Raw genomic sequence first — 72,089 nt, 5'->3', positions numbered from 1 at the left:
AGTAATTAGAGGTACACAATTTTGAAGTGGAATAAAACAAAGATGATTTTTTTATATTGACATTGACTTTATTTGAAAGATACTCTTTTAACATTATATTCTAAATTAGTCCATTGAAATGTTACATTTAGGGTTGCATTTCTTAGAGGAGTCAATTTTATTTTTTTAATGTGTAGGGGGGTTCAGTAGAAGCTTAAGTTCAAGTTTTTGGGGTCACGCCCTTGTCCCCCCGCAGCCATCTTAGAAAAAGGGGTGCAAAGGGCTTTCGTGCTGTATCTCCCAAATTAGCAACCACACAAAAAATTTAATTACACATAAAATGTAGTTTATTTTACAATAAAATAACATCATAACGATTTTATAGAGGATTTTTCATCGAACAATTTCCACTATAAAGTTGTTTAATTTTATTTATTTATCTAGGTTTTACAGCGCTCCAAACTTGACCAGATTCTCGAATTCTCATGGGAATACAATAAAAACAAAACCTTAGGCTTACTTTTCTACATATATATTTATTTATTATGATTTTAACATTCCTATGCTATTATTAAGCTATTTTTGACCCTTTTCACGGCCACCTATGAGGTAGGGTCTGGAGGCGCCTTTTTGGTGTGGTATCCCCAATAGGCCTAATCCATGGACAATTTCTAGACAAAAGTGGGTGATCATATTATTAGAGCCACCTAGCAAAATTCAATGTTTTAGAGGAAGGGTATATAATTAGGCTGTATCATATATTAATGGATTTGTTTCCATTTGGCTGTCTTGTTACACTTTATGAAAGTGCAATAAATAGTCTGACAATAGTGGCAACACGCATGTGTGGCAATGCGTGACTCAGATGCCATTGTTTGTCAGTGCTGCCCAGCCTAGCTTGCAACTCGTGTGCCTATTATTTTGTATTCTTGGTGTTTAGAGTTATAATAAACTTTGCGAGTTTCCATTGCTCTCTAGTGATATTCTGACAGGCCTATACTATTTTCTGTAAATTTAGTAAAAATTGCGCGTTCGTTACACTAGTGGTACCAGAACATCATGGGAAATCCAAAGACATCTCACCAAGGAAAATAGCAGAAATAAAAACTTTAATATTCACTACTAATCACTCCAACAGAAACGTAGCATCCATTTCTAAAGTTTCAAAGGCAAGGTGGACCGTATAAAGAAAAAACTTACATACCATTATTAAACAAAAGTAAAATTTTCTGAGGTGGCTCTAATAATATGATCATCCACTGTAATATTATTTATTATTATATGTTGAAAAAGATCTATCATAATTATTATTTTTTCATTTTTTTTTTTCGATGGTCCAGGCTGCGAGTCAAGATCTGAATCAGATCCAAGGTGAATTTTTGTGGTATAATGAGAGTTAGAGTTGGCGTCTTTGTCGGTAATTCATCTACCAATTCTTTTTCTTCAATAATTAATGTTGATATGTCCACAATGTTGCTGCAACTTTCACCACCACAGTAGAGGCACACTGCTGAATATTTGAGGTCTGCTTTTCGGCAATCACATGCACTTCCAGTTTCCATTGCATCTGCTAAAGATGGATTTCATAAGCTCGGGTGTACTGGAGGCTTGGAAGTTTGGATTGGTTTCCAAAATTTTCCATGCTTTTTCTAGCCCCAATTTTCTGGATCACAATGTTTACCGAGCCACGACTGAATCTGGTGATACACTCGGAGTCTGTGGAAACGGGCTGCATCTTGTGTTGTGTGAGGAAGTGAGAATAAATTAAATGCATTTTTCTCACTGTTTTAGCGAATCGTTTGTATCTCAGGGTTTCCAGACAACAGTGAGTAAAGATGTCTCGACTTTTCCACTGACAAATAATTTTCCCCAGAGGTTTCTTATAAATAAAATAACCACCACTCATGATGCGCTCTTACAAAAAACACAAAATGCTTATCTAATCACAAAAATATAAATTTTACCCACAAGACTCTCAATAGTATTATCTATAAAACTCAAAATACTTTTCACATTTTTTAATATGACTGCACGTGGCCAAATAGGTAGCACAACTGTAACAATAAGTTAAGTAGAGGGGGACCGACTGCTGTGCCACCTAGGATAAATTATAATAATAAAAGTAATAGAGCTATATTCAGTCCGATACGGAAGAAAAATGACGTAACTGCAATTTTGTCAATTCCTGTTTATTGCGCAATTAACTTCTAAAATACTAAGTAAAGATGTTCCAAAAGACCGAACTGTAAAAATGTGCTGAGCCACTATAGGGTAGTTGCGTCGTTACTGAAATAAGCTCTATGTTAGACTTTGTTTCAGATGCATAATGACGCAACTGTCGATAATGTTAAAAATAGGGCGATTAAATTAAGATAATGAAATTCGAACCAATATCGATGAAAATTAAAGCCTTGAAGATTACTCTTCATTTAATCCCTATTTTAAATATTTAAAAATCGTTTTTTTGCTCTTCTGAAGAATTTTGCATTTTGCGGTTGCGTCATTCTTCTTCTGTCCTCAACTTCTTGGTGCTTTTCTATATATGCTTAGGGTTCCCCACTATAAGTTTTATAGTGGGGAGAAAGGTCAAAAATAGATTAATAATAGCATAGGAATGTTAAAATCATAATAAATTGTATGAATAAAATACTATTAAGATAGAAAAGTAAGCCTAATGTTTTGTTTTTAGTGTATCCCTATGAGCATTCGAGAATCTGGTCAAGTTTGGAGTGCTGTAAAACCTAGATAAATAAATAGAATTAAACACCTCTATAGTGGAAATTATTTGCTAAAAACACTCTACAAAATTGCTATAAAGTTATTTTATAGTAAAATGAACTGAAAAAAAGTTATAACCTCCAAAAGAAAACTTGTTAAAAAATTTTTACTTATTTTTGTTTATATCTCTTTGTTGGTCACTTGACGACAAAAAGTAATAGAAACAAAATTGTAGAAAATTTAATTTGCTACATTTTAGGTTTAATTAGATTTTCCGTAGGGTTGGTAGTTTACAAGATATAGCGCAAAATCCCTTTGCCCCCCTTTTCCAAGATGGCGACCGGGGGACAAGGGTGACGACCCCAAAAACTTGAACTTAAGCTTCTACTGATTCAACCTACACATTAAAAAAATAAAATTGACTCCTCTAACAAATGCAAGGTATGGCCTAAAAAATGTAACATTTCAATGGACTAAATATGATTTCCGGCATATGACCGCCACGGCTCGCTCTGACGTTGTCTAATCTTGAGGTCCAATTTTTGACGACATTTTCCAACATTTGTGGCCGTATATCTGCAATAACGCGGCGAATATTGTCCTCCAATTGGTCAATCATTTCAAGCTTATCGGCATAGATTAGCACCTTCACATAACCCCACAGAAAATAGTCTGGCGGTATTAAATCTCACGATCTTTGAGGCCAAGTCAAGGGTCCGAAACGTGAAATTATGCGGTTACCAAATGTTTCCTTCAATAAATCCATTGTGGCACGAGCTGCGTGACATGTTGCGCCGTCTTGCTGAAACCACAGCCCCTGCACATCATGGTTGTTTAATTCATGAATAAAAAAGTCAGTAATCATGGCTCTATAGCGGTCACCATTGACTGTAACGCTCTTGCCAGCATCGTTTTTGAAGAAGTATAGACCAATGATTCCACCAGCCCATAAAGTACACGAAACCCAAACAGTCGATTTTTCTGAATGTAGTGGTGTCTCAACATACACTTGAGGATTATCTTCACTTCAAATATGCCAGTTTTGTTTTTTACGTGTCCATTCAACCAAAAGTGAGCTTCGTCGCTAAACAAAATTCGCTTATAAAAATCTGGATCAACGGTAATCTTGTTTTGAGCCCATTCACCGAATCTGCGCCTTGCTAGGTTATCGTGTGGCTTCAATTCTTGAACGAGTTAAATTTTGTAAACACGCAAACCAAGATCTTTCTGCAAAATCTTCCATAAAGTGGATGGACACATATCCAACTGCTGTGCACGATGGTGAATAGACTGATTCGGGTCTTTCTCTATGCTACGCTCAACAGCAGCAACAATTTCTTCTGTAAGTACTGTACGACGTATCTGTGGATGCGTATTATCATTTAGAGTAAACGTGCTGCGAGAACGTTCCACAGTTAATCGAATTAATTGCTCTGACGGGCGATTAGTATACCATAAAATGGACGTAGTGCGCGATACGTATTTTGAACAGAACCATGATTTTCAAAATAAATTTGCACAATTTGGAAGCGTTGTTCAGGCGTCAGTCTATTCTTATTGAAAAGTCAAACCAAACTAAATATAAATCACTTAACAGCTGTCAAAATGGCCGCCAGATAAAAAAGTGTTATCAACTTATATTTCTAATCGCTCTGAGCTTCGCTGGTGTCGCTCCTGGCGGATTACTAATTCAACTTTCACTGGTAATTTTTAAATTTATTATTTAATTGTTATCGCTTAATATTTACAACGCTAAAAAGTAATTAAATTGTAACAGATTTTTTTAAGATTTTGCTAATCATTTTGACGTTCTATTGATGAAATATTAATTTCTTACTTCGGATACTTTCACAATTATCGTGTAGATGGCGCTAAGATTATTAGAATAATTTATAATTACATATTACGGAACATTAAAAAAACGTAAATTCAGTATTTAAAACGTAAGTATATTTAAGATAAAAATATATACCACAGCTTTGACCAACTAATATTTTTTATAATTAATGTTTTTAATTTTAATTTTAAATTAATCACTTTGACATTTATGTCAAATTTCCGGTAAACGTTTACAGACTTGCCACTACTGGCGCTCGCGAATTTATAAATATCCCCTCTACGTACGAGCTCACAGCGTTAAAAAAACTCCGTTTTACTTATTAGATTGTCATTTTCTGATTGTCATTTTCTGAAATCCAGGTTCTTAGGTATTTGTATTTATCAAATCATTTTGTGTTGTTCTAATCACTTACCTTATTACTATATCATAACACTTTTTCTTAAGACCTCCGACTCCTTTTTCCCATTGGTGGTTTACTAGACTATTTTGTCATATCCATCTTCAGCACGGGCTCCCCCCATCGTAACTTTTGTGCTCCTACAAAATTTTTCTTAATTTTACCTTCGTACAATAATTCCTCTTCTTTGATCTTCTTTTTGACTTTGATAATTTTTCCTTTATCGATTTCTTTCAATATTTTTTCCTCCTAATTTTCAACACTTTTTTTTCAACTTTCACATTGTAGTTTTATAATTGACTGTTGTCATTGTTTTTTGAGATACGTATTTTTAATCATTATCATTCGTAGGCTTATAAAAGAGGATAAAAGTTTTCAATGAACCAATTTCTTGGCATTTATTATCAACTCGTATACGCTGGTAGACAAAATAGTCTAGTGACAACATAGGGGGTCCCGTGGACATTTTTAGGTCGCCGCGATTTGATGGTGGTATTATAGGTTTTTTGGGTCGCTGAATCCAATGTAAGTGGTCTGATAGTGTTAAGGTCTTCTCTGGTGTATTTTTGGTCGCTGAATCGAATGCGACTAGTCGCAATTACTGAAAATGTGTTCTTATTTTGTTAATAACAAAATAATTGTTTATTCGCCGAAAAGCTCTAAATGCGTTATTTACAGCAAGTTTGTAGTCTATTTCCTAGCATTTTTATACGCTAAATCGATTGTCACTAGTCGTGATAGCTTAAACCACGTTCTGACTTTATTATTAATAAATTATTGCAAAAATAACGGTTTATAGTACGTTTACTCACTATTTTTTCTCTAAATAAAAAAAACGCTTGGAATGACATGAAATTTGGCATGCACGTTAGGGTGGGCCGAAAAAATTATTTGTTTAGTTTTAATACACAATACCCCCAAAAAGATGCCTTTTGGTAAGTATAATCACTGTATTTTTTTTAGGATTTTTAAAAAAACATCTTCAGCCCTCTACCACCCCTAAAGTGAACCCTAAATCAAAATTATTTAATTTAATTAGCAATACCTGTAAAAAGTTTCAATTATATGCAAAGAGTTCATGTTATTTTTTTTATACATTTAGAATAAGATATTCTACCCTCTACCAACAGATAATGATCTTGAATCAAAAATAAAAATAATAAATTCACAATTATTTCTGAAAAATTGTGTGTAAATATGGGAAACTACTGCACATTTTATAGGGTGTTGGGAAATAAAACAAAATTTGAACTGAACTAAAAGTTTATTGGAAACCGAAAACAAACAAAAATATAAATATCCTATTTTTAAACACACTAAAATGCGAAATAAAAATCAATAGAAAAATGCGTTCATTCAATTTTAAATTGTGCTTTGTTATCGTAAGTTACAAGAAAGTCTTTTGATTTTATTTTAGATCGAATAAATCCGTCTCTGCGTTCTGGCCCTGTAACTAGCAAAGATGATTCCGAAACCAATTTCACACATCTCTCCACAGCTTGCGTGTGGCATGGATATTTTGGAAAGTCAAAGTCTGCAATTATAGAGCTATCAATTAACTGTTTCAGCTCATCATCTGGTATGTCAGCTAACATTGGTGGGGCCGTTACTTCACATTCACTCCAGTTTATTAACTCAAAATACTCCGCAGCATTAAAGTTTATTTCTGGTATTTTAAACTGCCTTATTCCGACTTTTTTCTCTTTTCTGGCTTTAATAATTCTCCGTAAAGCTAATTCTCGTACCCATTGACGATTATCTGTTAACATACATAAGAGAAGATTCTCCGGATGAATATAATAGGAGTTTCGTTGGATAACTGCATCTATAATATTTTTAAGATCATCTCTTAAATATCTTGATAGTGTAATGGATTTGAAAACATGCAAACTGGCTTGTGTGCAACTTGGATTAAGCTTTATAAAAAACCACATTGGTGCATAGACTTTAATTATAAATTGAACAAGATCTTTCAATCTTGATGTAGGATGTTCGGTTCCAACGTAGAGGCGGAGAACTCTATTTGCCATTGTCAGCCATCTGGAATGAGCTAACTTTCCAGGGCTACGATTTGCTAAATTTTCATAGACGTTGCCATTTGATATTGCTTGGCATATGTCGTACAGATATGACTGGTCTGAGCTTAATTCTTTAGATGGTATTGTTAGTTCTGGGAGATCACTTTCAATTATTTCAAAATCTACGATTGGAAGGTGTTCGCATTTTTCCAATAATTTCCCGATCACTCCAGAGAATTGACGAGGTCCAGTAGTAGCTCCATCCAAACGTTGAAATAAATGTCTCAATGGCAACTCATTAGCATGTAAGGCACACACAAACCATTGCAAAGGTCGCTTAAGTTCATTTTCGATATATGTTATAACTCCATTTTTATGTCCAGTATTCACTATGGTTCCGTCACAACCAATCGCCACTAAATTATCCAAACAGAAGTTATTTGAAATGAGAAAGTCTATTATTGCCTTTCCAATTGACTTGGCTGAGCCTGCAGATGGGGTAACGTGCCCCAAATAAACAGAATTCGGTTCTTCTATCAATGAAACATGTTCTTCTGCAATAGTTCTTTTATGATATCTCTCACCTTTCTTTTCCTGCACTAAGGTTTTGTCCTTCCTGCCATCAAAGTAAATACTCTTAATGGGTTTATTTGTAGACTGAAACTCATTACTAAGGATATTTCTGTTCTTTTGACGAGCTCTTCTAACTTTATTTTTATCGATTACTTTTGAGGTATCACTATCGCAAATAATTCCCACATCTTTTAATACAGCTGTGGCAACAGCAGCTGCTGACCTGTCAGAAATTCCATATTTGTCACATATGGTACCTAATGTGGGCAACTTTATCCTCATTTGACTACAGGATGGTTTCGACGGTAAATCAATATTTGCAACACTAGGTGAGGCTTCAGATGAAGAAGAATTGTCAGAGTCTGTTGATAACCTAGTGACCTCAGTAGAACAGCTGGGCATAGAAATATTGTGAAATTCAGATTTGAATTTTTGTACTCGTTCTGTTTCTTTTGTTTGTCTCTCCGTCCTTACATTCAACTTTTTAGTTGTTTCACGATCAACAGTTCCTATAACCATATCTCTAGTGGACCGTTGATCCAAAAGAAATTCCTGTTCCTGCTTTGGTACTTTTCTTGATTTATCACACTTGCATGCAGAAAAATCACACTTACAGGCAGCAATGTCGAACAACTTATCCCTTGTTTCCTCTTTGAAGCTGGTAATCTTTAACTCATATTGAACATTTCTTTTGCTTTTTGGATATCTGATAAGGTTTAAATATTTATTATGATATTTACGTAATAATTGCATGATGCGGTCCTTTGATACGGTTGGAATTGACGCTGATTCCCATATACTTTTGATTTTTGGCACAAGCACTTCACAAACTTCATTAAAACTTGGTTCCTTTCCAAAATATTTAGTAAACTTCAGTTCATAACGAATAAACAAATAACATCGAAGCACATGTTCTATCGTTGGTAAAACATGACAGTTTAAGTCGACTGGGTTACCGAAAATTGGACATTCTACTTTACTTCTTGTAATATTTAATTTTAAAGCAGCCATATTTATGGTCGTGCTAGGTATTCACGCAAATACAACAAACACAATCTATTCGTCTTGGCTTTCAACAAATAAACAATAAACATGCGTTTCACCCGAAAGCTTATTTCGCACTAAGAAGATAAGCGACGACAAGTACCATAACTCTCGACGATCCATCTCAGCCGGGACTGTTCGATTGTATCCGAGGCTTCACGACCAAGACCATCAGTATTAAATACTTTTATATTATATTATTATACTTTTTATGCTTTAAAGTTATACGGAGTTAATTTTACATTTTGTGTTTGGAAAAAGTTGGAAAATTGAGATTTTATTTTAGTTAGAGGGTGGTAGAGGGCTGATAAAATCATTTTAAAATAATAAGAAAAAAACAAAAGATTTATACACGGTAAAAGACAAACTTTGAGCGGTATTGTGTTCCTAATTTATTTATTTATTTTTCAAGGTCACTTAAGGGCTGGTAGAGGGCTGAAGACATTTTTTCAAAATAAAACAAAAAATCACAAGTATTTTTTACACATATACGCATCTTTTTACGGGTATTGCGTTCCTGTTTGATTCGTTTTTTTTCTGAAGTCCAGTTTCGGCCCACCCTAATGCACGTATCTAACATGTCAAACAAAACAAGTGATATTGTGCAGATGTCTGCTTTTACCCTGGGGGTGAGATTCACCCCGTTTCGGGGGTGAAAGAAGAAACCTTTAAAATAAGTCCGGAACTGGGTAAACTGATTAATTCTAAGCAACGTTTTTTCTATACAGTTTTTTCAATAAGTCAATACTTTTAGTTATTTGCGAGTGAATATGTTCATTTTTCAACAAAACAACCAAGTAACTCGAAAAGTATTGACTTAGTGAAAAAACTGTATAGAACAAAAGTGGCTTAGAATTAATCAGTTTATCCACTTCCGGACTTATCTTAAAGGTTTCTTTTTTCACCCCCGAAAAGGGGTGAAACTCACCCCCAGGGTAAAAGCAGACATCGGCACAATATCACTTGTTTTGTTTGACATGTTAGCTACGTGTATGCTAAATTTCATGTAAATCCAAGTGGTCTTTTAAAATTTAGAGCAAAAACCGTGAGTGAATGTACTATAGACCGTTATTTTTGCAATACTTTGTTAATAACAAAGTCCGAACGTGGTTTAAGCTATCACGACTAACATCAGTCGATTTAGCGTATAAAAATACTATGAAAAAGACTACAAACTTGCTGTAGATAGCGCATTTCGAGTTTTTCGGCGAATAAACTATTATTTTGTTATTAACAAAATAAGAACATATTTTGAGTAATCGCGACTAGTCGCATTCGTATTCACGTATTTACTAGTCGTATTTACAGGGCTTCTAATAATTCCTGAAAAACACCTAATTTTGCCATCATTTGTTAATAACAATTAAACGCGCCACATTTGGGCTTCCAGACCTCTTCCATTGGATTCAGCGACCCAAAAAACCTATAATACCATCGCGGCGACCTAAAAGTGTCCACGGGACCCCCTATGTTGCGACTAGACTAAAATGTGTCTTTTCGAATGTATATTGGTTTCACGTTTTTCAATTTTTTTTACATATTAATGAATTTAGTCTTAATATATTATGTTATGTAATTAGAAATATACCTATTGCTACACAAATTGGTTTTTCTTTTTTTCTTTTCATTCAGTGTTAGTAAGGGAAAATTACTTTAGCAGCGAAATACCTCTACAGTAAATTTCACTCATTCTTATAGAATTTCCATTATTGGGGTTTCGTGATGTGCTAATGTTATAAACGGAAAATACTGCATTGAAGAGAACAGGGGTGGAATTAAGTGTATCTATTTCCTTTTTCATGAAAGTATCTTGTTAATTAGAATATTTTAATAAATGAAATTTTTAAAATAAACCGATTTCTTTTGTGACTATCTCGAAATATTTTGGAAAGATGTAGTTAGTGGACTCACCTGCTGGATATCACCTATGTATTAGCCAAACCAGTAGGGGATCTCATAATTTTTTTTTCTCTTTATATCGATAAAAAAGGGCACACTTTTTGTACCATTTCGTCATTTATCTCGAGAATTATTGATTTTAAGGCGTTTTTAACATTCTAATAGGCGAAGAAAGATAAAAAATTCAGTTTCCTTCTAGATATAGGTACATTATACATATTGAAAAATTCAAATTCTTTTTAAATTTCTAAAGTACACCATGAAATTGAATACAGTGATTCATAAATATAACATAATTTACTAATTGTACGAGTTGCAAATCAAATACGTCGATTAATAATAAAAAGATCAAAATAATAGGGATGCTTTAATATTTTAACAGCTCTACTTACATTGTAGTAAGTAGAGTATGCGACAAAATAGACAGTACTGAAATGAATATTCAAATGTTTATGATTATTTATATATCTAGAATACATGATATAGCCTTGCAAACATTATTCACGACTACACACGTTCCCGATAAAACAGATATTAAGGATGCCCTCCGGCCAGTAGCGGATCTACGGGGAGGGAAAATGAAAAAATTTCCTCTCCTAACAAGGTCCCAAATTAAAGAAAAAAAAATTGTTCAAACATAAAAATATAATAGTTGACAAGAAACCGAAACCATAGAAAAACAAACTCAACCCAATAAACACGCTAGTTAGGAAAATTAAGGGAACTTAATGCCTATAAGGTATTATTTTTGTTTTTTGTGTAATCTGAGTTTATCTTGATTATGTCTTTTGGTTGGTTTTTCATTGGAAGTTCCCTCTAAGGCGAATGTCCGCTCCCAAGGCAAATTTCTAGATTCGCCACTGCCTCTGGTAAGAGAAAAGCTTTAATTATAGTCCGCAATTCCGAAATGACTGACGGTGGGTCTGTCTGACTCCTTCAGTATTCCCCATAAGTACGCATTTGGTGGCGTTAGTTCTGGTGAGTGGTAACTCTCTAAATGATCGCGCAGTATTAGAAGAGACTCACTGGCAGTGTGACAGGTTGTCTCGTACTGCTGAAACGACTGTTGATTTTAAGCTTCGATCGTTTTCGTGACCTTTTCCGTATGACCGAAAATAGTACTTCACCATAAAATTTTTTTTGCAAAACTGAGAACCATTCTGAAGCACTTAATATTATCACGACATTCACTTACACGTCTATTACGCCAGATCATCCATTTCATAAGTCCATATTTGGAATAGTTTCATATTTTTTTGCTAATTTTTTGCTAATTTATTACCACAAAAACAAATTTTTTGCTCCACCCCTAACCGAGAAACAATGGTTGATGTAGCGTAATATTACGTCACATCAACGATAGCCATATCTCGCGAACCTAAAGAGCTAGAAAATCGTACTACGCGGCATATTTTTTTGCTAATTTATTGCTGTCGATCTGCATATGCAACATACCCCAACACCACCCCTGCTTCCCTTACAGCTAAACAACACCCCCAAAAAACAACGAAAAATCTTGAAAAATGATTTTTGTGATATAGTTGACAGTTGATATTTAATTGCTAATTTTTTGCTGTCATTAGCCGCAAAAAACAATTTTTTTGCTCCACCCCTAACCGAGAAACAATGGTTGATGTAGCGTAATATTACGTCACATCAACGATAGCCATATCTCGCGAACCTAAAGAGCTAGAAAATCGTACGACGCGGCATATTTTTTTGCTAATTTATTGCTGTCGATCTGAATATGCAACATACCCCAAAACCACCCCTGCTTCCCTTACAGCTAAACAACACCCCCAAAAAACAACGAAAAATCTTGAAAAATGATTTTTGTGATATAGTTGACGATTGATATTTAATTGCTTATTTTTTGCTGTCATTAGCCGTAAAAAACAATTTTTTTGCTCCACCCCTAACTGAGAAACAATGGTTGATGTAGCTTAATATTATGTCACATCATCGATAGCCATATCTCGCGAACCTAAATAGCTAGAAAATCGTACGACACGGCATATTTTTTTGCTAATTTATTGCTATCTGAATATGCAACATACACCAAAACCACCCCTGCTTCCCTTACAGCTAAACAACACCCCCAAAAAACAACGAAAAATCTTGAAAAATGATTTTTGTGATATAGTTGACGGTTGAGATTTAATTGCTAATTTTTTGCTGTCATTAGCCGTAAAAAACAATTTTTTTGCTCCACCCCTAGCTGACAAACAATGGTTGATGTAGCTTAATATTATGTCACCTCATCGATAGCCATATCTCGCGAACCTAAAGAGCTAGAAAATCGTACGACGCGGCATATTTTTTTGCTAATTTATTGCTGTCGATCTGCATATGCAACATACCCCAAAACCACCCCTGCTTCCCTTACAGCTAAACAACACCCCAAAAAACAACGAAAAATCTTGAAAAATGATTTTTGTGATAAAGTTGACGGATGATATTTAATTGCTAATTTTTTGCTGTCATTAGCCGCAAAAAACAATTTTTTTGCTCCACCCCTAACTGAGAAACAATGGTTGATGTAGCTTAATATTACGTCACATCAACGATAGCCATATCTCGCGAACCTAAAGAGCTAGAAAATCGTACTACGCGGCATATTTTTTTGCTAATCTATTGCTGTCGATCTGCATATGCAACATACCCTAAAACCACCCCTGCTTCCCTTACAGCTAAACAACACCCCCAAAAAACAACGAAAAATCTTGAAAAATGATTTTTGTGATATAGTTGACGGTTGATATTTAATTGCTAATTTTTTGCTGTTGATCTGCATATGCAACATACTCCAAAACCACCCCTGCTTCCCTTACAGCTAAACAACACCCCCAAAAAACAACGAAAAATCCTAAAAAATGATTCTCATGATGTGGTTGACAGTTGATGTTCAATTACAAATTTTTTTCTATGATAAGTTCTATCGATCCATAGCTTATTTTAAATGTTTTTTAATGATACTTATGCACATGCACGTATTATAAAAATTGAGTTATCCATCGCATTTTTTCGGTATGTCAAAAAAAAGTGTTTCATTTTTTGTTTATTACATTTTCTGTTATATCTCGAAAACTGCTCGATGGATTTTAATGATCCTCTTCTCTATTTATTTTGTTAAACGTGCAAAAATATGAATTTTTCATTTTACCATATCAATGTATATCGAACCATATCTCCTAGATTTATCGATCGATTTTTGACTATTATTAAATATAAGTCACTTCGATACCACTCCGGCTACACTCATAAAAAAAGTAGTTACCGATCTTAGAAAAAGCGTTGTTGAACGAAGAAAGGCTGTTTTCTAGAGCCAAGAGTAAAATAAATTACAACCAAGAATTTTTTTTCAATACATTCTTATGAAGAATAAGTTCTTGGCTATAGTTTATTTTACTCTTTGCTGTAGAAAACAGCCTTTCTTCGTTCAAGGACGCTTTTTCTAAGATCGGATAGCTATACTTTTTTTATAAGTGTATGAAAACTCTTTCATTGTCCCCCGGACTAAAATGAATCAGCTATCAAATAATTATTTATTTTTCTTGAAAGTGATTCTTAGAAGTTTCTTTAATAACTGCATCAAATGCCGCGCCGCTATTTTATGTTTACAATGCTTAACGATGTATAAGTATATCCATGTACTAATGTACATAATGTTTATTTATGTGTAATTCAATCCCATAATTAGTCTAAAAGTGTTTTAAAGTTTTCACCCCCGTACTTCGTAGAAGAGATATGGAAGAAACAGACAATTAACGTAGTACATACATCCCATCAAATATTTATTGGACATTGATGTTATTTAAAATCATCAATAATTTACATTTGCTAATTTACATTTAATAGTTACATGCTGCTTGGAAATTTGTTATCGCTCGGACTGTCGATTTGTCGATGGGTGTGTATTACATGTCATGTAGAGATAAGAAACGCTGTTTAAGAAGTCTTGAGTCATACCAGCCTCCATTGACTATAAATTACCATGAATTTTTCCAGATTTTTTTATCGTAAAGATTTTTGTATAGAAAATAATATTGGATTTGCAAAATTTATATCGATTGATCAAATGGTTTCGAGATAAAAAAACAGAGACGAAAATATTGTTTAAACGAAAATTTTTTGCTCAATTAGAAATCCAATGAAATCAATTAATTTGTGGTCATCTGATTGAATACAACCAATAAAACCAACATTATACTGAAAACAGATCCCATGGGCTGTTTTCACTCAATCATGTAGCTATGGATACCTACATTTCGTTTCATTTCGATTTTGACATTTCAAATATTCAATATTTCAAAATGTCACGGTTTGGTTGTAATACTGATGAGAATATTAATGAAATTATCGAATCAAAAATATACCAAAGAATACTGTTTACAGTAAAAAATTTGTATGGAAAGCGTTTATGGACTTTTGCAATGATAGAAAATATGAATTAGATGGAAATCGGACGGTGGAAGAATTGGCGTCGATTTTAATTTTTTTTTCATAACCAGCAAAAAATTTTCTATCCGAATAACCCTCGAACATTGATAAATGCTCAAAAATTTTTAAATATGTATTTCTAAGTTATTACGAGTTTTTGAAGCGTGAAATTTTGGAAATCTCATTTTTAAACAAAACTGAACATTATTATGTAATAAAAAAAAATTGTGCAAGTTCCCTATTGTTCGAAAAAATTTTTTAACAACTTTCTCAAGTTTGTTGCTTACAGGCAACAGACCTCCGCCTACAGCGTCGGTCTGTTTCCAAGCAACAAGCTTTCGAAATCTGTTATAAAATTTTTTCGAACAATAGGGAACTTGCACAATTTTTTTTATTACATAATAATGTTCAGTTTTGTTTAAAAATGAGATTTCCAAAATTTCACGCTTCAAAAACTAGTAATAACTTAGAAATACATATTTAAAGTCTAGTCTTCTTCGGTATAAAATAGTTCAAACGACCCGTGACGTCACATAGTTTTACATTAGTTATTATTATGGTTATATTTCGCTGTGTCTAGGTACACGCTAACGTGTACGCCAATAAAAAAAGTTAGGTATGAAAAAAATACACGCGAATTAAACTTCATCAAGCCAGTGACGTCATTATTTAGCGTGCGCAGTGACTGTATATTTTGGTACAAGATATTTTGATATGTTTAGTGTTTGTTTGATAGAAAAATATTTGTTAAAGGAAGGGAAGCAGAACTATTCAGATAGCCAGTGACGTCATTATTTAGCGTGCGCAGTGACTGTATATTTTGGTACAAGATATTTTGATATGTTTAGTGTTTGTTTGATATAAAAATATTTGTTAAAGGAAGGGAAGCAGAACTATTCAGATGTTTTAAACTTAATTGTAATAAATCAATGTATATATAAAAGTATATATTTAGGTTAGCAAAATAAATATATGTATTCAGTTGACATAACACGTACAAAATATTGTTAAAATAATTTTTATACGTAAGTTAATTATTATAATCAACTATTCTAAATGGGAAATATTTTGGGAAATACGTTTTGGGGTATGTTGCATATTCAGATCGACAGCAATAAATTAGCAAAAAAATATGCCGCGTCGTACGATTTTCTAGCTCTTTAGGTTCGCGAGATATGGCTATCGATGATGTGACATAATATTAAGCTACATCAACCATTGTTTCTCAGTTAGGGGTGGAGCAAAAAAATTGTTTTTTACGGCTAATGACAGCAAAAAATAAGCAATTAAATATCAATCGTCAACTATATCACAAAAATCATTTTTCAAGATTTTTCTTTGTTTTTTGGGGGTGTTGTTTAGCTGTAAGGGAAGCAGGGGTTGTTTTGGGGTATGTTGCATATTCAGATCGACAGCAATAAATTAGCAAAAAAATATGCCGCGTCGTACGATTTTCGAGCTCTTTAGGTTCGCGAGATATGGCTATCGTTGATGTGACGTAATATTACGGTACATCAACCATTGTTTCTCGGTTAGGGGTGGAGCAAAAAAATTGTTTTTTGCGGCTAATGGCAGCAAAAAATTAGCAATTAAATATCAACCGTCAACTATATCACAAAAATCATTTTTCAAGATTTTTCTTTGTTTTTTGGGGGTGTTGTTTAGCTGTAAGGGAAGCAGGGGTAGTGTTGGGGTATGTTGCATATGCAGATCGACAGCAATAAATTAGCAAAAAAATATGCCGCGTAGTACGATTTTCTAGCTCTTTAGGTTCGCGAGATATGGCTATCGTTGATGTGACGTAATATTACGCTACATCAACCATTGTTTCTCGGTTAGGGGTGGAGCAAAAAATTTGTTTTTGTGGTAATAAATTAGCAAAAAATTAGCAAAAAAATATGAAACTATTCCAAATATGGACTTATGAAATGGATGATCTGGCGTAATAGACGTTTCACTTACGACGTTCGAAAACCATTCAGTACGTTTCGGCGCCTAACACATACAAATTTGAGGCATACGAATTTCAGTACTGTTTATTTTGCCGCATACGGTAAAATGGTCCTTTACAGTGAGCAGCTGTGACAAGAGAGGTTACTCACTATTTACGATACGTTTTAGTAAATCAAAACTTGGTCAGTACAAATTATCTGAATCCTTAACTCTTTATTTTCTATCAGTCTATGAAGACATTTTAAAAGTATTGTCTACATCTAGATTTGAATTTGCTTAGAAATTTATTGTGGTGTGGTGTGGTGTGGTGTGGTGTGGTGTGGTGTGGTGTGGTGTGGTGTGGTGTGGTGTGGTGTGGTGTGGTGTGAAAAAATGAAAATAGGTAGATAACAAGCTTTTATAAATAATTTGTTTGCATGATTAAACACCAAATAATTAATATAGTACCAATTATTAGTAAAAATTATTTTATTTATAATTATTTATATTTAAAAAAATATAATAGTCTCCCGTTTTATATTTAAAAAAATCATAAGGAAAAAAATTCCTGTAACTGGCTGTATACCATAAATCACAAAAATAAAAACCTTATCTTGTGAAAGGTGTATTTAGAATTCCTAAAAAAGGGTTATATCACAACAGAACGTTTTAGGAATCAATATTCCAGCATCAGTGTTATCACAGGTCACATTACATATTTTGAGCCACCAAGACACCATTACATACGGGTAAAAACCCTTAAGTTCTTTTAAAATTGTGAAGTTTACATTATATTATAAAAATTTAAGAGATGTTAAAATATTCCCAGATTAACTCCCGGCATTACATGACATCAACCATATTGGTTGTAATATTTGAAGGTTGGACCTCACATGGCAACTTCAGTTGTCATCTAAACTCTGCCATGTGAGGCCCAACCTTCAAATATTACAACCGATATGGTGGATGTCATGTGATGCCGGGATTTAATCTGGGAATATTTTTAACATCCCTTAAATTTTTATAATAATAATGTATTTGTATACAATTTTAAAACAATTTAAGGGTTTTTACCCGTATATCTTGGTGGCTCAAAACATGTAATGTGACTTGTGATAGCACTGAGGACGGAATATTGATTCCGAAAACGTTCTGTTGTGATGTAACCCTTTTTTAGAGATTTTAAATTTACCTTTTACAAGATAAGGTTTTAATTTTTATTTTTATTTCGTTTTTTTAGCGTAAATCTCTACCAGTAGAGATCTCTATGGAGTGAGTAACAGTGAGACGCAAACCCCACAGTAAAGTGAATGAGTTTCGTCTGTCTATCCGACAAACAATTAAGAAATGATAATTCATTTGACTCCGACAAATAAGGCGATAATGTCAAAATCGGTAACATACCGGGTTACCACTACTAGTAATGTGAGTTGACAGAATTAATGAAGTATGCAAGGCTTCATACAGCTCTATCATCGAATTAGATATTAATATAACAGTACCAGATGAGGACACAATTTGTGCTAAAAGTAGACATAAACCATCCACGAAAATAATCCATAGCATTTAATCTAAAGTTTACTAATGATAGTTCTATTATTGAATGCAGTCTGATGTTTAAGTATATAACACATTTCCAAAAACTTTCTTTTAATTTAATTCTTTTTATAAGGAATTTTAACTTCTTCAAAGTAAACTTTGCGTTTAGAAGTTAGTCTAATCTTAAGCGAACGCTCAGTCTGCCCTATGTAACAAGTGTTACATTGTGCACAAGGTTACTTGCACAAGGAAAAAATACTTTTTCAACTACATGAAGCCAACAATACATTTAACTGGATACATAAAACCAACAACACAATTTTCCATGAGCATTATTTTTACATTTTGTACAGCTTTAAACAGGATTTGCTTCAACATCCAATAACATAGTTATTGAGCCATTCCTATTAGTGCGGCAGATTCGTGCAAATATTATAAGAATTGTGCATTTAATGATAGAAGCATATAATTTGGATCACATATACTACACATATAAAGGTTCAAAATTAAATATGAGGTCATCTTAGATTTTACCTTTTACAAAAAAGGCGGGCATTCAAAATGGCGACGATACATATGTGATTAATAGCAAGATCACTATTAAACAAAAAGTCCGACTTCAACCAAATTAGGTATATAGGTTCTTTTTTGATGTATAAGATCGACCTCCTGAACCGGAAGAATCGGTTTACCAGAAATGGTGTTTTTTCTGATTTTTTATGTAAAAATATGTTGCTTTTTTAACAAAAATAGGTAAGGTTATGTTAATTACCTTGTAATAAATGCATAACTTATCCTCACATGTACCTATGTGCGGCAGATTCGTGCAAATATTATAAGAATTATTGTGCCTTTAATGGTAGAAGCATATAGTTTGGACCACATATACTACACCTACAAAGGTTCAAATTTAGATTAAGCATTGAGCAAATGCATAACGTATTTTCACATGTACATAGGTACCTATGTGCGGCTAATTCGTGCAAATATTAATACAAGAATTATTGTGGATTTGATGGCAGAAGCATATAATTTGGACCACACATACTACACATACAAAGATTCCAATTTAAATATAAGGCCATCTCAGATTTTGTCATTTAGAAAAATTGCGGGCATTCAAAATTAATCTGCCGCCCATAGGTACATGTGAATATACGTTATGCATTTATTAAATGATAATTAACATAACTAAAATGTTCAAAATATTTCCTAAAAAATATTTTTACACTCTTTTCAATGGCGGTATTACCTTTTTGAAAAATTAATATATACAGGGTGAAAGAATTGAAAAAGAAACAACATATGTTTACATAAAAAACAGTAAAAATACAACTTCTGGTAAACCGATTCTTCCGGTTCAAGTGCTCGATCTTATACATCAAAAAAATAACCTTGATGCCAAATTTGGCTGAAATCGGAACTTTCGTACAAAAGTTATTGTGCTATTAGTCATATATGCATAGTCGCCATTTTGAATGCCCGCCATTTTTGTAAAAAGAACAAAAACTGAGATGGCCTCATATCTAAATTTGAACAAGAGACTAAGTTTTCACTCTAATGGCACACAACATATCCCACCAGAATGAAAACAATGGGAACCTTCTCTGGTTACACCTCCGAGGCTTCTAGAATTTGCAAGCCAAATTGAAAATGGTTATTCATTTTTGATTTCTAAATTTGAACCTTTATATATGTAATATCTGTGGTCCAAATTATACGCTTCTACCATTAAAAGCACAATAATTCTTATAATATTTGCACGAATCTGCCCCACATAGGTACATGTGAAGATACGTTATGTATTTATTAAATGGTAATTAACATAACTAAAAAGTTCAAAATATCTCCTAAACATGTTTTTACGCTCTTTTTAATGGCGGTATTAACTTTTTGAAAAATTAATACATACAGGGTGAGAGAATTGAAAAAAAAAGCAATATATTTTTACATAAAAACCACGAAAAACACAAATTTGGTAAACCGATTCTTCCCGTTCAAGACCTCGATCTTATACATAAAAAAAGGAACCTATTTACCAAAAGACCCCGCAGAAACCTTGTGGGAAATGGCTCTCTGTCAAATGCTCTGAAACTTTGGGTTCTGGTAGTCTTTGATATGTAGAACAAAAGACTCGATGGGAGCGTAGATCCAAATTAAGATATAAGCCTCTGACGTTATAGGTACAGTGAGGACGTTTGAGCTGGAATAAATTCATTTCCTCGAGAATGGGCGACTTTGGAGAAAAATTACAAATCAGCTCGATTTTTATTTTTAAATTATAATTTTTTGGCATGCATATCATACTAGTGACGTCATCCATCTGGGCGTGATGACGCAATCGATGATTTTTTTAAATAAGAATAGGGGTCGTGTGATAGCTCATTTGAAAGGTTATTTATTCAATAATATAAATATTAAAAATATTTCGGTCTTTTTCCTTGACGAAGGGAAGGTAAATGCGTGGCCTAAGAGTCCTCTATTTGCTTTCTCCTACTTTCGTCGTCTCTTGTGATTATATATTGTAAAATCCGGAGATATGGGATGCAGCCAGAAAGCAGTTTATTAACGAAAAGTCTTGGATTTAAAATATTGTTTATTATATTTTTATTTCAATTATTCTAATTGTTTAAAAGGTAGTAAACTTTGCATCTGGGGCTTTTCGTTGATTTCCTCGTAATACGAGAGATGTCGCTGAATTGCGTCTCAGGGGTGGGTTCATTGCATTGCGATGGTTTGCCTTAAATTGGCAGAATTGTTTGTATTTCCTTCTGAGTTGAGACTTCTGAGCTTCACCGATGAGGCATAAGGATGCTGAAATAGCTATATGGAGATGGTGGTCCAACTCTGAATCAAATATAAACAAAACCTGCCTTGATCTTTTTTATCTTTTTCATTTTTACTCAGTTTGAGTATTTAGAAACTGTCTTTCGGTCCTTTTCCTTGACGAAGGGAACGTAAATGCGTGGCCTAAGCGTCCTCTATTTGCTTTCTCCTACTTTCGTCGTCTCTTGTGATTATATATTGTAAAATCCGGAGATATGGGATGCAGCCAGAAAGCAGTTTATTAACGAAAAGTCTTGGATTTAAAATATTGTTTATTATATTTTTATTTTAATTATTCTAATTGTTTAAAAGGTAGTAAACTTTGCATCTGGGGCTTTCCGTTGTTTTCCTCATAATACGAGAGATGTCGCTGAATTGCGTCTCAGGGGTGGGTTCATTGCATTGCGATGGTTTGCCTTAAATTGGCAGAATTGTTTGTATTTCCTTCAGAGTTGAGACTTCTGAGCTTCACCGATGAGGCATAAGGATGCTGAAATAGGTTCATTGCATTGCGATGGTTTGCCTTAAATTGGCAGAATTGTTTGTATTTCCTTCAGAGTTGAGACTTCTGAGCTTCACCGATGAGGCATAAGGATGCTGAAATAGCTATATGGAGATGGTGGTCCAACTCTGAATCAAATTTAAACAAAACCTGCCTTGATCTTTTTTATCTTTTTAATTTTTACTCAGTTTGAGTATTTAGAAACTGTCTTTCGGTCCTTTTCCTTGACGAAGGGAAGGTAAATGCGTGTCCTAAGCGTCCTCTATTTGCTTTCTCCTACTTTCGTCGTCTCTTGTGATTATATATTGTAAAATCCGGAGATATGGGATGCAGCCAGAAAGCAGTTTATTAACGAAAAGTCTTGGATTTAAAATATTGTTTATTATATTTTTATTACAATTATTCTAATTGTTTAAAAGGTAGTAAACTTTGCATCTGGGGCTTTTCGTTGTTTTCCTCGTAATACGAGAGATGCCGCTGAATTGCGTCTCAGGGGTGGGTTCATTGCATTGCGATGGTTTGCCTTAAATTGGCAGAATTGTTTGTATTTCCTTCAGAGTTGAGACTTCTGAGCTTCGCCGATGAGGCATAAGGATGCTGAAATAGCTATATGCAGATGGTGGTCCAACTCTGAATCAAATATAAACAAAACCTGCCTTGATCTTTTTTATCTTTTTCATTTTTACTCAGTTTGAGTATTTTCGAAACTGTCTTTCGGTCCTTTTCCTTGACGAAGGGAAGGTAAATGCGTGGCCTAAGCGTCCTCTATTTGCTTTCTCCTACTTTCGTCGTCTCTTGTGATTATATATTGTAAAATCCGGAGATATGGGATGCAACCAGAAAGCAGTTTATTAACGAAAAGTCGTGGATTTAAAATATTGTTTATTATATTTTTATTTCAATTATTCTAATTGTTTAAAAGGTAGTAAACTTTGCATCTGGGGCTTTTCGTTGTTTTCCTCATAATACGAGAGATTTCGCTGAATTGCGTCTCAGGGGTGGGTTCATTGCATTGCGATGGTTTGCCTTAAATTGGCAGAATTGTTTGTATTTCCTTCAGAGTTGAGACTTCTGAGCTTCACCGATGAGGCTTAAGGATGCTGAAATAGCTATATGGAGATGGTGGTCCAACTCTGAATCAAATTTAAACAAAACCTGCCTTGATCTTTTTTATCTTTTTCATTTTTACTCAGTTTGAGTATTTAGAAACTGTCTTTCGGTCCTTTTCCTTGACGAAGGGAAGGTAAATGCGTGGCCTAAGCGTCCTCTATTTGCTTTCTCCTACTTTCGTCGTCTCTTGTGATTATATATTGTAAAATTCGGAGATATGGGATGCAGCCAGAAAGCAGTTTATTAACGAAAAGTCTTGGATTTAAAATATTGTTTATTATATTTTTATTTCAATTATTCTAATTGTTTAAAAGGTAGTAAACTTTGCATCTGGGGCTTTTCGTTGATTTCCTCGTAATACGAGAGATGTCGCTGAATTGCGTCTCAGGGGTGGGTTCATTGCATTGCGATGGTTTGCCTTAAACTGGCAGAATTGTTTGTATTTCCTTCAGAGTTGAGACTTCTGAGCTTCACCGATGAGGCATAAGGATGCTGAAATAGCTATATGGAGATGGTGGTCCAACTCTGAATCAAATTTAAACAAAACCTGCCTTGATCTTTTTTATCTTTTTCATTTTTACTCAGTTTGAGTATTTAGAAACTGTCTTTCGGTCCTTTTCCTTGACGAAGGGAAGGTAAATGGGTGGCCTAAGCGTCCTCTATTTGCTTTCTCCTACTTTCGTCGTCTCTTGTGATTATATATTGTAAAATCCGGAGATATGGGATGCAGCCAGAAAGCAGTTTATTAACGAAAAGTCTTGGATTTAAAATATTGTTTATTATATTTTTATTTCAATTATTCTAATTGTTTAAAAGGGAGTAAACTTTGCATCTGGGGCTTTTCGTTGTTTTCCTCGTAATGGAGTGGTCCAACTCGTAATACGAGAGATGCCGCTGAATTGCGTCTCAGGGGTGGGTTCATTGCATTGCGATGGTTTGCCTTAAATTGGCAGAATTGTTTGTATTTCCTTCAGAGTTGAGACTTCTGATCTTCACCGATGAGGCATAAGGATGCTGAAATAGCTATATGGAGATGGTGGTCCAACTCTGAATCAAATATAAACAAAACCTGCCTTGATCTTTTTTATCTTTTTCATTTTTACTCACTTTGAGTATTTAGAAACTGTCTTTCGGTCCTTTTCCTTGACGAAGGGAAGGTAAATGCGTGGCCTAAGCGTCCTCTATTTGCTTTCTCCTACTTTCGTCGTCTCTTGTGATTATATATTGTAAAATTCGGAGATATGGGATGCAGCCAGAAAGCAGTTTATTAACGAAAAGTCTTGGATTTAAAATATTGTTTATTATATTTTTATTTCAATTATTCTAATTGTTTAAAAGGTAGTAAACTTTGCATCTGGGGCTTTTCGTTGATTTCCTCGTAATACGAGAGATGTCGCTGAATTGCGTCTCAGGGGTGGGTTCATTGCATTGCGATGGTTTGCCTTAAATTGGCAGAATTGTTTGTATTTCCTTCAGAGTTGAGACATCTGAGCTTCACCGATGAGGCATAAGGATGCTGAAATAGCTATATGGAGATGGTGGTCCAACTCTGAATCAAATATAAACAAAACCTGCCTTGATCTTTTTTATCTTTTTCATTTTTACTCATTTTGAGTATTTAGAAACTGTCTTTCGGTCCTATTCCTTGACGAAGGGAAGGTAAATGCGTGGCCTAAGCGTCCTCTATTTGCTTTCTCCTACTTTCGTCGTCTCTTGTGATTATATATTGTAAAATCCGGAGATATGGAATGCAGCCAGAAAGCAGTTTATTAACGAAAAGTCTTGGATTTAAAATATTGTTTATTATATTTTTATTTCAATTATTCTAATTGTTTAAAAGGTAGTAAACTTTGCATCTGGGGCTTTTCGTTGTTTTCCTCGTAATACGAGAGATGCCGCTGAATTGCGTCTCAGGGGTGGGTTCATTGCATTGCGATGGTTTGCCTTAAATTGGCAGAATTGTTTGTATTTCCTTCAGAGTTGAGACTTCTGAGCTTCACCGATGAGGCATAAGGATGCTGAAATAGCTATATGGAGATGGTGGTCCAACTCTGAATCAAATTTAAACAAAACCTGCCTTGATCTTTTTTATCTTTTTCATTTTTACTCAGTTTGAGTATTTAGAAACTGTCTTTCGGTCCTTTTCCTTGACGAAGGAAGGTAAATGCGTGGCCTAAGCGTCCTCTATTTGCTTTCTCCTACTTTCGTCGTCTCTTGTGATTATATATTGTAAAATCCGGAGATATGGGATGCAGCCAGAAAGCAGTTTATTAACGAAAAGTCTTGGATTTAAAATATTGTTTATTATATTTTTATTTCAATTATTCTAATTGTTTAAAAGGTAGTAAACTTTGCATCTGGGGCTTTTCGTTGTTTTCCTCGTAATACGAGAGATGCCGCTGAATTGCGTCTCAGGGGTGGGTTCATTGCATTGCGATGGTTTGCCTTAAATTGGCAGAATTGTTTGTATTTCCTTCAGAGTTGAGACTTCTGAGCTTCACCGATGAAGCATAAGGATGCTGAAATAGCTATATGGAGATGGTGGTCCAACTCTGAATCAAATATAAACAAAACCTGCCTTGATCTTTTTTATCTTTTTCATTTTTACTCAGTTTGAGTATTTAGAAACTGTCTTTCGGTCCTTTTCCTTGACGAAGGGAAGGTAAATGCGTGGCCTAAGCGTCCTCTATTTTCTTTCTCCTACTTTCGTCGTCTCTTGTGATTATATATTGTAAAATCCGGAGATATGGGATGCAGCCAGAAAGCAGTTTATTAACGAAAAGTCTTGGATTTAAAATATTGTTTATTATATTTTTATTTCAATTATTCTAATTGTTTAAAAGGTAGTAAACTTTGCATCTGGGGCTTTTCGTTGTTTTCCTCGTAATACGAGAGATGCCGCTGAATTGCGTCTCAGGTGTGGGTTCATTGCATTGCGATGGTTTGCGTTAAATTGGCAGAATTGTTTGTATTTCCTTCAGAGTTGAGACTTCTGAGCTTCGCCGATGAGGCTTAAGGATGCTGAAATAGCTATATGGAGATGGTGGTCCAACTCTGAATCAAATTTAAACAAAACCTGCCTTGATCTTTTTTATCTTTTTCATTTTTACTCAGTTTGAGTATTTAGAAACTGTCTTTCGGTCCTTTTCCTTGACGAAGGGAAGGTATATGCGTGGCCTAAGCGTCCTCTATTTGCTTTCTCCTACTTTCGTCGTCTCTTGTGATTATATATTGTAAAATTCGGAGGTATGGGATGCAGCCAGAAAGTAGTTTATTAACGAAAAGTATTGGATTTAAAATATTGTTTATTATATTTTTATTTCAATTATTCTAATTGTTTAAAAGGTAGTAAACTTTGCATCTGGGGCTTTTCGTTGATTTCCTCGTAATACGAGAGATGTCGCTGAATTGCGTCTCAGGGGTATGTTCATTGCATTGCGATGGTTTGCCTTAAATTGGCAGAATTGTTTGTATTTCCTTCAGAGTTGAGACTTCTGAGCTTCACCGATGAGGCATAAGGATGCTGAAAGAGCTATATGGAGATGGTGGTCCAACTCTGAATCAAATATAAACAAAACCTGCCTTGATATTTTTATTAAAAATATTATTTATACAGGGTGCTTAAAAAATTTTTTTGAGTTAAATTAATTGAGACAAAAAGAAGAATGTATATAATTTATTTAATTCGAAATACATTTTACTGTTGTCCAAAACCACGAAACAATGTTTATTTGATAAATAAATATTGTTTTTCGCTTAAATTCAATATTAAAGCTGCCACCCACCAGCCTCTTAGCAGTTTGAACATTTAATTTAAGCGAAAGGGGTCGTGTGATAGCTTATTTGAAAGGTTATTTAATTCTCTATTCACTAATATAAACATTAACATATTTATTTATACAGGGTGCCCAAAATATTTTTTGAATTCAATTAAGTGAGACAAAAAGAAGAATGTATATAATTTATTTAATTCGAAATACATTTTACTGCTGTCAGAAAACAGAAAAAATTGTTAATTTGAAAAATAAACATTGCTTTTCGCTTAAATTAAATCTTTAAACTGCTAAGAGGCAGGTGGGTGGCAGCTTTAATATTGAATTTAAGCGAAAAAAATATTTATTTATCAAAATAAATATTTTTTCCTGTTTTCGGGCAACAGTAAAATTTATTTCGAATTAAATATATTATATACATTCTTCTTTTTGTCTGAATTAATGTAATTAAAAAAAAATTTTTGGGCACCCAATATAAATAATATTGTTAATGTTTATATTATTGAATAGAGAATTTAATAACCTTTCAAATAAGCTATAACACGGCCCCTATTCTTATTTAAAAAAATCATTGATTGCGTCATCACGCCCAGATGGATGACGTCACTAGTATGATATACATGCCAAAAAATTATAATTTAAAAATAAAAATCGACCTGATTTGTAATTTGTCTCCAGAGTCGCCCATTCTCGAGGAAATGAATTTATTCCAACTCAAACGTCCTCACTGTACCTATAACTACAGAGGCTTATATCTTAAAACCATGATTTTTTGGAGCTATGCGCCCATTGAGTCTTTTGTTCTACACATCAAGGACTACCAGAACCCAAAGTTTCAGAGCATTTGACAGAGAGCCATTTCCCATAAGGTTTCTGCGGGGTCCTTTGGTTGAAATCTGATGTGTCGTTAAAAAGTTATCGTGCTATTAGTCACACATGTATAGTCGCCATTTTGAATGCCCGCCATTTCTGTAAAACGCAAAATCTGAGATGGCCTCGTATCTAAGTTTGAACTTTTATATGTGTAGTATATGTGATCCAAATTATATACTTCTATCATTAAATGCACAATATTGTTTCACATATCTGCCGCACTAATACATTGGTTGTTAGGTATATTGTTACACATTTTCTGGTTTAGAACAATGTATTCTTTCTTTCTTTCTCCCCTTTCTTTTACCCTATCAAGGTGTGGGATTTGAGATAGCTATTTTAATTTTCATTTACCCATCTCTTCCATTCTTTTCTATTTCTTGCCATAATTTTTAATTCCTCGAATAATTTTTATTCAAGTTTTCTCACCGATGTATACTAATTGTTGTATCCATTTTTTCTTGGTCTGCTTATTTTTCTTTTTACGATGTTCTTTGTTTCGTGGACTTTTCTTGTAATTCTGTTGGGTTGCCTCATCATCAAATACCATTATCAGTTCATTTGTCTCTTTACTATTTTATTCATTATTGCTCCGTGGTTGGCCCTTCTCCTAATAGTCTCGTTGCTTAATCCATCCCATTTTGTCTTCTAAATCTTCTAAAACTATCGTTCTTAGGTGTCTCATTTCCATTTATCCTGCTCTCAGGTTTTTTCAGAATTGTCTAATTTTCACTTGCATAGAACACAGTCGGTATCACTAGTTTATTATATATATTTATCTTTATCTCTCTTGTAAGTTCTTTTTTCCAAGTATTGAGATTAACGCATAGTATAAATTGTTTGATTTTTTTTGCTCTACTTGTTTTTTTCCTTCTGGAAGCCGTCCATATATGCACCCCGGTCGCACTGCAAGCTTATAGTGCTTTCTTCCGTGTGTTCTTATGACACCCAATCCAATATAGTAGTGCCCTTCACTAGCCTGTAAAAGTCCATTGGGTTAGTGGCGTTTGCTTTCAGACTTGGTCTGCATATATTGCTTGTCTTTTGCGATCCAGTGCCTCGCAGTTGCACAATATATGTCTGACTGTCTCGGTCTCTCTATTGCATAGTCTGCAACTGAAATCAGGATTGTATAGTCCTATCGTGTGTACGTGTCCTTTTACTGGAAAATCTCTAGTAAGGAAACCTCTAGTGATTTTGAGCTGATTCCTATTCATTTTGCGCAATTCTTCTGCTGTTTTTGCACATGCCTGAGATATAAATCTCTTCCCATGCCTTTATGTGGGAATTTTTTCCCAGTATTCTTTGTGTTCTCTTTGTAACCAGCAGGGGCGGCTCGTGATAGTATAAGGTGGTGAGGCACACTACACCTGAGGAATTTTATTATTATGGTTAGCTTCTCTTTAATGGCCAGAAGGTAGATTTTGTGACATCATAACGCTAGGACGAATCTAGGACCAATAATCCCGGACAAAAAATCCTCACAAATTATCCCTGGACAAGAAATCCCCAGACAAATAATCCCCGGACAAATAATCCCCACAAAAATCCCCGGACAAATAATCCCCGGACAAACAATCCCCACAAAAAATCCCGGACAAATAATCTACAAAAATTTTTTATTCAAAATATCCCCACAAAGAATTCCGGACAAAAATCCCCAAGAAATATTGGCTGTCGATTAGTTCTCTAAAATTAATCCAGTAGTCTAAGAGCTGGGAGCGGATTTTGTGCGTGATAAGTAATATGGAAAAACTATACGGGGATATGTTGAATTAGTTGTGTACATGACTTTCACCAACGGCCGGAAACCAGAGTTGGGGCCGAGGGTAGTTATAAGGGGTCAAAGTCGCGGATTTCATTATTTTTTTTATGACGCTCATGATCGAGATAGTGCACCAAAATTTGGGAAAAAGTAGGTCATGACGTACCTAAGTAAAATCTATAGGGGCTCAACGCTGCGTGGCCGACAAAGTGGTGGGGGTAGGGTGAATATAAAAAATATAAGGGGTTTTTTTGCGACGTTCGTGATTGAGATAGTGCACCAAAATTTGGGTATAAGTAGACCATGACATAAATAATTAAAATCCCCAGAGCCGGAAACCAGAGTGGGGAAGGAAGGTAGTTATAAGGGGTCAAAGTTCCGTTTTTTATTTTTTTTGTGACGCTCATGATCGAGATAGCGCGCCAAAATTTGGGAATAAGTACGTCATGACGTAACTAAGTAAAATCTCCAGTAGTGGAACCCTGCGTGGCCGACAAAGGGGTGGGGCAGGGGTGAATATAAAAAAATGTAAGGGGTTTTTTTGCGACGTTCGTGATTGAGATAGTGCACCAAAATTTGGGAATAAGTAGACCACGACATAAGTAAGTAATATCTCCAGAGGCGGAAACCAGAGTGGCGGACGAGGGTAGTTATAAGGGGTAAAAGTCGCGGTTTTTATTTTTTTTTCTGAGGCGCTCATGATGGAGATAGTGCACCAAAATTTGGGAGTAAGTAAGTTATGACGTAACTAAGTAAAATCTTCAGGGGCGGAACGCTGCTTGTGGTAGAAAGGGGTGGTAGGCAGGGGTGAGTATAAAAATATATGGGGGTTTTTTTGCCGTTCGTGGTCGACATAGTGCACCAAAATTTGGGAATAAGTAGATCATGACATTACTAAGTAAAATCTCCAGGGGCGGAACGCTGCGTGGGGGACAAATGTTGTGCCGGGTCACAAAAAATAATACACACTGCGACTTTGACCCCTTGAAATTACCCTCATCCCCAACTCTGGTTTCCGGCTCTGGGGATTTTACTTAGCCAAGTCATGGTCTACTTATTCCCAAATTTTGGTGCACTATCACAATCTAGCACGTCGCAAAAAAACCCTTATATTTTTTAAATTCGCACCTACCCCCACCCCTATATCGGCCATACAGCGTTCCACTCCTGGAGACTGTATTTAGTTACCTCATGACCTACTTATTCCCAAATTTTGTGGCACTATCTCGATCATGAGCGTCACAAAAAAAATAATAAAAACGGCGATTTTGACCCCTTATAACTACTCTCATGCCCAACTCTGGTTTCTGGCTCTGAGGATTTTACTTAGTTATGTCATGGTCTACTTATTCCAAATTTTGGTACACTCTCTCAATAACGAACGTCGCAAAAAACCCCTTATATTTTTGTATTCACCCCTGCCCCACCCCTTTGTCGGCCACGCAGCGTGCCACCTCTTGAGATTTTACTTAGTTACGTCATGACCTACTTATTCCCAAATTTTGGTGCACTCTCTCAATCATGAGCGTCACAAAAAAAAAATAATAAAAACGGCGACTTTGACCCCTTATAACGACCCTCATCCCCAACTCTGGTTTCCGGCTCTGAGGATTTTACTTAGTAATGTCATGATCTACTTATTTTCAAATTTTGGTCCACTATCTCAATCACGAACGTCGCAAAAAAACCCTTTATATTTTTTATATTCACCCCCACCCCCACCCCTTTGTCGGCCACACAGCGTTCCGCCCCTAGAGATTTTACTTAGTTACGTCATGACCTACTTGTTCCCAAAGTTTGGTGCACTGACTCGATCATGAGCGTCATAAAAAAATAATAAAATCCGCGACTTTGACCCCTTATAACTACCCTCGGCCCCAACTCTGGTTTCCGGTCGTTGGTGAAAGTCATGTACACAACTAATTCAACATATCCCCGTATAGTTTTTCCATATTACTTATCACGCACAAAATCCGCTTCTACCTCTCCGACTACAGTGAATGCGATCGACTCAAATGCTTTCAGCCTCAGTGCAGAGAGTTATTTTGAATTCCAATTCCATTATTGAAAACTTCAAATTTTACATAACAAAAGAATTTGCGTTTTTTCAAAAATCGTGGAAGATATGGGGAATGAGCTAAGGCTGTGGGAATCATGTTGCAATATTATTCGCTTAAATCTTTGGCTCACTCTGATTTGAATTAGTATGTCCAAAAAAATTTTACAAAAAAAAAAACACAACCACATCATACAACATTTTTGAAACACTTAAAAACTACTTTTTTATGTAAATGTAACAAATAAATAAAGAAAAATAATTTATTATGTAGTTATATATTTTACAAAAAAACACAAACACAAAATACACAACATTTTTGAAACACTTAAAGTAGTATATTGTACATCAAAAGAGGCGAGTGCCGCAAAACAAGCGAGGGAGAAATATGTCGTTTTCTCACGTGTTGTACACTGTACTTTTTCTATGGATGCGTTTTTGTCAAGAGTTCAAATTTCAAAATTAAATAATTTAGGTGCTTTTATGTAGATTATATGCCAAAATTTAAATAAAATACATATTATACACATATGTAAGTATTTAATATTCTTAATATTTATATACTTTTATTTATTTAAAATTATAGTTGCCAGTTATATTTGAACAGTTTTGAAAGGTAATTCCTGGTAAGTTTTGATTTGACACAGTTTATTTGACAAACATATTTGTGTTTTTATTGTGCATGTTACCATGGAAACCGCGATTCTACGTATGAAACCCGTGAGAAAAAATATTCATCACTGCAATGGCCGACTTATCTCACAGTCTGAGAAATTGTTCGTTTTGAATGTATGTAAGTAGTGAGAGAAGTTGCACATTGTATAGCATCCATAGAAAAACCACTTTTGTATGTAAACGTTCGATGTGGAAGTGGAAACGTTAATAAAATAATTTTTTAAGTTAAATTGTATAATCTTATTTCTCATTTAGAATAATAAATTACATAAATTCCACAAAGAAATAGCTTCAGAACAATATTTTAGGTGATGATGAATAATAATTTAAAATGAACACTGTTTTAAATGCATATCCATAAACTTCTAAAATATAATAATCCATATATACAATAGACTTGTGCTTGAACTATTTAGTCATTTCAGTTTGGCTATTCCCATTCCGTTCCGCGGAGCCTGAGGCCGGTAGGCTATTCCTATTCCGTTGCGCGGAACCCGAGGCAAGCCTCAAGGTAGGATGAATTTTGTTCCTAGAATCAGTGGCACATTTTTCAAATTTTGCCGGTTTTACTGTTGGCGTTGTCCCATACTGTTGCAGATGGTGTGAGGCTAGCTTCAACTGTAATGATTTGAGAAAGTTGGAATGGCACGTGGAAGACTGATATATAAGAAGATAAAGAGTCAAGGCCGTACCGATTTTAATTTTTTTCATAAAAATAAAGGTATTTAGGAAATTTCAAACAGCTAAATTATATTTAAATAACTGATTATAAAACAACGAAATAACGTAAATAGTCGATTGATATACCGGTGAGGCACTACCTCACCTGCCTCATAGGACAAGCCGCCACTGGTAACCAGCCTCTTAATTGGTGTCTGATTGTGCTTTTGGGCAAGCCCAGTGCCGGTTCTGAATCAAAGTATCTTGTTGCTAATCCTCGTCTAGCAAGTTCGTCAGCTTTCTAATTGCCATAGATCCCTTGATGTCCAGGTACCCATATGAGTTTTACCTAGTTATGTTCCGCCAGGGTGTTAAATTCTTGGCGGCATTCCCATAAAAGCCTGGAGGATATCCTTGGGTTCTTTAAAGCTCTCAAGGCCGCTTGGCTCTCTGAACAGATATTGATTCTCTTATTAGTATGTGTAAGTCCTCAATCTGTTTATCCTTGCACAGTGCAGGATTGTATACACCTCCGTCTGAAATACAGAAATATGTTCTCCTATTTGGATGGAACCGTTATAGTCCCTATCTTCACCATATATGTACTCCTGACCCCGACCCATCTTCTGTCTTGGACCCATCTGTATACCAGGTGTGGCCCTCATATTTCGGATGTCTGCCAGGATCTCCTTATACCTCTCTGGAGTGTATTTCCACCTGGAGAGGTATTTCCATTTTATATTTTGGACTGAGACTTTCATTGATACGCCACTGTCCAGACAACAACACAAAAATAGGTGTTCCGATATTTAATTCGTTATCGGGTAATATCGAACTAAATTGGTGTAAAATTGTAGTGAAAGTGGTATTTAACGGGTAAGGTATACTCAGAATTATTATTGGTTGTAAAAGAAACTGTTCTACGACGAATAACGTGATTTTTTAACAGTTGGTATAGGTTAGTTATCCGCAAGGTTGAATTGTAACTAACTTCTGGCGCTAGCTGTGCGAAGCTGTGTAGGCAACCAGTAATTCACACCGAACCCAGTGGCGTGGGAACTAGTAAGTACAAATTGTGAGAGTACTTCCTAAAGATTAGGCAACCAGTATTTCAGTAGCATCCGTTTTAAATTGAATTTAGCTTTATATTATGATAACCTCCATTAATGTTGAAATTAATTATCAATAATTAAAAGAACGAAAGTTAACAAAAACTTAAAATTTGTAAATATTGGTAGACCTGTAGAGGTGGGAACGAATAATTTTAAAAGTTACAAAATAACTACAATAAGAATTGATATAATTAATTATTAAAAATAGAATAATAAATTTTTTAATTACTAAAAATACACATAAATTGCTACACTGAGAGAAACGGCAATTTTTTAAAGGGTCGACCTGGATACCAGTTTCTATCGCGGTGTAATAAAAATGTATGATTCCGATGATTCAACTACAGCAGATGAATCAGGAAAAAGAAAAGCTACAGATGTTTTGGATGTTTTTCAACAATCTAAAAAAACCACCAGATCTCCAAAGAAAGATGACGGTTACAACAAAGAAATGCTAACGCAAATTATGTCTATGCTAAAAAATCTTAAAGAGGACACAGAAGAAATAAGAAAACAACAAAAAGAACAAGATAAGAAAATGAAGGAGATTTCCGAAGAACTAAAAGAACTCAAAAAAGAACAGATTGAAAATAAAAACGAAATATCAGCAATGAAGAATAATAATGAAAAAATGTTAAAAGAAATTAATAATTTGCAGAAAGAAATAATGAGTTGCAACGAGAGAATTCAATACCTTGAAAGCGACAAAAGAAGGAAAAATATAGTTATACAAGGTATCCCGATAACTACAAATAATCCAAAGATATTAAGAGAATCAGTAAAAAATTTTATCGACAAGGAAATGGGTATAGAAGTACAAATAAATGAAGCAAGGAAATTGGGAGATAAAATATACTTAGTCGAACTGGATAGCAAATATGAAAAGATGAAAATAATGAAAAACATACATAAACTCAAGAAACTGCCGAACCGCATATACATAAATGATGATGTAACAAAACGTGAAAGAGAAATACAATCCAAAATTAGAGCAACTGCTAAAGAAGAGAAGACTAAAGGGAAAATTGTTAAGGTGGTATATCAAAAGTTAATTTTGGATAATGAAGTATGGAAATGGAACAGAGAAAGAGAAAAGTTGGAAAAAGTAAATTATAACCGCTCAAAAAACTAATAAGCAATAACGGACAGAACAATACTATAAAGACGACACGGCAAAGAAAAAGGAGACAAGAGGGAAAAGACGAAACAAAAAAGAAAACAATAAAATCAAATGAAGTAATACGTATGGCGACATGGAATATAAGAAGAAGTCACAAAGAAGGAAAATTAAAACAAATGGCAATTGAACTTAAAAGATATAGTTTTCAGATCGTCGCATTACAAGAAACAAAGCAATTAGGGCAATACAGTCAGGAAATAGAAGATTACTTATTCTTTAATAGTGGAGGGCAAAATAGAATCAATTGTAGAATTCAGAGCGATATCCGATAGATTTAGTGTTCTTAGAGGAAAGAGAAAATTCCAAAAAATTTCATTTGTAAATATGCATGCACCTTCGGAAGAAAAAGAAATAGAGATAAAGGAAGAGTTTTATAACCTACTGGACCAAGTATATGAAAGCATCCCCAAATATGATCTCAAAATAGTCCTTGGAGATACCAATGCCAAAATAGGTAGAGAGGACATATTTATGCCTACTATAGGAAAATACATCCAGCAACGAATCAAAATGGACACATGCTCATCGACTTTGCAAGAGAAAAAAACCTTTTAATAAAAAGTACCTACTTCCAGAGAAAGGAAATACACAAGGGCACTTGGAGATCGCCGGACGGTCAAACGGTAAACCAAATAGACCATGTTTTAATAGAGAAGGATGTAGAAAAAAGCATAATGCATATACGTTCATATAGAGGGCCAGATATAGATTCAGACCACTTTTTCAGACAGAAACAGAGAAAAATGCATGATGAATAAGCTAGTCAGGTTACAAATAGAAGAAGAAAAAAAGGTATACCAGTTGGCACTTAACAAGAAACTGGAACTTATTACAGAAAATGACAATGTAGAACAAACATGGGACTTAATTAAAAATACTTTAAAAGACGTAGCAGATGATACTGACAAGCCAATCAAGAAACAACAAAAGGCATGGTTCGACGATTAATGCAAATTAGAAATAGAGAAACGGAACAAGCTACGATTAGAAAGTCTAAGACTGAATTCAAAAACAGCGGAAACACTTCACATAGACCAAAGAAGAAAAACCAGCGCAATTTTACGAAATAAAAAGAGAAAATTTTACGAAGATAAGTTAAAAGACATTGAAGAGAATTACAAAAATAATCTTATTAGAAATTTATATCAAGGCATTAAAAATCAAAAAAGAGAATATAAACCACAGCCCATGTATTACAAAGATAAAGAAGGAAAAATGATATTTGATGACCAAGAAATATTAAATCGATGGAAACAATATTTTGATGAATTGTTAAACGGGGAGTACATAAATAATCACAATGAAGAAGACACAGATGATGGAAATGAAGAACACATAAATCTCGATAATGAAGGATACACAGACGAAATAATGAATATGCAAAGAGACAGTACGGAAGATCTAGCACCATCCCTAAATGAAGTTGAAATTATTATTAAGAATCTAAAAAACTACAAATGTCCTGGAAGTGATTCTATAACAGCGGAAATGTTAAAATATGGAGGAGCGCAGCTGACAGACAAAATACACAAATTACTAAAAAACATATGGGAAAAGGAAGAACTACCAATGGAGTGGAAGCAGGCAGTGATATGTCCTCTTTATAAAAAGGAGGACAAAGCAGAATGTCAAAATTATAGGGGCGTGGCACTATTAAATGTAATATATAAGATATTAGCAGTATTAAGTGTAGGGCGTGGCACTATTAAATGTAATATATAAGATATCAAAAACAAGCTAGCAAGAAGTCTTAACAATAGCATAGGTGAATACCAGTGTGGCTTTAGAAAAGGGAGAAGTACTATAGACAACATCTTTACTTTAAGAGAAATACAAGCTGAGAGCTTCGAATATAATAAACCAACAATGGCACTCTTCTTAGATTTTAAGCAAGCTTTTGATAGAATAAAAAGAAAAGAAATATATAAAGCGTTAAAAAATCTAGAAGTTTCACCAAAAATAATAAGAATGATAAAGCTTACACTTACGAAAACAGAAAATAAAGTAAAAGTAAATAACAAACTAACAGAAAATTTCGAAGTGAAAGAAGGAGTACGACAAGGGGATCTGTTGTCATCACTGCTATTTAATGTAGTATTGGAAATGATAATAAAAGAGGCTACTATTAACAGATCAGGACATATATATCATAAAAAACATCAATGTTTGTCATTCGCGGATGATGTAGTAATTCTATCCAGAAGCAAGGAACAATTAAAAGAGGTAGTAAAACGACTAGAAAAGGCAGCTCGAGAAAAAGGACTTTATATAAATGAAACAAAAACTAAGTACATGGAATGGACCGACAAAAATTTGAACAAGGGCGATATTTAATGATAACGAATGAAGGAACAATGTATAAATTTGAAAAGGTAGAGAGATTTGAATATTTAGGGACCTTATTTTCTAGTAAACCAAATATCCGGGATGAAATACACAAAAGACTAATGTCAGGGAATCGCTGCATGTATGCACTCAATAAAATACTCAGAAGCAAAAATATATCCAAAGCAGCTAAATTAAGAACGTATAAAACTGTGATACAACCAATAGTTACATATGCCTCAGGAACCTGGACTATGACAAAAACCGAGCAATCAATGTTACAAGTATGGGAAAGAAAAATACTTAGAAGGATATTTGGGGGAAAAATAATCAACAATCAGTGGACACGAAGAACAAACAAGGAGTTAGAAAAATTGCATAAGGAGCCTAATATAATTGCAGCTGTAAGATCACAAAGACTTAGATGGTTAGGACATGTCCAAAGAATGGCCCAAGTTAGAATGCCCAAAATCATATTAAGCGCTACAATAGGTGGTAAAAAGAGAAAAGGAAGACCTAGGACCAGATGGAGCCATGAAGTTAATGATGACCTGAGGTATCTCAATGCAACCAATTGGAAAGAAAAAGCGAAGAACAAGCAAGAATAGAGGAAGATTGTAAACCAAGCCATGAGCCTGCTTGGCTCGAAGTGCTAATGTATATATTTTGGACTGAATGATCTGTTGTCACCTCCCATATCGGATCCCCGCATATTCCTTGATGCTGTAGTGTTCTTTGCCCACTGAAATTTTACTTTGATTTCCCTGCAGTCTACGTAACCCTATCCTTGCCTCACCCTTCACTATGATATGTAAGGAAGGAAGGTCTAGTAATGCTTTAATTTCTGCAGTTTGTGTGCCTCTCATTGCACCTGTTATGATGAGACAGGCAAGCCTTTGTATCTTGCCTAACTTCTCTATAGCATTTATTTGCTGCACCTTTGGCCACCAGACCAATGCTGCATAGGTTATTATGGGCTTTACAATCATGTTGTATATCAAATACATCATGTCCAGTTTAAGTCCTCATGTTCTGTCATGTGTGCCTCTGGCCACCATTAAAGTGGCCGCTGCTCTTTTGGTTATTCGTTTTAGGTGTTGATTCCAGGTAAGCCGCGAGTCCATTATGACTTCGAGGTATTTTACCCCCTCTATACCTTAAGAAAAATTCCCTTGAGTTTCACAGGTCCTATCTCCCCTAATTTTCTCCCTCTGGCGAAGGCTACTATTTTAAAATTGTGGGGGCTTACCGACAATCCTACCTCACTTGTTCATTTTGATATTACGTTCAGGGCCTGTTGCATATTATCTCTGACCGTTGTATTGAACTTGTCCTGTGCCAGGATGACGAAATCATCTGTATAGCCCAGGGCATTATATTTTTTTTCCGTTGAGCGTTCCAATCAGTCAGTTTTTATTACATAAAGCTCTATTTGTTAGTCCCCAGTCTATTTTTTCGTCGTTACTAATTATACTTTCGAGGTATTTGTACCTGGAAAAAATAATTAGTAACAACGAAAATACAGGTACAAATACCTGGAAAGGACTAAGTACAAATACCTGAAAAGTATAATTTGTAACGACGAAAAAATAGACTGGGGACTACCAGATAGAGCCTTAGTTGTAACTAAGTATTTCCAATTCTGAGTTTTTACATTTTATCTTTATTTCATTATCATACTTATCTTCCTTATCTTCCTTATCTTCCTTATCTTCCTTATCTTCCTTATCTTCCTTATCTTCCTTATCTCCCTTATCTTCCTTATCTTCCTTATCTTCCTTATCTTCCTTATCTTCCTTATCTTCCTTATCTTCCTTATCTTCCTTATCTTACTTATCTTCCTTATCTTCCTTATCTTCCTTATCTTCCTTATCTTCCTTATCTTCCTTATCTTCCTTATCTTCCTTATCTTCCTTATCTTCCTTATCTTCCTTATCTTCCTTATCTTCCTTATCTTCCTTATCTTCCTTATCTTTCTTATCTTTCTTATCTTTCTTATCTTCCTTATCTTCCTTATCTTCCTTATCTTAATTATCTTCCTTATCTTCCTCATCTTTCTTATCTTCCTTATCTTCCTTATCTTAATTATCTTCCTCATCTTCCTTATCTTCCTTATCTTCCTTATCTTCCTTATCTTCCTTATCTTCCTTATCTTCCTTATCTTCCTTATCTTCCTTATCTTCCTTATCTTCCTTATCTTCCTTATCTTCCTTATCTTCCTTATCTTCCTTATCTTCCTTATCTTCCTTATCTTCCTTATCTTCCTTATCTTCCTTATCTTCCTTATCTTCCTTATCTTCCTTATCTTCCTTATCTCCCTTATCTCCCTTATCTTCCTTATCTTCCTCATCTTCCTTATCTTCCTTATCTTCCTTATCTTCCTTATCTTCCTTATCTTCCTTATCTTCCTTATCTTCCTTATCTTCCTTATCTTCCTTATCTTCCTTATCTTCCTTATCTTCCTTATCTTCCTTATCTTCCTTATCTTCTTTATCTTCCTTATCTTCTTTGCCGCTGATTAGCACTAACTTACATTTTTCCTCGTTTATTTCCGTTTTTAGTTGTTTATTTGTTCTACCCATGTATCAATAGTTTCTACATTTTGTTCTCGGAATCTGCTATATTAGTACTATGTCATCCTCATGCATTAAAGAGTCTATTGATACCGGTTATAATCTATCGTATCCTATTATTATCTGTAGTTGGTTGTTTCTTACTCTAGTATTTCTTACCAATTTTTTCATTAATATTATGAATAGCAAAGGGGTTTTGTACTAAACAAGGATAATGTATTAAACAAGGACAAATCTCCTTGTTTAATACCTACATCTCTTTCAATTAAATTCTTCCGATCTTTCCCCTGTTACGTGTACTCTTCCTTGTAAGTTCAAACATTCCTGATAAAACTGCTCCAATCGACGAAGTATAAATTATAAATCGAAAGCGTCTGAAGCTAATAAATTTCTGGGCCTCTGCGGAATCTCACTTGTTTTTCAAACTACATATTATAGTATAAGAATATCCATTAAATTTTTATATAACCAATTTGAAAAAAAAAAACTGTATTAACTAATCTCCCTATAGAATTACGGTACTGTACAGTGATGTACTTACAGAAAAGAATGGGTCGATACCAACGAACCGACGAACCGTTCAAAGTCAAGACAAATAAAAGTTTCTTTAACTTAATCTTTTACCGCCCTAATTCATTTATCTACGAGCTCACGATAACAAATATTTCCAATAAAGGGATAATTCAGTTTATTTTTTTCTTTCTCACCATTTCTGTACCCTTAACAATCGTAACGACCTTGCTAAATACATTACTCATATAAAGAAGTTAGGTCTTTGTATTAGAAATTGTTCTAAATCAAAGGTATATTCCAGTATTATCATATCATGTTACGGATTGACAAACAGGTGAAAATATAATATCTAGGAAAAGATGGACTAGAAGAAAAGTATATGATCCATTTTCTTTTAAGACATATTGGTATGTCAGACGATTTGAAAATATGATTCAGTTAGCTGAAGGCTGCCCAAGTCAGTCTTATATGACGGAGAAGCTCAACGGTTTTGTTACCTTTTCCTATGAGAATCTCATGACCTAGGTACTTATAAGCCCTTACCTGTTCTATGGATATTGTTCCTACGCAAGGATCTCTATGGATCTCTTAGCTGACTACAAGATTTGTCATTATCTGGGTTTTAGATATATACAGTATGTCCCTGTAAGTTGTATCCATATGGAAAACTTTTTTATTATTAATTTTACGAAAAAAAGTTATTCTTCATAAAAAGCTCTGCATGGTCCAAAACCTAGGATTTAACCAACAAATATCAAATATTTTGTATATTATACGAGGTATGTCAAAAATTTGAATTTCACTCAAGAGTAAAGTAGCTTTATTTTTCACAATATTGAAAATTGTTATTATGAAAAGTTGTTTGGAATTAAAAACTATATTGTAGAATGCAATTACATCCTTCTAACTAATTTTTTTTTGAAAAATTATGGATAACTAACATTATTTTCAGTTATTTCAATTCAGAAAATGTTTATTATTCATTTTACGAAAAAAAAGTGATTCTTAATAAAAAGTTTTGCATGGTCTAAATAAAATACAACCCATCTTATGTCAAAACTTTATTAATTTTATACGAGGAATTTCGCTCAAGAGTAAAATACGTTTATTTTTCACAATATCGAAAATTGTTATTATGAACAGTTATTTAGAATTAAAAACTATATTTCAGTATGTAATTACATCCTTCTACAGTCGCACCCGCTTATTGGAATAGCCTTTGTGCCAGGCAAAAATATTCTTATAACCGGGATATTCTAATAACCGATCATTGGTGGCTAGTCGAAATAAGTGTACCGAATATACGTAATAATATTATTTACATACTATGCCAATGTGTAGTTTTACATACTATGCCAATATGTAGTTTTACATACTATGCCAGTATGCCAGTACATAATCAGTATATGTAAATGGTTTTAGGTCTTTTTACGTCAATAATACAGTAGTATAACTACTACTTATCTATGTATGTATTAAATACCAAATTACATTATATAGTCCAAGTAATGAAGCTTAAAATAGGACAAAACCTCGCAATTTTTACAGAATGGATCGATTTGCTTGAAAATTTGAGAATAAGTAGTGAATAGTCCAAGGATCAAAATTTATATCATACCGAAAGGCGCTTTTACCATGGGGGTGGTTGCCACCCTATGTCGAGGGTGGACATTTTTTATTTTATTTTGACCGCAAAAGTTGGTAAAAACGTTCATTCTAAGCCAAAAACGTTCTTTACATTTTTTTGATAAAATTAATAGTTTTCGATTTATTCGCTATCGAATGTGTTAATTTTATATAGAAAAAATCAATGTTTTGAATCAGTTTTCTGCTAATCACTCAAAAAGTTTTCGTTTTATCAAAACAACTTGTCTTAACTAAAATGTACCTTTTGAAAATATAAACAAAACTGTTTTTTAAATTTCTTTAAGACCAATAGTAATCGAGCTATACTTTATTATATGTAAGCTCTTCTTCGTCAAATGCTAAATATTGTAGTTTCAAAGTCAAAAGACGGGAAAACTATGCATTTTTCGAGGATAACTTATTCAAACTAATTTAAAGTATTTAAAAAGATCTATCTCCAGAAATAAAAAAAATAGTCTCTAGCTCCAAAAATAAGTAACTTATAATAAAAAGAATGTCAGTCCGTATTTTTTTCAGTGAAAAAGTGATGGGAAACTTCCCCCTACTCACCACCCTGATTAAAATTATTCATTGATATTTTTTGGTCTTCTTTATTTATGTATTAATAATAGGTTATTTATGTATTATTACTAATTTATGTATTTTAAAATGGAGTTAATAGCGAATAACGAATTTTTGTATTTTGGTAAAAATGGCCTTTTCTTCAGAATAGAAAGATTAGCATTAGAGATAGGAAAAAATGTTTAAATATAAAATTGTAGCTTATCTAATTCCCAAAAACGTGGTTTGCAAAAATTTTTTCTACGGCACAAATTGAGTAAGCTATTGACAATTAAAACTTGTAAAAACATGCAAAAACCACCTTTACCAACCCTTTCAAAGTCAGCTCTATGTACGACTGAGGATTTTAAAAGGATTAAATATTAATAGCCTTATAGGGCTTATAAAAACCTACAAAATTCTTTCTTACCAAACTTTTTACAATAAAAAATAAAAAGTTACGGTTAAAAAATCAATATCTTTTTTGAAAAAAAAAGGAGAAATCCAATTGGAAGGATAATAATGTAAGTTGACGGTGGTTTTAGTAATTGCCCTTATTTATTCTTCTTTATTTATATATATTAATAGATTCCAGAAGTTTGATTGACTTAAAATGATTAGTCTTTAAAAAACTGGAGTTAAAAGCGAATAATGAATTTTTGTAGTTTGGAAAAAACGCCATTTTCTTCAGAATAGAAAGATTAGCATCAGAGATTCAAAAAAAATGTTTAAATATGAAATTGTAGGTTATTTAATTCCCAAGAACTTGGTTTGAAAAAATTTTTCTACGGCAAAAATTGAGTGAATCGTAAAAGAGTATAATATCGAAAAACATTGATTTTTTCGATATAAGACTAACACTTTCGATAGCGACTACATCGAAAACTATTAATTTTATCAAAAAAAAATGAATAGAACATTTTTTGCTTAAAATTAATGTTTTTATCGACTTTTGCGGTCAAAATATAATAAAAAACTTCCACCTCCGAGGTGGGGTGGCAACCACATCCATGGTAAAAGCGCCTTTCGGCATAATATAGATTTTGATCCTTGGACTATCCACTACTTATTGTTAAATTTTCAAGCAAATCGATCCATTCTGTAAAAATTGCGAGGTGAAAAGCTTCGGTTCCTGGGCTAATATGTAGGTATGTGAATGAATACAGTAGGTAATTAATATGACATGTATGCAATATGTAGATATGTAAATATTTTCTTATTAAAATGCATATATAACAAAATTACTTATTTTTTCTTGAGAAATTATCGGTAATTATAGCTTTTTTGTTGTTAATCCGTGTGGTCATCCTTAATCCATTGGTTGAATTGAAGTTTTATTAGCGGCAAGAAATGGATTGTTACATTATTCAACCTCACGTCGGGTTAAAGTAAGATCTTTTCTTTTCGAATTTAACAAAGCCATAATTCACATCTTGCAAACGAGTAGGTACTCTCTGGGTGAATTCTAAATAAACTGCTTCTAACATTTTTATAACAGGCAACAGTGTCTTTGTGTAGACAAATAAAAATTACTTTATGACCCATGCATTTGTCAGCTAAAGATCGAATTGGTACTCGTAACAAAGTAATAAATATTTATTACCCTAATAATATCTAATCCAGCACTACAGGCCCTTGACGACAAACCATAATACCAAACATAATTTAAATTTTTAGTAAATTGTAAAAAAAATATTCGTTGACCTGCAAAATATGTTAATAAGCAGTATTATCTAATTAGAACATATTCCAATAAACGGATAAATTTATTAAGGAGTAAATGGAAACGTTTTGGGAACTTGAATTTATATTCCATAAACCGGTATATTCCTATAACAGGGATTCTAATAAGCGGGTTCGACTGTAATTGAAATATTCTGAACTATAAAGGTACTTTACTTTTGATATAAATTTATCTTTTTTGGCATACCTCGAATAAAATTGATAAAATTTGATATAAGATGGTTGTATTTTAGGTTTCACACCATCCAGAACTTTTTATTGAGAATCACTTTTTTTCGTAAAATTAATAATATAAGTGTTACCAGAATTGAAATAACTGAAATGTTAGTTATCCATAATTTTTCAAAAAAAAATCAATTAGACAGATGTAATTGCATACTAGAATATAGTTTTTAATTCCAAACAACTTTTCATAATAGCAATTTTCAATATTGTGAAAAATAAAGCTACTTTACTCTTGAGTGAAATTCAAACTTTTTGACATACCTCGTATAATATACAAAAAATTTGCTATTTGATTCTTAAATATTTATTTTTAATACCCTTTTTACCAAGGAAGTAGAGCTGATTTAAAAGTTCTTTGGCCTCATCTATTCTATCATCTTTGTCTCCCCATTTTACCGTGGGGATGAGAAATCGGCCCCAAAGGTGAATGAATCAAATAAATGGTCAACGACATAAGGGAATGAGAAAGCACTGTATAAATATCGCCATGATTACTCAAAAACACACTGATTACAAGCTTTTACTGATTGTGAAAGCAGGAGTTCAAGATTCGATAAGAGAGGAAAAACACATTACCAAAAATCCTTGCAGAAAAAACAATCTAATTTGAGAGTCTGCAGTTGGAATATCAACGTAAAAGGTCGACTACATTTAGGTCTGCTCGCTCCCACACACCATCCGTAGTCTTCACAATCTCAGGTTAGAACAGTTTACCTACAGATTGTTTTTGTTTTGGTTTTGAGATTTAGTCCAGTTTAACTACCTAATCGTGTTCTCAGGATAACAGCTGAACATCTAGCGACCTTATAAAATATTTATTGGTCAATAGGTTCCTCTTTTGAACCTCTGAAGGAAGAAGCAGTTCCCCTAGAGAGTTCCCTTGTAGATTAAGATTTCTCAATAAAAGCTTTAAATTTTCATTTCACCTTTTGCCCTTTTAGTAAAATATTTATTTAGTAATAGCTGCGTTTTATACGCAGCTGCGTTTTAGTAATACCCACTTTCTATCTTTTTTAGACATTCGTAAGCCCCTCTATTTTCGTTGTTTTTAAAATTTTCTTCCATTTTTTCCATTAGTCCATTTTCATAGGCTCTCTTTTTATTTCTACATATCTTGTTTGCTTTCCGTCTTGCGACTTCAAATGATGTTCGTCTTTCCCGTGTTCTTCTTGTTCTATACATTTTTGTGTGCTTAATTTCTTTCCTCTATTGCTTATCTGTACTCGTCATCAAACCATGCTCCTCTTCTCTACTTTTCCTTGTTTCCCAGGGTGTACGCTGCTGCTGTCAGTACTGCTGTTTTGATATTATTCCATTTGCCCTCTACGGAGTGCAGTTCTAGACTCCTTAATTCATTTGCGACTTTTTCTTCGAACTTCTCTTTACATTCCTGAATCTTCAGTTTTTCCAGGTCCAGTTTGTTTGTTCCTTGTTGTCTTTCATTTTTTTTGTTAACCCTGCATCTAAATTTGGTTTGTAGTAAAAGATGGTCTGATCTACGAAGTGAAAGTTCTCGAAACTATTAAGGACCAGAAAAACGATAAAGCCCCGGAAGTTAGTATAAGGTAGGTGGCGACCACCTAGCAAGTCACATTCACGCGCTCATCAAAGACATATGGCAAGAAGAGAAAATACCCGACGACAGGAAGAAAAGTATAGTATGCCCGATCTATAAAAAAGGAGGCAAACTCCAGTGCAAAAACTACCGTGGAATTTCTCTACTATGTACAGCATATAAAGTCCTCACGTATATTATAAACCAGCGGCTCCAACCTCCAGCAGAAAATATTATTGGAGAGTATCAGACGGGCTTCCGACGGGGAAGATCGACACTGGATCAAATATTTACAGTCAAACAGATCTTGATCAAATCATGGCAAAACGACATTGAGGTCCACAACGTGTTTGTAGACTTCAAACAGACATACGACTCAGTCAAAAGGAACAAACTACAATATATTGCCTAAATTGGCAATACTACTCAAGCTAATTAGACTCATTAAAGTTACAATGGATGAAACTCAGGCATGTGTACGAATACAAAACCACCGGACAGACTTTTTCAAAATTTCGCAGGGACTAAAGCAGGGAGATGGGCTGGCCCCAACTTTGTTTAACCTGGCACTGGAGTAAGTATGCGGTTAGGCAAATGCAAACTGGACGAGGAAACCTACTGACCAACCGAACGGTGCAACTGGCCGCTTATGCCGATGATATTAATACTATCAGTAGAACATCAATAGGAGCACAGGAAACATACGCAGAGATAAAAACGCAAACAAAAAGGCTAGGTCTGTAAACACAGAAAAAACAGAAATAATGATACAGACGAGAAGAAATTTAATATAGTCCCACAAAACATTATACATGTAGATGACATTGAAACGGTTGGAAAGTTTACATACCTGGGAGTAGAATAGTAGAACTATATGCCGACGGATCAGAAGATGGAGAAATACGAAAGAGAATAACGCAGGCAAACAGAGCTTATTTTGCCCACTCCTATATATTTCGGTCTAAATGTGTCCACCGAAATACAAAGATGAGAATCTATAAAACCTTAATTCGACCAATAGCATGCTATGGCAGTGAAGAATGGGTCCTGAAAGAAACATCCAAAAACAAACTCGACACATACGAAAGGAAAGTACTGAGGAGAATACTAGGACCTATGAGGGAAAACGGAATCTTCAGAAGTCGATACAACAACGAGCTTTATTAACTTTATAAGAAAACACTCCTGTCAGACTTCATTAGAATACAAAGATTGTAATGGGCCGGACATGTGATAAGAATGGGAGAGGATAGGCTACCAAAAAGAGCATATAATGCTAGAATGCAGGGAAAGAGACCGGTTGGAAAGCCAAGAAAGCGCTGGGAAGATACAGTAAACAGCGAGCACAAGCCCTTTTAGGAGTCCGTGTAAGGAGAACAGCAGCCACAGACAAGCAAGGGTGGGGCAAAAAAGAAAGGAAGCCAAGGCTCAATTTGGGCTGTAATGCCGTAGAAGAAGAAGAATTAACTGTTATACAGACAATATCATAATCAAGTTTATAAAAAAACCTACCCATATCACTGTTATTTCACTCGCGGTATTCAAGTTAGTACGTTTCAAGTATCGCATAGCAGGTCTTCATTCGCGGTATTCACAAGCGATTGTTTCTCGTACGAGGTTTAATTGTCTTTAGCGGATTCACGGTTTTTGTCTATAACGGATTAGCGGTATTCTTCATTACACTGTTTCTTTTTGAGTAGCTGTTCACTGTAAGAGATAAAAAAAGCACGTATATTGACTAAGAGAAGAAAGCAAAAAGAGTTATTCGCACGTCTGTTATCTTCAAAAGGAGAAAGCAGCGAGCGTGTCTTTCATTTGCAGTTCAAAAATGTCTAATATTCAAAAATTTGTAAAGGAGTGGGGTAAAGTCAGTGGTGAGAATTATTAATAAGGTTTGAAAAATTGGAGATTTTAGATTCTCGTGTTGGGCTCCATAGGGTTTCTTGGTGACTGGCTCAATTTTATGGAAGACTCTGTATACAGTGGAACCCCGATAAGTCGGCCCCCGATAACCCGGAAGTCCGGCTAACCCGGAGGTCCGGCTAACCCGGAGCGATTTTCATCAGATAAACCTTTTGATTTTCAGTACATTTGTATTTTGACAACGACACCAGATTTGGGCGTCGAAACGTTAATAAAATTATTTTTCAATTTAATTGTGGCTTATTTCCCATCAAAATAGTTCATTATCAGATGAACATTTCAACAATAAACATGTATGTAATATAATATTTGAGAGATAATTTGTATTTGTGTAATTTGAACTATACGATAGATAGTAAAAACGACTCATGGCACACGCCGGCAGAAACAACAGGCACCTGTCTGTAGTATTCCTTTACATATTTATTTCAAACTGTCTTAGCATTGTTTAAAAAAGACTAAAAGACTATTAAAAAAATTCTTTTTTAAACAATGGTCTTTAGTTTTCACTGTTCTTAAATAACATAACATCGTTCCGATTGTGGTGACTGTATTGTGTGTAGTACAGTCTTGTATTGTTCGCTTCCGTTTGCTTACGTTTGTGTTTGCGTGTTTTTAGTAATTTAGATGTGTAGGTACTGTGCATATTTATATATATTTCATGTTATTTCAATTCTAACGGAGTTTATCTGTAAGTATACCGTATTTTATTAATTTTTACCATATTCTCCGGCTAACCCGAATTTTCGATAACCCGGATCGGCCGCGGTCCCGATTAATCCGAGGTATCGAGGTTCCACTGTATTTGTAACCAACTTTAAAATGTGAAGCATACAGCTAGTAATTAGCTCTTATTTTGTAAATTTTTTGGATCTTCTGTAAAAATACAGTAGACTCTCTCTATAACGAATACGGGTATTACGAAGTTTTGCTTATACCGAGATACACTAGATGTTCCATTAAATTCCTATTGAACTATAACACCTCTATAACGAGGTAAATTTGGTTATAATGAGGAACAATGAAAAATCGAAGAATATGTTTCTTTACCTGTTTTTGGTGTGGTGATGGCCATGAATATTTACCATAATTGCCTGTATACAGGAAAGCCCAACGTCTGTGTGCTTATTGAGACCAGTGCTGTAATAAATTACACCGCCAGTAATTCTTCCTTCTTATTTATCTATCGACCGATATTGAATATGGTAGGAAATTTACAGTTTACGATGGCCAAATTTCATTGTTGAGGTCGACTACGACACCTAATAAACTACGTAAGAGGCATCAAAACATTTTAGTGATGGGCGTATGCACAATATTATTATTGTCTGATATAAGGAGATCCGCTTATAACGAGGTAATTAGTCCGCCATTTAAATTCTCGTTATAGAGGGAGTATACTGTAGATATAACGGGAAATTTTCAAAAGTGGATCACACTGTATTACCATTTTTATAAAGAATCTAATCTATTTAGATCTATTTATTATTTCAGAATAGTATTACTTCAGCACGGAAATTACTTACTTTTCAAATATATATTGAAGTTAAGCAAAGTAGTTACGGTCAGAAAATACAGTCAATATGTCTAAATCTTGTTATTAATTCATGAAACGACGTTGAAGGTATTGCCGAAACGTTCGATTCCTAATAGGATTACGAAACACTTAATTCATTGGTAATTGTATTATCTAACCCACAATTGTGCTCCAAACTAGATAAAATTAAGTGTTAGTGGATCTTAACACGACCACCACTAGGGACCCATTTTTGTATACGTATTCGTTCTTTAAAGATGTTTCTACTGACTATTAAAAAAATACCAAACTGTAAGAAATTAAAAGCCAAAAATAAGAATACAGTTAATAATTTTTTGGTTATTAAACTATTGAGAACTACTGTTTCACAAAATTTTGCAATCTCCGAGGTCTTAGAATTTATGGTAAAAATACTTGTTTTATAAAAAATGTTTTACTTATACATATTACTTATTTTAATCAGGGTTTCGATTTAGAGTTTAAGCAGTGTTTCGATCAGGCATCGGAACAAATGACCATCTGAAGTTCCTTAAATCCCGAAAATTCGGAAGGTCTAAGTCTATCGAATATAGTAGACTATTGGTTCTTATTTTTGTTGACTTCAACAAAATATTTGACACAGTGGATACAGTTGCTATCTTTAAAGTTGCGGAATAGACTACAGGTGTGGGAATATTATTCGGAATAATAGGTAATATGAATATGAAATATGAAATAGGAATAATATCAAAAAATTCCAACACCAATTGCAAACCTTCATTGCATGACTGAGAATATAAAAATTGGTGGAGGGGTTGGGACAGGGAGATACTCTGTCGCCAAAATTTTCATAAGTCATGGGTCATGGAGTTCTTGTATTGTATGGTGTATGTACGATTCAATTCAGACTTACATGGTATTAACAGAGATGGCAGGCAACTTAATTATCTCTGATATGCCGATGATATTGTTCTCATAACAGACGACTTTGCAGAGTTATGTTACAATAAGTACAGCAAGTAATACAGAGAGTCGGTTTAACCATAAAATATGGGACACAAAAAATGGCTAATCTCGTTCCCAATGAGCTAATATAACTCCAGAGATCGTCCATAGAAGTTGTGGAAATATGTGTGTATTTAGGAGACGAAATAAGATTAATGCAAGACAAACAAACGTGAACTTCTCAGAAAAGTAAGTTTAGTGCTGTTCTAAAACTGTTTTTTTGTGGTATGTCTAAGTTAAATATTGTGTTTATATGAGAATAGCCACAGTTAATTCTAATGGCAATTAAATTTTTCCCTAAAAAAATTTGACGTTTTGGTTTCCACTCCGGAAATCGTTTTCAAAAAAGTTTATAAGAAATTATATTGAAAGAGTAACCGCCAAGGTGTTGCGAAGGTTATGTCTTATCAAAAATTGAGCTCGACATACTTAATCATGACCCTTGATCATGGTTCGTATTATGTTTGTTTATTGTGTGTTACATTATATTATGTATGTATTGTGGATGATTGAAGATGTTCGCCTCACATTTTCTCATCCGCTATTGTTGGTATAGACCTGTTGTTCACTTCTTCTTTAAATATTCTGCTGATGGGTTTGCAACACATTTTTCTTCATTTAGTACGTGAAGGCTGCTTTTTTGATTTTTTCTTTTTTACGTATGTTTCCTTCATGATTACTGATGCACCTCTCCATTGTACTATGTGTTAATTGTCCACGCATGTTTGCTTATCTGTAATTTATCATAAACTCCACCATTGCCTGGTCCCAAGCCCAGGATGAGAAAGGAGGAGGGTTGTGCGTGAGGTTAGCGACCTCACCACATAAAAAATAATATTGCTAAAGAAACCTCTACAAGCCTCGGAAATAGGACGGATAACGCGACGACGAAAATGGCCACGGAAATGGATTTGAGAAAAACAACGTACATAGGATGTTGGAATGTCCGGACAATGTTTGAAACAAGTAAAACACATCAAGTGGCAAAAGAAATGGATAAAAATAACATTAGTATATTAGGATTATCTGAAATTAGATGGAAGGGATGTGGAAAAACAAGAATTGAACACGCCAAAACGGTTATATACTCGGGAAAATGTGGCGAAAAAGACCGACACGAGAGTGGTGTTGCATTCATGATTTCAAAAGAAGCAACAAATGCCCTAATAGAATGGGAAGCCATCTCAGATAGAATAATAATGGCTAGATTCAAAGCGAGATATAAAAATCTAACAATTGTTAATGTATATGCACCAACAAATGAAAAAGAACAGGACATAAAAGATGAGTTTTACCAACAGCTGCAGATGGCATACGATAAAATACAAAATAAATATAAAAAAGATATTGTGATGATAATCGGAGATATGAATGCCAAAATAGGAACGAATAATAGTGGAAGAGAAACTGTAATGGGGAAAGAAGGATTGGGACAAATTAATGAGAATGGTAACATGTTTATAGATTTCTGCACCCAAAATAGTTTAGTCATAGGTGGAAGTATATTTCAACACAAACGCATACATAAAGTAACATGGACATCCCCCGATGGACAAACACACAATCAGATTGACCACATAACCATAGATAAGACATGGAGGCACTCACTCTTAGATGTTAGAGCAATGAGAGGGGCAGACATAGGGTCCGACCACATGTTGATTAGAGCCAAAATCAAACTCAAACTAGCCAGAAGCAAGAAAACGCCAATGGAACAACGAGAAAGATATAACGTTCAGTGGCTCAAAGACGGAAATGAAAGTACTGAAGAATATAAGACCAAGTTAAGAGAATTATATAATAAAACTTACAACACAGAAAATGCCACGATAGAAGAGCTGTGGGATAAATGCAAGTATGTATATACACAAGCAGCAAAAGAAACGATAGGAATACAAAAAATAAGTAATAAACCATGGCTATCGAGAAGCACGTGGGAAAAAATAAACGAAAGGAAACTACTTAAATGTAAAATGCTACAAAATGATCTAAGAGATAGGGAACAAATGAAGAGAGAATATAGAGAGAAAGATAAAGAAGTTAAAAAAAGTGCGAGAAACGACAAAAGACAATATAACGAAGAACTGTTAATAGAAGCAGAAACAGCAGCAAAAAACAACGACATGGGAACTCTATATAAAACGACGAAAAAACTAAGCTCGCGCGGAAAAATGAATGTTGAGCATATAAAAGACAAGAACGGGAAAATGTTGAAGAATGAAAAGGAAATAGTTGAGAGATGGATCGAACATTTTAGAGAAGTATATGCCAACAGAATAATAGAACACGAAATAGAAAATGAAGAAATAAAGGAAGAACTAAGCTGCACCGAATCGGAATTCACAAAAAAAGAAGTAAGTAAAGCAATACAACAGCTGAAAAGAGGGAAAGCAGCTGGAATAGATAACATTACCACAGAACTACTGAAAGCAGATAGAGAAACATCGGAAGAAATCCTGTATGTACTAATAAACAGAATATGGCAGGAGGAGAGAATACCTGATGATTGGAAAAAAGGTATAATTGTAAAGATACCCAAGAAGGGAGATCAAACGAATTGCAACAATTGGAGAGCAATAACACTACTTTCTACAGTGAGTAAAGTCATGACAAGGATGATACTAGAAAGAATGAAAGAAACTATAGACCAGTTGTTAAGACCAAACCAAGCGGGCTTCAGGAGTAATAAAGCATGCACAGATCATATTAACACATTAAGAAACATTGTAGAACAAACAATAGAATGGCAGAGCAAAATCTATATAAATTTCATTGACTTTAGACAAGCCTTTGACCGGATTAACAGAGAAAAAATGTGGGAAATACTAAAGAGATATGGAATTCCATTAAAATATATAAGAATTATCAAAATGTTCTATGAAAACTATACCGCACAAATCATGCACAATGGGAAACTCACAGAACCAATCAACATAGACAGTGGAGTCAGACAGGGGTGTATTCTATCTCCAACCATATTTTTGATCTTAATTGACTGGGTCATGAAGAAGGCAACTAAAAATAAAACAGGAATTAGATGGAATGCTTTCGGTCAGCTTGAAGATCTAGACTTTGCAGATGATATATGTCTGGTGTCCGAAAAAAGACAACATATGCAGAAAAAAACAGAAAAGGTGACAAAAGAAGCAAGAAAAATAGGACTAGAGATTAACACAAGAAAAACCAAACTTATGAAGATAAATACGGAAAGAGAAATGGGTATATTTATTGAAGGAGAAGAAGTAGAAAATGTACAGAAGTTTTGCTATCTGGGAAGCATAATTGACGCTAGCGGTGGAATAGAAGAGGAAATTAATGGAAGGATAACTAAAGCCCAAAATGCGTTCTATATGCTGAAGAAAACATGGGAGTCCAATAAATTAACAACCAAAACCAAAATCAGGATATTTAATACAAATGTAAAGAGCATTTTGCTATATGCAGCAGAAACTTGGAAAATAGAGAAAAAGATTATACAAAAGGTTCAAACATTTGTAAATAGATGCCTTAGACGAATATTGCAAATATATTGGCCAAATCGGATAAGTAACAAGGAACTTTGGAGAAAAACTAATCAAGAGCCGATAGCCAAAACGATAAACAGACGCAAATGGAAGTTTATTGGACACACATTAAGGAAAAATGAAGATGATATAACCAAACAAGCCCTGGATTACCAACCAACTGGAAAAAGAAAACAAGGCAGACCAATGACATCCTGGAAAAGAAATATTACCAGAGAGCTAGAAGACAATGGGTTAACATGGAAAGAAGTGAAAGCCCTGGCCAGAAACAGAGATGAATGGAGGGGGACTGTAGAGGCCCTATGTTCCAAATGGAATCAAGAGGAGTAAAGTAAAAAAGTAAGTAAGTAATTTATCATAATCCCTATTTTTGATGTATGAGGCAAACTCGTTTATCCTAACGCTTAGTGTTCTTACTGTTTCTCCTTCATAGAAGTTGCTGCATTCACAATGATGACCGCGGCACACCGCGGTACCTGACCTTTCGCTCATCAATATCACAGTAGACGGATATTGAAATCTGGTTCTGATATTTTATTAGTAAAGAGTTCGGAATTATCACTGAAATGAATATATTTCCTTTTATTTACTAATAACTATTCATAGAAAAACATTTTATAACAACTTCAACGCATAAGTCTTCATCTTCACACCAATACATTTGTTCCTAAGATAATGAATACCTACTATCCACTAAGCAAAAAAAGTCTATAAATATATAAAATATTATGTAATACCTCTATAAGGTAGCTTCTCCATTACGGTGGCCGAAAATAACAGCCAACTGTTATCTATTTTGAGCTGTTCTTAATAATGAATGAGTGTCCAGGCCTCCTCAGACTCTTACATTATTTAGCCATGAGCATTTTATTGTTCCTGCAACTCTTTTTCTTCCAGTTTTCCTTCCATTGTAGGTTGTAGGGAGTTGTATTTTTCTCCTCTCTAAAATATGTCCTAGATTCTAGATAACTCGTTTGTTTTGTTTTTTATATTGCTCAGCACTTTAATATAGGTAACGTGGTCTGTCCAAGAGATCTTCACCATCTTTTGAAAAACCCATATCTTAAAAGCCTCTATCCGCCTCATATTTGTAATTTCAAAAATTCATATATAATATAAAAACAGAGAACGAAGCCGAACTCGGTACCGGTAGTGACAGCAGAGATAAACATGAAACTAATGTAAATAATAGAGAGTCCTCAATATACAAGAATAGCAATACATAAGATGACAAATATGGAAATGAGGAAGTTATACCAAAGAGAGACAGATAAAATACTGGAAGAGCATGAAAACAATGAGGAAATATAGAATATGGAAGAGAGATGGAAAATATTGAGAGACACGTTATGGAACACTGCAAAACAAGTATGTGGAATAAGAAAGAATGGGAAGAATAATAAAAGAACTGGATGGTAAAAAGAAAGAAAAAGGTAAAGCAAGCTGTAAAAAAGAAGAAAGAAATGTGGAAGCGATACATAAACACAAATGAAGAGCAAGACAGAGACGAATACAGAAGACAGAGAAATATAGTGAAAAAACTAGTAAAAGATGCGAAGAAGAAGAGCTGGAAGGAATTTGGTGAAGAATTGAACGAAGGTTTTGGGAATAACAATAAACAGTTTTGGAATAAAATAAGAAGCATGAAAGGAACAAAAAGGAAACAAATAAGAGGAATTAGAAATGAGCGAAATGAATTGAAAACAAACATACAAGACATACTAACCATATGGAATAAGCACTATAAAGAAAATTTCGAGGCAAGTAACCAACAAAATGAGGAGAGAGGGCAGCAGGCAAGAGAAGTGGATAGAGACAATCGAGTGGACGAAATTCATATCAAAGATATTGAAGAAGGATTGGCAAGAATAAAGATTGGAAAAGCGGGAGGTGCCGATGACATACATCCGGAGATGATGAAGTACGTGGGAGAACAAGGCAAGCTTTGGCTACTGGAAATAATGAGGGAGGCATGGAGAACAGAAAAGATACCGGAAGACTGGGAAGAAAATTTATTGATACCAATACACAAGAAAGAAGATGAAGCGGAATGTGATAACTATAGGGCTATATGCTTATCATCAGTGGCATATAAAGTCTACACCTGGATAATAGAAAGGAAGCTCAGGAAAGAACTGGAAGGAAAACTAGAAGAAGAACAAGGGGCTTTTAGGAAAGAAAGAGAAACAAAAGATAATATATACATACTGAGAAATGTAATTGAAAGGAAAAACGAAATAGGAGAAGACTTATATATCAGGTTTATAGATATTAAAGCTGCTTTTGATTCTATAAATAGAGAAGTAATATGGTCAGTAATGGAAGATCTGCAAATCCCGCAAAAGATAGTAAGCGTGGTAAAAAGTACATATAGAAACGTACTTGCTAAACTACAAATAAACGGAAACATATCGCCAATGATAAACCTAAGGAGAGGAATAAAACAAGGGGACAGTCTCAGCCCAGTTTTGTTTATATTAGTAATGGATAGAGTAATGAAGAGCGCTAAAAGAAGGTCAAGGCAATTACAGTCAATAATAGGGTATAGGAATTTAGTACCAGTGAGAATGGAGGGATAACTATATGCAGATGACTTAGTAATAATAGCAGACAATAAAGGGAAAATGCAAAAATTAATCGATATCTGGGTGGAAGAAATAGAAAATTTGAAAATGGAGGTAAATGTAAAGAAAACGAAGACCATGGTAGTAACCCAAAAGAAAAAGGAAAAAATAAACCAAACGATATTTAGGTGCAAAAACGAAATAATAGAAACAGTCTCGACGTTTGAATACATTGGAGTTGTAATAAATAGTGTGTTGTTACTGCCTTCTAGGTCGTAATTAATTAAAACTCTCTTAGTTCAAATACATTATATTATTTACTTTTAACTCCGTCTACAATTAACCATAACAATGGGTTTACATATCACAGTAACGACCTACCGTCACATTGCTCAATTACTAATTACTATAAATAATTATAACGATAACGATCCGTATCATCGGGCGTTCACTTATATATACATGATGAACTCCCTCAACCTCACGCTCGGCCTTGGTCAAGGGCGAACGATGAATGATATATGTTTTTCTTTGAACAACACATCTTTTGTACAGGGTGATATTATAATACCACACCTCCCCGTTTTGTTAAAATTACATATTTTTAAAATAAGATTGATTGTCTATCATCGCCGTTTTAAAAAAAAAGAAAGTCCTAAGAAGAGAAGAAGAATATCTGAGTGTATATCCCTCTTTCCCTTTCACAGAGTGTTTATGATTACCTAATACTATTTTCAAAATAAATTTCCTAACTATCCTAACTAACTGTAACATGGTACATTTCAGATCAATCAATTTTTCCCTAAACATGTATATTCTTTTTCCTATTTTACACAAAAGTTCATATTTTCCCTATACTAAAACTGGTATTTTATAACCTATTACTAGTTCACGTACTTTCACGTCGTGTCTTTTCGTCCTTTTTTTTTCCGTTCACTAATTCACTTCATCAAAACAGTGTCCACAGTGAATGAAATTGATCCTAACTTTTAAATAGTCTTTTAGTGCCTATAAGCATCTCATATAAGCAGGGGAATACTCTAATCTACCTAAATAATTATAAAAATCACGTATCTAACTAAAAGTCCTAAGCTAAGCTAATATTACTCGAATCAGTTAATAAAAATGTAACCTTTACTTTATTAATAATTCATATTTCAGTCTTCTTTTGCTTTATTTATATACTCCTTACTAACTTTAAAATAATGTTACCTATAATAAAAATGTAATATCTCTAAAAACTTCTAATATGTCTCTAAAAAACTTCTAATTCTTCTATATATGTCTCTAAAAAACTTCTCTTGTACCTATAATAAAGATTTAATCTCTTTAAAAACTTCACTTTTTGTGTCCCTTTGCTTACTATCTACTAACACTATTGTAAGATATTGTCTATCCTTAATTCAAACACTTCCATTTTCCGCGAAAATTTAACCTGAATTCATTATATACATTTAAAAATATGTTATTTATAATTTACGTTACTTTAGAGAAAAAAAAATTACAACTTTAATTCTTAGACATAATTCAATGATTAGCTACTTATTTGATAATATTCTTAATTCTGCTTGTTTATTTTGACATTTCTGACAAGTTTTATGTCTCTTCTTTCATTTTTCCCACATAGTTTCCTCTTCTTCTTCTTGTCTGGTACTACAACTCATATAATTCTTCAATTTTCTCCACATACTAACACTTCTACAGTGTACATAATTCATCTTCATATACATATTTCATATATCATTTATCTCATATATCATTTCATATAACATCATAATCATCACTTCATATACTAGCTCCGATACCTTCGTTTTACCTTAATAAAAGAGGTTTCACTCGGATGTCTTAGTTCTCCGCCAATATTAACCCGAATTTTCGCCCTGATCTGTACGCACCATCTAGGTGGTATAGTTAACTCAAAACACGAAATAGGTATTTTATGCGGTTAAAATTCTTCTAAAAATATCACAACCTCAATCCCTTGCTTTGAGGCCGTTGTTTATTCACGAATAATCATGAATAAAATAGGTACCCTTCAAAACACAGAGTGGGTCTCTAATAAGCGTTCAAGCTTTCTATAAATCATTAGTACCTTCCTAATTTGACAAGAGCAGTGGGTTTCTTATTGTCTCTAGTTGCCTCATAATATTTAGCTTATAATATTGTTAGTTCTTCTTCTTATCTATATAGTCCTCCAGATTCTTTATCTCGACTCTTCAGGTCGGTTCGTTAAAAATAAATCTCTTGCTTATAGCAATGTTTATCAACGTATGTCATCACTAATCATTATTCATTAAAAAATCATTTATATATCATTAATCACACAAAAATTATTAATTCAGGTTCATATCATACAAAATTTAACACAAAATCGATAAAAATGTATCTAAAAGATCAATAACAAAAACAACTGGCTAATAAAATTCAATAATAGTATACGACATATTCGACAAAAATTCAATAAAAATTCAAAAATAGCATATGCAAAAGTTAGATAAAAATATTGAAAATAAGTTTATATCTCAAAATTCGATAGAATTTTTTTTTGGAAAAAATTCGTTATTCCGTACTAAAAATCGAAATCGGATAGAGATTTTTCAAATACATTTAATAACAATTCAAAATTCAATAAAAATTCAAGAATAGCATATATAATAAACTTCGATAAAAATATTCAATTCAAAAATCACTTCATGTTTCAAAATTCATAGATATTCTTAAAAAAAAACGATACTTTATAAATTATTCAAAAATCAGCAAAGATAAATATTCAATGTTCAATAATAATATAAAAACGAGGGAAGCATTTTTAATAAAGATAGACATTCTTACTTACATTTTATCACTTTGTCTTTTTACTGGGTTTCCTGTCCATCTTCGTCCTGGTCCATTTTCCGCCGTCGGTGTTTCCAATTTTTGTCGCCCATTTTCAGAAGATTCTCCCAATTAATTTACAGGAGCGCCATGTAATAAATAGTGTGTTGTTACTGCCTTCTAGGTCGTAATTAATTAAAACTCTCTTAGTTCAAATACATTATATTATTTACTTTTAACTCCGTCTACAATTAACCATAACAATGGGTTTACATATCACAGTAACGACCTACCGTCACATTGCTCAATTACTAATTACTATAAATAATTATAACGATAACGATCCGTATCATCGGGCGTTCACTTATATATACATGATGAACTCCCGCAACCTCACGCTCGGCCTTGGTCAAGGGCGAACGATGAATGATATATGTTTTTCTTTGAATAACACATCTTTTGTACAGGGTGATATTATAATACCACAGAGTAATAATCTCAGAGATCCATTCAGAATAAAACATCAGAAAGATAGATCAAGAAATCTCATATAGAGCGAAAAAAGCAAATAAGATCTATTATGCACTAAATAAAACAATATTTGGAAAGGAAGAAATAGATAAAGAAATAAAACTGAAGGTATACAACGCAATATCTGTACCAACTTTAATATATGCAAGTGAGACATGGGTAAACAATGCAAAAATAGACAGTACAATAAACGCAGCGGAGATGAAGCAGATAAGAAAAATAGCAGGAAAAACGAAATTGGACAGAATAAGAAATAAAGATATTAGACAAAGACTGAAACAGGAATAGATAATAACCAAGATACAAAAAAGAAAATTAAAATGGTATGGACACATTAACAGAATGGACCAGGGAAGATTACCAAAGCAGGTGATGGAATCAAAAAGATATGGTAAAAGAAGGAAAGGGAGGCCAAGGAAGAGATGGATCGATCAGATCATAGAAATTGGACACGAAAAAGGAAAAGAACATCAACAAATGAAAGAGTTAGCAAAGGACCGCAAGAAATGGAAGAGATGGATAGAATATGAATAAAACCTCCGACGCCCCTGAGGGGCATAAGGAGTTTCGAGAAAGAAGAAGAAGAAAATTCATATTTCCACTTCGTATACAACAGGATGGAATACTTGAATGTCTATACAAATCTGCAGTGGCGTGCGGTGACTTTTTCGAAAGTGGAAGCGATTCAATAAGGATATAAAAATATTTTCTTAAGGGTCGAGGGTCGAGCAACTTTCCACTTGATAATACTCTGATGCTCAGGGGCTCTCGATCAGCAAAGTACTTAATTATGTGAGACGTCCTGCGTACAAGGACTCACACACTAAATCCGTGACGCGTGAATGCGTGAGGCACTCTATTCCCGCTATTTCTAGTGACTAGTGACCTATCATTGATCTGTATTGCGCTGTAGCTCGGGCCTTGAGTCCTCGCGCAGGGCTTGGTTTTCTAAAGTTTTCTAAAGAAGAATCATATTTAAAAAAAATACTCCGAGGCATTTTCCACAACACACAACTTTCACTAAAATGACACTTATTTATACTCGAGGTCTATTCTCCTATCAACTTCTGATAATTGTTGAATGCAGTCTTTTTTAATGGATAATAGGGCTAACTTTCAAAGTGTGTCTTAGCTTGTTGAATTTCTTTTAGACTCTTAATTTGAAACTTTTAATGCATCTTAATACTGCAAAACTTCGTTCAACTGATGCACTTGTGACTGAGATCGTTAGTAGTACTAATTCACACAACTTGACCACTTCACACAGCGACTTGTTTAAACCAGTAGTTATAAAGAAATCCCAGATTTCTGGGTATTTCTTTATCATTCATGTCAGTTGTTTCATAAATGATACTTAACTGAGAATGCAAAGCTGGGATATCAAAAAATTTTCATTATTTAATCGTAATGACATAAATTCCTCTGTGGGAAATTTTGATGAATTATAATTAGAAATATTAAGATTATATATAATTCTACAAATTTTAAATCGTTAAAATTTTAAAGCTAGAATTCATTTGTTGTAGAATATTATCAAAAGGTCTCTTTGTTTCCTCTGTTTTCTCTGTCTCTCTGTCTCCGAACTTATCAATCTTCATTATTTTTCTTTCATGTTCAAACCCCATATGTTCAGTATTATCCCAAATATTTTTAAACTGCTCTCGTTTTTTTAATTATCGTATTAATAAAGTCATCAATTTGTCTTATACAAAATGCAATACCATTTGATTTCTGTAAAATGTCAAATAAAAGATCAGTAAAAGGAAATATCTCTGCAAAAAATTTAAATCGAAATATTCTTTAAGCGAATGTATGTAATACCTAAGCACCCCTTAGCAGCAGTAACAGTCGGAGCATCTCACTTTCGGGATGGCGATACGACGAGCGCTTCCATGGCATACCAAAATTGGCGCGACTAGTGGCTGCGGTCATTGAACCCTGATCAATTTTAAAAGGGACAACTGCATGACAAGCAGCGATTTTGAGATGCGCTTCTGCCAGGAGTGGACCAAATAGTTGAATTGTGTGCATATTGAGTTCGTTCGTACGCGATTAATTTTTAATATTTTTCAATGCCTATTGGCTAGGTAATATGTAGATTATTTGGATTAGGGAAAAAATTTTATTATTAAATATTAATTAATAATATATTTTCTTATATCGACGAATAAATAGGGAAGCGACGCTTCCCCCGCTTCCATGGACCGCACGCCTCTGCAAATCTGTATCGGATATCCGATGATAATGTAGAGTTTATTAGGGATTTTTTCATTCTTTGAAAAGCAGACCGAGTATAGCTCGTCTTTCGACCTGGTGGTAAGATCGTTTTGAAAACTAGAACATATTGTTCTTCTTTTCCTTGTTTGGCCTTTTCCCATTATGAGTTCACCATTTTCGTCCTCCACAGCACTCCATTCTCCCAGTCACCATCTTTGAGATCTTTATCTATCATAGCATTTCATAAGTAAATTTTCTATTCATAGCAGGTCTTCCCCTCCGTCTTCTTCCTGGCGCGCGGCGAGTCCCAGTTCAGTAATCTTTTCGGTCACCTGTGCTCTGGCATTCTTTGTACATGACCGTACCATTGCAGGTCTCTCCTTTCCACGTTTTTTGTAATTGAGCATTCTACTTATATTTTGTTACATATTTCCTCTGTTCTTATTTTATTCGCTCTAGTGATTTGTAGAAATCTTCTAATAAACTTCAATTCAACTATTCTTGTTTTATTTCGTATTGTTGTTGTCATTGGCCATATTTTCGATCCATATTGGGAAATATTCAGCACTGAAAGATCCTTTTTTTGTTTTGTTTGGTTAGATTGTTGTTCCTTATCACTCCATGGAGTGCTTTTGTGGCTTGTTTTCCCCGTGCTATTTTCATGTCTATAAATTTTATATTTCACACAAGTACCTTCCTACTTGATATACAGTGCGTTTATTTCATAGCGATTTTAAATATCTTGACCGGACCGGATAGCTCAAGCGGTAGAAAACCGGAGACTATTAGCAAAGAATATATCGCACCTTTAATAAAAAAACGAAATAACTCAAAATTCATGGTTTTCGAGATTTAATCATAAAGTGAAATAACTAGACGAGAAGAACCTGTTCCGTTTAACAGCCAGGTTAAAATGATGAAAATGATAGAGATAAACGATTTTCCCGCTCTTTTTTCAGTTATTCAGTTATACTCCGGCTGTGTTTGTAGGTAAGATATCCGGTATTTTCAAAGAAAGTAATACAATACGAAACAATTCTGTGTTTTACTAACGAGTAAGTATATTATTTGCTATCGCTTTTTAGAAAAGTGTATTCTTTCAGATTTATTTCACTTTATTAGAAAACTAGTTGAAGATTTGTTAGTTCATTTATGAGTTAGTTTATTTTAGTAGAAATTATTTCTTATTATGTGCCGTATTATTTCAACTTTATGCAGTTTCTAATTAAAAATTTAAAGAATTACTAAAGTACAATAAGTATTATTTCAATATTCTACTATTATTTTATTAGATAGGTAGTTAGAAACCTTCACGTTTTTGACTTGTTTCACTTTATTATAAAATCAACAATGATTATTGTAATAGTAATACTTTTAATATGCAATGGTTTGATGTTTGAATTGATACTTATGTACTTATTTTTTGATAATCCAATTTAATTAGATTCTTGTTGACTATCAGATTCTTGTCTAACTAACCGGTATAATATTTTATACTCTTGTTTTAGAGTGGCGTCTTCTAGTCTAGAGCACAAAAATACTTGGACTAGTAGAGAAAAATTCCTCATTGGATAATAATTCCATCAATGAAAAACCCGTTAATAATAAATGTGAAACTACGGAAGAATTAAGTTTCAATTTGTATTACTTTAATAAATGTATAAATACACATTTTTTATTATAAACTAAGGCTTTTACTTGTTTCTATCAAACAGTAATAGTATCTTACGTAATAATAGTAAACTTACGTATCTATGTCAAAAAATACAAAAAAAAACTATCCCCGCTCGTTGTCTGAAAGAGCCATGTACCGAAAAGTGCAGACTTAAGTGCTCCGATAATATCAATACAGCAAACAGATATGGTATTTTTTGCAAGTTCTGGGAATTGGGCAGTTTGCTAAAGCAAAGAGCATACATAAATTCTTGTATGGATGATATTCAACACAAGTACAGGTACACAAACGCTGAGAATCCTAGGCGCTGCAACCAGGCTTTCCATTTTGTTATAAATGATGTCAAAATTAGAGTGTGCAAAACATTTTTTAAATCAACTTTAGATATTTCTGACCGCATGATTTTTACAATACAGACTAAGATTGATGCAAATGGTTTTGCACTGGATGATTTAAGAGGAAAACATGGCAAGCATAGAAAAAATGATCCCGAACTGATAACCGACATCAAGTGGCATATTAATTCTATACCAAGGGTAGAATCTCACTGCCTACGCGTTTCTACTTCAAGAGAATACATAGATGGCAGCAAAACCATTAAATATTTATACAATGATTTTAAATTAGAACAAGAGAGGAACAATAAAGAAATTGGTACATATATTACCTATTATAAAATATTTACTACTGAATTTAATATCGGTTTCTTCCAACCAAAAAAAAGATCAATGCGATCTGTGTAATACCTACAACAATTCCAATGTTAATGAAAATAAAGACCTGGAGCAAAAATATAAATCAAATTTAAAAGAATAAAAAACTGGAGTAGGGCTGAGAAATTAAATGACCGAAACAAAGTCAGCCAAAATGTAAGAGTAGCTAGCTGTGTTGCAATGTCATACAGGTCAGTCTTCTTCATTTTATTGTCATTCAATATCTTCATTACACTGTTATTGTTGATCTAAATGTGATGCAAAACGAGGCTCCATAGAAATCGGTTCTTGCATATGGGCCTATTTAAAAAATATAAGTGAAGAGGGCGATGGTGAAAAAGAAGTCATATTCTATTCAGACAATTGCTGCGGACCAAAAAGAATAAGTATATAACGTCGCTGTATTTATTCGCTGTGCACACGTTAAAAATTAAGAGAATTACACATAAATTTTTAATAAGGGGCCACAGTCAGAACGATGCCGATAGTGTGCACAGTCTTATTGAGAAAGAAGTTAAAAAGAGCTTGAAATCTGGATCTATTTACACTCCAGACCAATATGTAACTTTAACAAGGAATGCTAGAAAATCGAACCCACCTTTAATTGTGCACGAGATGAATTACCAATCATTTTATGATTTAAAAGGTTTGCAAGAAGAATTGGGGTATAACTTTATGATTAATACTGAGGGAGAAAATGTTAACTGAAACGAAATCAAAGCAATACAAGTGAACAAAGATAATCCTACATATTTTTTTATAAGACATCATACAAGGATGAGACTTATAAACAGGTAGATGTAAGGAACAAACGAAAAAAAAAATAGGATCAATAACGGAAATAGCACTCAAACCCGCCTATACAGAAAAACAAAAATTGAGTACAAACAAACGGAAAGATTTGCAAGCATTGCTATCTAAAGGATTGATTCCTTCTTTTTACTCCCAATTTTATAATTCAATAATTTAATCGTTTTTTTAATTTATAGTTCTAAGATAAACGTTGTGCCATATTTGAGAGTAGCCACACAAGTTTCTTGAAACAATCTATTTTATATTTTCGGTTTATTTTTAAAGTGTATTAACATCTTTTCATTGTATTATTATAGTGTTACTTATGTTTTAGTTTAATTTTGTAATCAGGCAATTTTGTTAATAAAGATAAATAAACGAATAATCAGTATTTTATTATAAAGAAAACGAAAATTCATTTTGTGTTTAAGAAAATATAGAAACAACTAGGATTAATTCAGTGTCAACTCAAAGTTTTTACATCAAAACTGCAACAAACCTAATTGTTTATTTTACATGACAGTTCATTTAGCAATAAAAGAGCATCATGTAGAATTATTTCATCGGCGCAGAATATATTGTAATAAAACGAGCGTTCGGGTATTTATTTACGACTTTACTATTTATTTATACAAGTTTACTTTACAAACTTTAGCTTAAGACTAAACTCTATTCACAAAAATTATGCCTTATTATATCCTAGTCGATATTCTCGATCATTCCGGGCTAAGCCAGCTCTCCGACTATCGTGTGACCTTCCAACAACCGCGCGTCGGTTCCACGTATAGCGTGCTTCGATCTAGACTTTTCTCGCCTTACGCCTTGCGGCCGGTGACTCATTGTTTTGCTACAATATGTTTAATCATAAAGTGAAATAACTATAAACTATCCAAAGAACAACACATTTGCACCCTTAACAATAGACGAGAGGATTAGCATTTACTAAAATCTAAGAGCTTACTAATTAAACTCTCCACACCAACCTTTAGAATTTCTCTAACCCATATGATTTTTGTGAAATTAATTTTTAACCTGTACTGTGCAAAACTTAAAAACTTTGACTGCAAATTCCCACAAACTGTGTTTTTTGAGTTATTTCTTTTTTTTTATTAAAGGTGCGATATAACTTATCGAAAGGTACTGCCAGTGCCGGATTAACCAATAGGCAAAGAAGGCAGTTGCCTAGGGGCGTCGGCTCAAAGGGGACCTCGCAGGACCAAAAACGGAAAAATAATAATTATAATTAAATAAAAACTATAAATCATATTATGTTGAAAAATTCAAATATTGCGCAATACCATAAAAGTGATGGTCAACGTATAAAATTACATTAGAGTGCATACTTTTCATCACATAGAAAGTCTATGTTGTGAGAATAAATCGCTAAAGAATGCGCTTTGGTAGAAGGGACAGTACTAGCTGGAAATAAGAAAAAATATTCGAGAGTGGAGCCGAAAACACAAGAAAAATCAGGAGAAAGGAAAGATCCTTAAACAAAATCTAAAAGAGAACCAAAACTTATTTAAACTCAGTTTCACACTAAAATTCATAGCTACTGAAGCTACAACCAATGAAAATTCACGTGATGAAATAGAAATAACTGAGGGAAACATAGCTTCCTTAACTGAAGAAGATGAAAAACATGTAACGGCAGCTCTATTCCAGTAAAAGAAGTTAAAGAACCAGAAACCGAAACTAAGTTAGAAATTCAAGTTAAAGATACATTGAATATATTTTTACGAATTAGATTACGGAATACAATAACTGAAGAAGTACGAAAATCTTGAATTGGGAAAAGGTCTTAGAATGTAAAAACCTTGATTGAAGTGTTGCTAAACAACAATGTTTAAATTTAGTTTAATTTCGCTCACGCTGTATATTAGTTTTAAGATATAGACTTTCCTAATTTTCCTAAAATTTAATTATCTTTACGGATGCCGGTACTTGCTTGAAAACTAACTTTCTAAATATAATCCTAATGCGTTCTTAAGAATTATAACCATGACAGTACATATAGAAATTCTTATCTCTCAGTCTTTGTTATCCAAAATTCACAAACACCCCGATTCACGAGAAAGAAGGCTGGCGTAAATTTTAACCAAGAAGGAAATTCTGAAGGTCAAAGAAGACGGTTGCGATGAAATGAGGGTTGGGAGGTGTTAATGTGTTCGGCCAAGACAGTACAGTTGCAAGTGCCAGACGGACCAGTCGAAAGATTGGAGCTCAACGCTCTCGGTTTTGCGCAAGCCGCACTCTTTAATACGTGTTTGGTGACTAGTGCCAATTCTTTTTACGTTTTCGTGCTCATAGTGCGTTTATTGAGCTATCGCAAGCAAGCTATCAGCGTCCAAAATTCGTCATTGTAATTGTTTTTAGTAAATAGACTTAGTTGAAACGTTCTTCTCGTATATTTCATTTGTCCCAAAGCTTTGGGTGGTCCTTCGCATAAGTAGAGAAAAAGTGAAACCATTTCCCTAAGGAAAGAAAATTCAGTTTCCCAAGGGGAAAAACCAGCGACCTATGACTGGTGCACGAAACAAAGGCAACAGGACGAAGTGTAAGGACAACAACACCTACATCTTCGCACATAAAGTTTTTCAGCATCAAAAGGAAATTTTGTAGGCATTGCAAGATTTTTACACAATCTATTGTTTTTTCGTAAACATATCAGTGGAACAAAAACTATAAGAGATTGGCTAACGCATTCTCCCTCAAATGGAATATAGTATTTTGAGTTTATTCAGTCCACAATACTCTGCCGACTAGAGCAAACAAACGCGAGCAAGAAAACTACATTTTGATGATGCTAATTCCAATGAAGTTTTTCTACAGGGTGGAGAAAAGTTGGAAACGAGGTTGAAACGAATCTACCAATTTTGGATAAGCTAATTATTGAGCTGAGTCGTCAGTTGACAGCGCATGAATCAGTAACTCAGTATATGGTGTTTTGTATGTTTTTCCAAATCTGAGTGATACTCAAATAAAGGAATGTGCTTCAAAACTACATGAAAACTATACTGATTATATTGAACCTGAAATTTATGATGAACTACTGCAGTTCAAATATTTGATAGCCCATCTTCAGGACTGGTAGCGAAAATAATTTATTCATGCTTCATAGTCTTTTTGGGTTCAAATCGACGTTTCGAAATTTTTTCAGTAAGATTTATCTTACGCTAATGATTACAAATGAAACAGGCGAACGGTCATTTTAATAAAAAAGAAAATTATTAAAAACTGTAACCGTTCGATAGTGGCACAAAATAGACTAAACACAGGAATACCTATCGGAGATGGAGGGATTATCCGAGGTTTTGGAGGGAAAAGAAAAAGTTTCTTAAGGGCCTTCTAGCTTGGGTTGCCTAGGGGCCTCAAGATTCTTAATCCGGGACTGGGTACTGCCCTGTAACGTTTCAGCATAGGATTTTGTGCACCTACTGAGTTAGTGCATGTGGTCTGACAATGACCACGGTATTTTCAAGGGACAAATAAACGTAACCATCTATTCCATTCAAACTCTTCTTCTAGGAAAGTATGTATTCTTTGCTATTAGTACTATAAATGTTTGTTATCAATGTTTAACACATTTGAGTAGCCGCTTTATAGACAACCACTTGCCGGCATTTTAACAATCAAATTAGGTTATCTACTCATCGCAAATTAGTCATTTTATTTAAAATGATTATACGATTAATATTAAGCAAGAGAAATTAAACTTTTTCTACTTTTAAGGGCAAAAAATCAAGTTCATTAGCGGAACCGAATTCAAAATTATTCTGCACGTTTTATTTGAAGCATTATTTGGTTAAAATATCTCATGTTTGGTGGTAAAAAAATATATTAATTTGTCTGGACTAAATGTGGTATTCGTATAAATTTGCTGATGGACGATAGCAATATACGAGATAATTTTACGCAACGATACTATAGTGGAGTAATAACCAAATTTGCCGTTTTTAGAGCTGCCTTCACTGTGGTATATCTAATTAAAAAGTAAACGCTCTGTATGTCTCACATATATTCATTAAAAATATGCACACAAATACGAAACACAAAAGATTGGAATTATTATTAATTTATAGCAAAATCTTGGATCGACAAATATCCCCTTTTGAAATATTAGGTATCCGTATATTTTTCAATATAGAGCTATACAGGTATTCAATCGCGACGATTTCCAATGAATATGTTATACACATATAGCTGAAAACTGAAGGAATATATATATTTTCATTAGAAATGCATTGGAAAATATCCACAATGATTTGAAGACACGAAATTTATTTTTGAGATTCGATACTCGATTGGTATGTATGTGATTCCGATTGATTGAAAACAGATAACGCGAGGATATTGGTTTTATACTCACTTTCGGATAACTTTTGATTCTCGTTTTTCTTTTACATTTTCCTGCATTTCGACAGAATTGAGTTTTACAGTATACATATACAGTAAATTGAAAAAATAAACAGCTTGATATGATGCGACATTTGAATTCTTTCGTAGCTAGTATTAATAACACGGAGAACTGTAATTTGTAGAAAATTCAATCATTTGTTTTAGTAAGAGAAATATTTTAAAATGGTTTTTGTAAATAACATTTACTGACTTAAATATTTTACAAAGGATATTGTTTGTGAAATCGAAATGTGGGAAGATGAAAAATACCCTGGCTTAAGAACTTAAGGGAATGGTTCAAATGCAGTAGTGCAGAGCTATTTAGAGCGGCAGTCAACAGGGTCCGCATTTCCATGATGATTTGCAACCTTCGATAGAAGATGGAACTTAAAGAAGAAGACACACCATCTCTTTGTCGACTTCAAAGCAGCCTTTCTCTCTCTTCAATCCTGACCCCCCGGAGGGAGTGTAGTGGTCGACGTGATGTCGTGTATTGTCCGTCTCCAAAGATATCTGTCTCTGGTCATTTCTTTTAACTCATGCATAGGTCTTTTGCATATTCCCGTAATTTGATCGATCCATCTTGTTGGGGATCTTCCTCGTGATCTTCGGCTTTCCACCTTTCCTTGTATAATGAGTCTTTCCATGTTTTCTGTATTTGCTCTCATAACATGTCCAAAGTATTTTAATTGTTGGAGATAAACTTTATTGGAGAGTCGTTGGCTAACTGTTAGCTCTTTTAAAATTGAATTATTTGTTCTATGGTCGGTCCAAGGAATTCGTAGCATTCGTCTCCAACAGAACATTTCAGTGGCGTCTATCTTTATCCAATTTCTCAGGTTCCAAGATTCACATCCGTAGGTCAGTATTGGGAATATTAAGCAGTTGATCAACCTCACCTTTAACACTCTTGAAATTTGACAGTCCTTCCATATTGTGGTCATTTTTGTTGTGACGACTTTTGCTAGATCACATCTACGTTTTATTTCTTCCTGTAGTGACCCCATGTTTGTGATTAATGATCCCAAATATAAGTATGAGCTCACAACCTCAAACCGATCAATTGTGGTTATGTGTAGATGATTGTTATGTAGTCTATCCACTATCATGATCTTTGTCTTTGATATGTTTAATTGCAGACCAAATATTTGACTTTCGTTTTCAACCAGTCGTATAAGATCAATCAGCTCTGCTTGACTATTTGCAAGAAGGGCTGTGTCATCTGCGAAACGTAGGTTGTTTATTTTATGACCATTTATTGAGATACATTTTTCCATCCTTCAAGTGTTTTTCTCATAATATGGCCTCCATATATATTGAATAATTGTGGAGATAGTATACATCCCTGTTTGACACCCCGTTCTGGATGAAATTCGTTTGAAAGTGTGTCAAGCACTTTAACTGATCCAGTAGTGTGTTCGTATAGTTCAGTTATAAGTGAAATAAGGTGTTGGGGTACGCCTACTTCTTTTAGTATTCGCCATAAGTGTCTCCACTTGACCCTGTCGAACGCCTTACGATAATCTATAAAGCATATGTACAGTGGAATATTGAATTCCCTAGATTTTTCGATTATCTGTTTTATATTTAACAGGTGTTCTCGAGTACCTCTACCTTTGGTAAATCCAGTTTGCTCTTGTGGAATTTCTCTTTGAAGAAATGTTTTTAGTCTCTCATTGATTATATGTAGCATTATTTTACTCGTATGTGATATGAGAGAAATAGTTCTATAATTGTCGCATTTACGGAAGCTGCCCCTTTTATGAATTGTTGTTATTGTAGATTTTGTCCAGTCTTCAGGCCATTGTTTAAAATGTCATATTTGGTTACAGACTAGATGAAGTAATTTTACACCAGTTTCTTCTCTGGTTTTGAGCATTTCTGCTATTACCATATCTGGACCTGGTGCTTTATTATATTTGAGCTTAATGATCGCGAGTCTTACTTCATTTACAAGTATATCAGGTCCTTCTACCTCGTCAGAGATTTGGTTAACAGGTTCTTGGCGTTGATCATCTTTATATAGGTCCCTGCAATACGATGTCCATGTCTCTGCTATAGCTTCTCTGTTTGTTCTCAGAGTTCCAGTGTTGTCTTCAATGGCTCAAGTTCTGGCTTTGAAGTCTCTTGTTAAGTAGCGTATTTTTCTAAATAGATCTCTCGGCTGATTATTCTGATCATGCCTCTCAATTTATTTGCCTTGCATCTTCGTTTTATTTCTTAATTGAGGTTTCTTAAACTAGCTTTTTCCCTTTCACTATGCACACCACTTTGACAAAGATTTCTTTTATTCTCAATTATTTAAAAGGTTTCATCTGTTATCCAGTGTTTCCGTTTCACAGGATTATTTATCTTTAGATGATCAATTGGTGTTGTTACACGATG

General features: G+C 33.9%; 1 protein-coding gene across 1 annotated transcript; it reads left to right on the top strand.

Annotated features, from left to right (window-relative positions):
* The first annotated feature begins 34,050 nt into the window (after positions 1 to 34,050).
* LOC126888560 (uncharacterized) lies at positions 34,051 to 66,974 on the top strand. Its single transcript, XM_050656908.1, has 3 exons — positions 34,051 to 34,683; positions 64,218 to 64,455; positions 66,859 to 66,974. Exons 1-3 carry the CDS (start codon positions 34,051 to 34,053, stop codon positions 66,972 to 66,974), a joined length of 987 nt encoding a protein of 328 aa, XP_050512865.1.
* Positions 66,975 to 72,089: the final 5,115 nt, after the last annotated feature.

The sequence above is a fragment of the Diabrotica virgifera genome, chromosome 7 (assembly GCF_917563875.1).
Source record: "Diabrotica virgifera virgifera chromosome 7, PGI_DIABVI_V3a".
Lineage (NCBI taxonomy): Eukaryota > Metazoa > Arthropoda > Insecta > Coleoptera > Chrysomelidae > Diabrotica > Diabrotica virgifera.
This window is presented reverse-complemented; position numbering and strand designations above follow the sequence as displayed.

Excerpts from the sequence above, each read along its gene's own strand:
- LOC126888560 (XM_050656908.1), top strand. The coding sequence starts at position 34,051 with ATGTATGATTCCGATGATTCAACTACAGCAGATGAATCAGGAAAAAGA. Across the intron at positions 34,684-64,217 it reads GCATATACATAAATGATGAT|ACTAAGATTGATGCAAATGG; the intron begins GTAACAAAACGT and ends TTTACAATACAG. Across the intron at positions 64,456-66,858 it reads GAGGAACAATAAAGAAATTG|CTACTGAAGCTACAACCAAT; the intron begins GTACATATATTA and ends TAAAATTCATAG.